Below are 72,089 nucleotides of genomic sequence, written 5' to 3'. Positions count from 1 at the left end.
CCAGGGGTCTCTGCCGCTGTGGCCCCATGCCTTGGGGCCACGGGGAAGGGGGGCTGCTTACCTAGTAAGCAGCCCCCCTCCCCCTGCATCACAAACGGATCTGTAATGATCCGGTGGCATTACTGGCCGCGGATCGCGCGCCCTGCGCCCGATCCACGGACAGCAATGCCACACAATGGGTATCGTTGTAAAGGGGAGAATCTCCCCTTTCCAACGATACCCGCCTCGATCTCTGGCTTGAAATACAGCCGGAGATCGAGGCGGACAAAGAAGGTCTCTTACCTTCTCTCTTCCCCGCAGCAGCCGAAAATGGCTGCTACGGGGAATTTATTTTCAGTTTCACGCCGACGTGCGTTACGCACGCCGATGTGAAACTGAAGGTAATCCAGCCCCCTGGCAGTGAGGGGGGACCTCCCCCTCACATAGCCCGGGGGTTGGATTACAGTTTTGAGCGATCCCTGCTTTGCAGGGATCGCTCAAAACAAGGTGCCGAAAAGGACGAGCTATCTCGTCCTTGGCACTGTGTGTGCACTGTCAAGGACGAGATACCTCACCCTTGGCACTTAAAGGGTTAATTTGTAGGTATGTTTTTGTTTTCTAGTACTTGTAGTAAGTACATTAGAAATTCTTGTGGATCTTCTTGTGTGTATTTGTTTTTGATCTATAGTGAATTTGACCATTCCAGCACAGTAGTCCAATTCCTGCCTTATTCCAGAAACACTGTAAGTGTTGTCAGGATTATTGGTTGCATTTCTGTGAAGGACTAACACTTGCAAACACATTTGGTCTGTCCTGTGTAAGTAAATGTTGTCAATAATTGGTGGCAATTAGAATATAATATATATTGCTACATTTGCATAGCAATTTACACCAGTTGTATTTGAAAATTTGAATGGACCTGACAGTTCTGTGTCCAAGCCATTTGTTCGGAGTGTGCATTGTTTCTTTGAAGAGGTAGTTGAGTTAGTTTGAGCAGTAGATTTTTCTTTGGTTGTGGTCCTTGATGAAGTATTAGCTTCTTTTACTTTCTTTGAAGGAATTGCTGTGAGATCCTGCATAGTTTGAGTCTGAAGTAGTTTTCTTTTACAACGTTTTGCTTTTTGCGGAACAGGATAGGTTTTTAGATGGGGGTGTAGAATGAACACAGTCTGTTGTATTCTAGAATGCAAGGAATATCAGCATTTACTTTACTTGCATCAAAGTTGATTAGAAATAGTCGGTCAAGTGTACGTAAGCGTGATAGTGCTACATAGCTCATGCCTTCTTTAAAGACTGTGCTACCAATATCTATCAATGCTTTATCTAGGGTAAGACCTTGTGATTTGTGAATGGTGACTGCGTATGCTAAAGTTAGAGAAAATTGTTCTCTGCGTACATACATGTCTTTGAAAAGAAGGAAGCGGGCTGTTGAGCATCCTATGCTTTTAACTTCTGATAGTTTGTCAAAGAGAATATTGACAAACTGAATGTTGTTGTCACGTGGGTATGTTTGAAAGCCAACAACTGTACCAAGTGCTCCATTAACTAGTCCTTGGTCCACGTCAAGGTTATCTTTAAGCATTACTCTACAGGTTAAATATCATTTTAATATTTTCTCCAAACCAGCTGTGTTAGAGATAGAGTTTTCCAAGGTACGTGGTTAGCCTTGTTGTGGCTTGTTAACACATGGGTAGTGTAATACCATGTACGTCCAGTTTGTCTGTGGAGCAAATTTGAACTATTGGTTGCATTTCTTTTTTAACATTGTTTCATGAAATTTTGAACAGCTTGCAAGAGTTGGCATCAAGGACATACAATTGACATTTTTGTGTGCTAATTGTTCCATGACATCAGTAGCAGATGAGTTATGGTCATAGAGTGCATGGATGTGCCTGTTTTTTAATATAGATTGTGCTTCTTGAGATAGTACCCCAGCTCTAATACTTTTTAAACTGTTGGCGTATGTGAGGTCTGCAGACTGATGCATGTTTTCAGTTAATTCTCTGTATTGGAAATGTTGCCAAAGGTTGACATTTCCTATGCTGCCAAGAGTTTTAGGGCATAGTTTGTGCCCTAAGGTTTTAAAAATGGGTTCACCTTTAACTGGTGTTAATTGAAGAAGATCTCCAAAAACTATGGTCTGTTTTCAGTACCTCTTGTAATCTGAGGTGAATGAAGGCTAACATTAGATTGGAACCCATGCTTACCCTATCTATTAGCAGCATTTCCATTTGTTTGAAAACTCTGTGTAGTTCCGTTGCAGCTTCTGGAGAAAGTTTGTAATAGTCTAATTTGTTTTGGTGTTCTACTGGAAGGAGTAGTAATGGGTGTAAAGTGACACCGCCTATGTTGTAGGCAGCTAAACCTGTGGGGGCAGTTACAACAGCTCACAGTTTGTTGTTTGTCAATTGTTGGAGGGACTTGCTGATGATTTTTATTAAGAATGTTTTGCCTGAACCAGCTTGACCACTCACATATAGCAGTATAGTTTTATAATTTTTACTTTCATGTTGCACACCATATTCAATTTGTTTTGTTACGTCTTGGAAAATGCTACGCTGCTCATTGTTTAGTTATCATTTTAGTACAGCAAAATCTTCTGTAGATTGCTCATACTGACACATGGTGTTTTCTACTTCAGTCATGGCTAGTTCTGCCTCATTTGCTATTATTGGCTGTCCAAGTGGTTCTTGGCTTCCTGTTACAGAAGATTGACTACTCTCAGGAATGTGCACATCTAGTTGGGCCTGGAGTTCTTTCTCGTGTTGCTGTTCATTGTGCAACATTGTTTTGTACTGTGTAAAGTTTACGTCTGTTATAGTGCTTTCATTTGCTTTGAAAGCGTCTTCATAGGAGTCATAGGCATCTAGTAAATCTTCTTCTTTTCTCCACGGTTTAAACATTTGTAGCAGGACATGTAGTAGAGTTCTTTATGTTGAGGAGTTTTTAATGACAATTTGATATGATTAATTAAGCTTTGTTTGGTAAGTTTCACTAAGCTGTCTTCAGAATTTACCACTCTGTATCTACCTTTATTTTCATCTGGTTTAATATTATTTTTGTATGTGAAGTTTTGGGCTACGTGGTATAGACACATGGTTTCCAAAGTGGTACTTCTGTTTGGGTTGTATGTGTCTAGTAAATTGTTTTTCAAAATATCTTGGCTGTTGGGATCATTTTTGGCTATTGTTTCTATGTCTTCATATGGTTTGAGAACTCTTTTTCTAGATTTAGCTGGACCAAGACTTAGCCATACTATATTTTCAGATTTTCCACACAAGGCAGTACCGGTTAAACGGTCTGCAGCTTCATAGCAGCCACATTCTCTATGGGAGAGCATTTTTATGCCTAAGCTGTACAATTTCTGTGATAGTGTTTTGTCAGATGATATGTCATCCCAGATGTCCTGAAGCTCTGTTTTCTCTGCTTTGGTTAAGTAGGCTGTGACATATCGTGCAACTGCAGTGGAATTGTCTGCAATGTACTGCACATCTATATTTGCATTCCATAGGAGGGGAATGATTGCATTGTAATCATTGATGTATGTTGATTCTTCTGTTCTTTTTATGTAATATGTGTTCTTAGGTGATTTACATTTGACGCTATGTCTAAATGAAGACATGACGTTGTTTACTTGACCTGTTGTTGAAACTGGTCTACGGAAACCAAAGCTGCATTTAGTGTAGTATTTCCCTTTGTTTTTATATTTGCAACAACAATACTTCCCACATTTGTGTCTTTGAAATTGTAAAATTTGTGCATGAAGGTCACTTTGTTTGTGAAGGGATTTCACAAGTGACATATTTTTGGATGAACTGTAAAACAGTGGCATCACTGTCTTGACCAAATTTAGGAGCATCTTTAATCCACAAATGCATGTGGATGTGTGGTGCTCCTCTGGCTTGGTATTCTTTTCTCCAAACGAAGTGTTGCACTTCTCAGAGGGGAGGAACAGTTTTATTCCAAATTAAGTGTAGCTTAGCAATGAGGTGATGATGGAAATATTTTGATACATTTACAGGATCTAGAGAGCAGAGTTCTCCTGGTATGTTTACATCTATGTTTGTTTTGTTTTTCTTTGCTGTGCATAGGAATTTGTTGAAATCGTCCCATGCATATTCTGCATAACTTAATGTCATAAACCAAGTGGGTGGGCCAAGGTTTCTTATCATACAGCGTACATCTCCGTGATGTCGGAACCAGTATTCTTTTGTACTACACATGTTTACTAAAAGATTTGTAATGCTTGACTGTAAAACCTCATCTTGTTGTTGCACTTTTTGTAGTAATTGTGTAGCTGACATATTTAAAAAATGGGTACCTGATTTCAATGTATGTGCAACTCTGTAGCATAGAGTTGCTAGTTCACTTTTAAAGAGAAGGTGGAATATGTATTCCACGTTTTGTATGAATCTGGGGTCTTCAGAATACATTCGTAAAGAGCAGTATTCTGATGCTGTTATTTGTGTATCATCGTACCTTCGTCCTTTTCCAGTAGGAAAGAGTAGAGGAAAGGCATGTGCTTCTATACTTTTTTCCCCATATGCTGATTGGAGATCCTTTGGCTTGTCTCATTTGGTACGTTTCCAGTGCATCATCTATGGTGTCTTTGAGTGTAATGGGTGAACTGTATAATGGTTTAAAATATTGGATTCTGTAGCAGGATCTAGAAGTTGAAATTGACCAGTTTCTGATGAGTCTTGAATTATTTCAGTGGTTTCCTTCAGGTTTTCTTCAATAGCAATTTCGTTGTAGTGTTCATTGTTGTCTTTTAAACATTGCAGGGCTTGTCTAACTGTAAGCAAGTCCATGAGTTGTTGCCAAATTTCTTTGTCTTTTGTAGGTACGCCATTTACTAAGATAATTAAAGATTGATCTATTGGACGTTGCACTCCCAAAGTGTGTACATTTTCTTTGGGATCTAATGGCAAATACAGTACTTAGCCATGAATCCCTTTCACTAATTCAGAGGGAGGTAATTTTGCTGTTTTTGGTTGAAGCCGTATTATTGCTTGAAATGGGTGCACGGTTTGAATTATGATGCTTTCCTATAAGTTAAGTTTTTGCAGGGGTTTTGGTAGTGGGAATAATTTCAAGTTATTTGTGATAGCACGTGAAGGTCTTTGGTTGTTGTCAAGTTTTGCAGTGCAGTAACTGCAAAGTATTAAGGGGTCAGTAATTTTGTATTTGTTTTCTGTTATAAGATAGAGAGCTAATTGGAACTACTTGGAATCTTCATTGTCTTCTATTTTGTACGTTATGTTTACAGTTTTTGTGCTATTTTTATAAAAAGTTCTGCGGCAACACACACACACATGGTTTGGTACTGCAGCAGATGTACTTTTAAACTTTAGTATTTCTTTTTTGTATGTGTGTAGTAGAAGGTTACCATCTGTAAAGTTGTTGCTAGTCTGTTGTAAAGCTATTGCATTTTGTAAGTGGCTTTCACTTCAGTGGAAGGAGAGGGCACCTGAGACCCCCCTCCCTTATTCCTACGCTTCCTGGGTAGGCCCAGTCACGGCTGCTTTGGGTCCACGTCCCCGGCCCCGGGGCACTCATGCAGGAACACCTCCAGGAACCGTGAACCCTTTCGTACAGGACTATCTCTGGGTGCAGCAATACCCTCGTACACACCCTGCATAGCAAAACCAGGGGTGATTAAGACTCCATTTTGTGAATCACAGACTCCATTTTGTAATAGTAACTGGCTATTAGGGTTTCACTCCAGCCTGCAGCCCTCCCCGTTGAGGGCACACAGTAAGCGAGAGCCTCCCCCCACCCCCTCCCCTCTGCCGTCCACACAGCTGCTTGGTTCCCATGAGAATGCTGACTGCGAGAACGTAACAAAATCTACACTGTATCACTCGCCTTCCGACTCCCTTCAATGACTCGGATACAACCCAGAGCAAGGGCCAGAGTGAGGGCTATCTATCTCTGTAAACCTGCCCCACACCCCACAGACCCTGCCCATAGAAACATAATCCCTGTGCACTGTAGGGCAAAGTCAAAAGCTGGAAGAGACCCTTAAACTTGTGAGCCTTCTTCTCCCTCAATCAAAGCAAACAAGTACAAACCTGATGGTAGAATAAAGAGGCCTATGAGTAAACGATGTAAAGACAATGTAGATACATGTGTGTGTGTAAGTGGAAGCTCTTATGATAACCTGTTATGTGAAAGTACAATGTACGTCTACCTATGACTCTGAAATGCTCGTAACAATTAATGGCAACATCACAATGTCTAACCAAATATAAATCTGTACGTACTAGCACACGCTACCTCATATTTGACAAAGCTGAATGTAAATGCATGTATAATGCTGTATAAGTATAATGCAGAAGTTAGTTGCTCCTAGCTGGTACCCTCATAGATCCTTAGCCGCAACCTGCATGTTTCATGAATAGGTGGATCTTAATCACATGTTTTAACTCTCAGTTATTCATCAACAAATTCTCTGTCTCTTTTTTATAGTAAAAATATTTAGTCATTTAAAGATAAAAGCATGCTTGGAATCTATGTGACTCAAGTGCAAAACAGCCAGCCACGTGTAAAAAGCTGTATGTTAAATGTATTCTAAAAGGCCTTGAGCCATAATATAGCATGGGATCAAACAGCAAAGGGGGCCTCAACTCGGCTAGATCATTTTTGATGTCGACAGAGAGTTAGTGATGTTTGGACATTCAGACACTGGACCCCCACAATGAAGTGCATGGTTATTATGATATGTACCCTTTTTGTAACCCGGTTATCCTAGCCATATATTCTGAAATTCTCCTTGAAGATACTGAATGGACACCCCGACCATACACTGACCCCTTAACCTCCACCCCTTGCCTATTATATTCCGAATACGTTTGGACAGGGGAGTAATACCTTTGATAGAGGCGAATAATTCATGACCAGCAATAAATAAGCCTGCCTTAGAACCCTGTTTTCACAAGTGTTAAGATACAGGCCTTGCTGCCGGACGAACAGGTCAGAGTTCTGAATGGATGAGAATGTGTGGCCACAAGGGCAAAATGTTGCAAAGATAGGATGTCAAAGAATCAACATGGAATACCAGGCTGATGAGCGCAGCTGAATGTTTGACCCCAGCCACCATGTCATCTCGTCACGTGCCCGCGGACAAATCAGCCATCGCCGACCCTATAGCACCTAAAGGTGTCTACTCTTAGTGACCAATCCCGATTCATTCTGTGCCCCTTAGGCCTCTCCTCTCTTGGATGACAAAAATTAGTTGTAACATGTTTACTGCAGAGCGCTCTCAGCGTGAGCAGAGTAGATTCTATTTGCCCTAATTTAGATAAAGCCTTTAATCGCACTCTCACTTGGTTTTGGTCTTATTCCCTTCTGGGATGTACCTTTATTGACTCTGTTGGGTGATTTGCCAGCAGTATCGGGGGTCTCTCTCTTTCACACTTCCAAAATATTTTCTCTGGATATGCTCTATTTCTTCGAGTAGTTCTTTGGCTGTACCATGTAGAAGATTGTTATTTAAATTGGCTAGTGCTAAAGCAGGACTTTTGGCATAGTACAGTTTATGAACCAGATTTTTTATAGTTGAATGGTGTGTTGATATCATTTTGATATGGTGGAAGGTGCTTTTGCAAATAGGTCCAGAAATGCAGGCGAATGAATGTCCTTGTAGTCCAGTGTATTTGCGCACTGGACAGGAGTCCATATTTTGTAGTAGTTTCATTTTGAATTTGTCTTTGCCTTTCACATACTGATTGAGGAACTGGCGTAAAGACTTGAAAGATTCTTTGGCTATGTTACACACTGATGTGCACGGCCATTTGTAGACTGGACGTATTGGTTCAGTGGAATGGAGAGTTGATATTATGTGTTCTGGGGATATTTTTGAGAGCAGCGTTTCTTGTTCCATAATGGTATTATTAAGGTTTTCATACCCTCGTCCACTGCTATGTATGGCAATTGGGTTTATTTTCTTTTGTTTGTATGCTTCTTCATTGAAATTTGGTTCTGTGCTTGTGGTATAACTCCATTCACCTCCACAGATGTTTGTGAAGCTATCTTTGTTGATATTCCTTTTTTTGAGAAGTCTTTTTTGTAGTTTAGTACTTAGTTTTATTAGTGGTTTCATTCTGTTTAAAATTAAAATAATTTCCTTTTGAGAAGGATTGCAATGTCTATGAGAGCTTCTAGGGTTAATTTCTATGGTAGGTTTTAAGGGTTGTGCATGTTTTCTCTCCCATTTTTAAGGTTCTGAAGGACTCTGGCAGAACATTTTTTGTAAAATATTTTTTTTGATATGCTTACTTTTTTTTTTTTTAAATATCTTTATTGGTTTTACAACATCAGAAAAATCAATCATTAATCAGTGCAATATTCGTAGGCCTGAACAGCAGGTCTTAACTATCCCAACCACCCCGTCCCTCCCCCCCCCCACCGAGACCCCATTGGAACTCTCAAGAGAAAAGCGTCTTAGGCTCGTATCTCGTCAGGGCCACTTGGACTGTTCGGGGTGCTATCCAGTGACACTGGGTGGAGTAATGGCGTCGTTAAAGCCACCCATCGGTTCAAATCTGCGCTAGAGTCCAGTCTCTGTGTTTGGATTGCCGTTTCCCAAGCCGCCGTCTCAGCAGCTATCCATTTTTTGAGGTCATTCCACCAGAGGGCCTTGTTCGGTCCCCTTGCACTCTTCCAGCTCATGGCGATACGTCTTTTCGCTGTTATATATGCCAAGTCCTTGAGTTTATTTAGGGGCTTGTTCTTGCTGGTCCGTCGGTAGCTTCCCAATATACAGGCTGCCGGCTCATCGGTCACCAGCTCGATCTCAGCGGTCCCCATTTTTTCCCTTACGCCGCTCCAGAACTGCTGAACTGTCGGGCAGCTCCAGAACATGTGGGTCATTCCCGCCCTAGGCTCATGGCATTTGGGGCATGTTTGAATTGTGGCTCCCTTGAAGTTCGATATAACTTCGGGCGTGAGGTAGGCTCTGTTGGTGACATATAGTTGTATGAGTTGGAGGCGGGCATTCCTAGAGATTGCCTTGTGGTAGTGTGTTATTTTCCCCCATGATTTGTCCTCAAATTCGATCCCCAATTCGCTCTCCCATCTACCCTTGCTTTTCAATACGTCATTTGTCGTGCTCTGCAGGAGAGTTTCGTATATTCTGGAGGTTTCATGGCCTCCTTCAGCAGCGTTTAGCAACAGTTCGATAGCCTCGTTTTCCTGAAACCGATTGGCGGCCTCCGGCCATCTCTCCTTCAGGGCTGTCATTACTGCTCCATATAGCAGGAACTGGCCCGGTGGCAGGCCAGTGGATTCGCAGAGGTCGCCGAAAGTCACAAATTCTTGCTCTTGGATGAGGTCCCCGAGCACTGCTACACCATATGGTTCCCACAGCGTGCGTGTGTCCACGTGACCCCATGAGGATTTCGCCATGACAGCTGCGATGGGGATCTGTGGGGAATACGGGTCCGCTACCCCTATTGCCTTGCAAGCCCTTCTCCAAAGCTGAGTCCCAAGTTTGATCAGGTAAGGGAGGCGTTGCGTGTTTCCCCCTCTAACCCAGAGTAGGTCCCTGAGTAGCAGTCTCGGCAGGGCTGGCTGGAGGAGTCTAGTGTCAGCAGTGGTCTCATCTGCCATCCAGTGCATTACGTGCTTTAATTGGCTAGCCAGGAAGTACAGCTCAAAGCTGGGGATTTTTAGTCCCCCCTTCTCGTAAGGCCTCTGAAGAATGTCTAGTGCCACCCTGTGCCTGCCACCCTGCCACAGAAATCCCCTGCAGAGCTTGGACAGATCTCTAAAGAAGGTAGAGGGGATGTTAAAGGGTACATTGGTGAAGCAGTGCAGTAGGCGTGGGAGCGCCACCATCTTGAGGAGACCCGCTCGCCCGGCCATTGAAAGTGGGAGCTTCCCCCAGAACCCCATGGATTTCTCTAGCGCGTCCCTTGCCCTGACCGTATTAAGAATGTGTTCAGTGTTTGGGTGGCGATGGATGGTGATCCCCAGGTATCTAAAGGACGTGGCTTGCCATTGGAGGGCTAGCGGAGGCAGGGAGCCATACTCCTCACTGTGGAGAGCAGCTAGGGGGTAGAGACAGGACTTGTCTTTATTTATCTGTATGCCCGTAAGTGTGTGGAAGCAGTCCAGTGTCTCTAGGATGTAGGGCAGGCGGAGCTCGGGATCATTCAGGTAGAGCAGCATATCATCTGCGTACATAGAAATAAGGTGTGATACCCCATCTAGCTTGATGCCTCCGTCCCCGTACTCCTGGCGGAGGTACGCGGCCACCGGTTCTGCGGCTATGATGTAGAGCATGGGGGACAGGGGGCATCCTTGCCGTGTACCTCTGTGGAGGGGCCATTTACCGGAGTAGGTCCTGTTAGTGCGGACCCTGGCAGTGGGGCGAGTGTAAAGCAATTGGGTCCATTTAAGGAAGGCAGGTCCAACCCCCATCTTGACCATGGTGGCGTACAACCAATCCCATCTGATCGAATCAAAGGCCTTAGTGGCGTCGAGTGATGCCACAGCGTACTTCTGGGGCTTCCCTTCGGTGCCATGTATGATGTGGTGCAATCTACGTAAATTTTCGGTGATGGAGCGTCCTGGCACGTATCCCGTCTGGTCTTGGTGGATCAGAAGGGGGAGTGCTCTGCGCAATCTGCTTGCTAATAGTGCCGCGAGTATTTTGCTATCGACATTTAGCATAGAGAGCGGTCTATACGCTCCACACTCCGTCTCATCTTTGCCAGGCTTTAGTATAGGAATTATTATTGCCTCGCTCATAGAATCCGGGAGGGAGCCCCGCTCAAAGGCCTCGTTGTATACCTGTGCGAGCAAGGGGGCGAGGGTCTCCTCATATGTCTTATAAAATTCCCCGGGGAGGCCGTCCATACCCGGCGTTTTACCCGAGGGTAGTGTTCTGATTATAGCCTTCACCTCGTCAGGTGTAATGGGGTCGTCTAGGGCTTCCGTCATCTGTGGATCCAATCTGGGCAACTGTATGCAGTCTAGGGCGTCTTCGATTCCGGTGGCCGACGAAAGGGGGGTCTGGGAGTAGAGGTCGCGATAAAACTCGGAGAAAACCTCATTGATCTCTACCTGTGTGTGCGCAGTGCCGCCATCAGGTTTACGCACGTGACAGATAGGGGCGCTGGGGGTCTCTCTTTTATATAGCCAGGCAAGGAGTTTGCCAGGTTTGTCTCCTAGGGCGTGTGACCTTTCAACGTGCTTAGTGTAACTCAGTTTCCCGAGTGTCTCCCAGTGGGTCAGACAGGCCTGTCGCAGTTGAATCATTTCTCGCAGGCTCTCGGGGGTTACGTCCGCTTTGCTTTCTAGCTCGCCCAGTTTCCCCTCTGCCTCCGCCAGGGAGTTCGCGACAGTTCTCTGGGCTCCCCCCACCGCCATCAGCATGTCCCCTCTCATGACCACCTTATATGCCTCCCACGCGGTACCAACGCTGTCTACGCTACCCAGGTTAACCCGCCAGTATTCCTCTGTGCTGTTCTGTATGTGGTCCCGGAAGGCTACATCTAGCAGGGCCTCAGCTCGTAGTCTCCACGTGGGAACCGGGGGTCTAGGCGGGTGCATCTCCCATGTGACCATTAAGGGGGAGTGGTCCGACAGGACCCTAGGCAGGTACTGTGCATCGCTGAAAGTGGCCTGCCACTCGCAACTGACCAACATGTAGTCCAGCCTAGTGTAGACTTTGTGTGGTGGGGAGTAGAAAGAGTACTCACGCTTCTCCGGGCCCACCTCCCTCCACAGATCGCAGAGCGAGAGTTGAGTCATTAGCTTAAGCAACACTTTGGCTGGGGGGGACGGGCGGGAGTGTTTGGCATCAGATCTGTCCCTGAGCGGGTCGAGGGTGCAATTGTGGTCCCCACCCCAGATCACCGTGGAATTTGCGTGAGGGCCTAGTCTGGTGTATAGGGAATGGAAGAAGGGGGTGGCATCATGGTTTGGGGCATAGGTGCTAACCAGGCACAGCTCCCTCCCCTCCACTGTGCCCCGCACCAGGGCCATCCTACCTTCATCATCCGTCTTGGTGTCCGTTATCCTGAAAGGGACGGTCGGGTCTATCCATATCAAAACCCCCCTTGCGTATGAAGAGTAGGAGGATCCAATCAGGGTCCCTCGCCATGTCTTGGCCAGGGCTTTCAGTTTCTCCTCTGTTAAATGTGTTTCCTGGATCATGGCAATCCTGACTTTACAGCGCCTTAAGTATGTGTGTATCCTGCGTTGTTTCACGTAACTGTTCATGCCTCTGACGTTCCACGTCATTATTTTAATCGTTCCGGCCATGAGCATGGTTGGGTCCAATGTTCCCCCACTGTCTCGGGCGGGGGGTTTAGTTGGCAATGTATCTGTGATAAGGATGTCCTGGGGTCTCGGCGTTTCCCTTTCAAAGTCCCAACGTGGGTGCAACTCCTCCGCGATTCCCTCCCCCCCAATAAACTTCCCAAACAAAAAACTGGTCTAACGGAGGGAACCCCGTCATGACTGTCCCGTTTCCGCTCCTTAGGACCAAACATGGCCGTCGGGTGCCCTACGGGCGGGTAAACGTACCCTAAAAGAGGAATAGAACTCCAGGGGGTTGAGGGAGCTGGTGCTTCGGTGTTCCGCGTGGTATGATCCGTTCAGTTGCTTGTAGGGCGCGATTCCGTGTCGTTGTGCATCTGTGGAAGAGCTCTTTTCATTATAGTTACGATGGGTGGTTCAGTTCTGCTTACGTCTCTTATCTTCGATGTCTGGCAGTTGTTGCTCGTCCATCCAGTCACGAGCGAGTGCCGGGGTGTCGAACAGGAGGGCCCTGTTGTTGTGTAGCACCTTTAGCCTGGAGGGGTACAGGAGCATGTATTTCACCCCGGCCGCTTTCAATCTAGCCTTAGTGTATATGAACTGGGCCCTGTTCATCTGTACTTGGAACGTGTAATCCGGGTAGATCGCAATCTTGGCCGAGTTCCTCTGGATCTGTCCTCCCGAGCGCGAGAAGGCCAGGATGACCTCGCGGTCTCTGTAATTTAGCACCTTCGCTATCATGGGCCTGGGTGGGGCGCCCGGTGGCGGTTTCTTAGCGAGTGATCAGTGGGCCCTCTCTATGGTGAATCCCTGTGAAAGTTTCCCCGCTCCGATCTCTTGTAGCAGGAGATTTTCTACGTAGTCGGTGGGGTCTGAGCCCTCTATGCCTTCAGGTAGGCCTAGCAGCCGGATGTTATTTCGGCGGGCCCTCCCTTCGGCCTCCTCCGCCCTGTCTTCCAGATTCTTAACTCTCTGCCGTAGGCCGTCTACATCGTGTAGGAGTTGGGCCTTTGCTTCAGTATTTTCTCGTACCTGGGTCTCCAACGTCTCGGTCCTGTCCGCTAGCGCACGGACGTCTTGGCGCAGGAGCCCCAGGTCGATGGCCACGGCATCTATCTTGTTCACTATCGTTGCTTGGAATGAAGCGATGGCCTCCATAAGTTGGGTGTTGCTGGGTTCGGTCGGCGCCGCGGCGGGGCCCGGTTCCTTATTAGCCGTTGTTGCTTCGGGGCACCCAGGGGCTGGGTGGTCGTTGGCCGCATACACATCCAGGGTGGTCTGTCGCTGTTTAGATTTGGCTCCCCTGCCCGTAGATCTGTCCAGGCTGGCCATGTTTACAGGTCCCCGGCGGGAGGGCCGCGCGCCTGTGTTCTTCCCTCGCCTCAGCGGGCGGGCCCGGTTCACTCTCCAGTCCCCGTCGGACCCCACCGCGGGGCCGCTATATATGCCCTCGCAGGGACCGTCTCGAACCCAGCGAGGCCTCCCTCGATCTTCCTCCGGAGCCTCTTCTCTCTCACTTGCGATGGGGGCCCGTCCCCTTCGCGGATCTCCAGGCCAGCGCGGGGCTCCACGGGCTTAGCAGGAGGCGGCCGCCATCTTGGTCTCAGATTACGCCGTTGTTCGCAAGCCGCGTTTGGGTCTTTTAGGGCCGCGATTTCCTTGTATGAGAAGTCCAGGGGCCTCCTGCAGGCTTCCACCACTCCTTCGATGTTTCTGCGGGCTCAAGTGTAGCTTAAGTGTCCCGTAAAGCAGCTTATCGATGTCCTTCGAGCGGAGCTCACCAGAGACGCGTCCACTCTACATGGCGGTTAGCCACGCCCCCTTTGATATGCTTACTTGTGTCTACATCAAGATTTATAGGTGCAGTGTTAGCACTAGTGGTAGCTGCAGTCTTGTTAATCACTTTTTGTTTCGTCTTAGATTTTGAAAGAGGAGGCAAAGTTTCTGTACTGGAAGCTTATTTTGTTTCACTTAATGACTGTATTAGCTGTTTTGTTTGAACTTTTTGCACAAATTCTGCTAGAGGTGGATGCTTATTTTGGAGACTTATTTTGATTTTGTTTACTTTTGCTTTGCTTTCTACAGAGTTGCTTTTTGGTAGGCACTCTTTGGGGTCTGTTGGAGAAAAAAAGAAAGTGTGGGTTGGTATCTTGTGCAGTGTATGCTTTGTGCATGAGTGTCTGAGTATGATAGTAAGGATGTATGTAGAGGTATATGATTGTGCAATGGGCTGCTACTTTAGGTTGGGAAGGCTATTCTTGTATTTGTGTGTTACTATACTGGTGTTCAGATGACAATACAAAGTATGCAGCTGATGAGGGGAAGCACTAATACTGAATATAATGTGCAGGGTTAATGCAGTTGTTCTAGAATACTAGAATTCTACAGTGTTTGAGTAACAGTTAGAACATTATGGCAGTATTGCACTTACTTTTCTGGATGGAAAGAGTAGGTTTCTTCTGAGTTCTGGTTCGTACTTCAGACGCTGCTGCTTTTCAGGAGAGTGGTCTTCACTGCAATTGTGAAAGAAAGAAGTTAGTAAATCTTTGTGTTAATAGCACTGTTAATGTAGACATGGATTTCTTTGTTTTTACAGTAGTAGTGCTTTCTGATAACTGTGCATAGCATGTACATGCACTTTCCTTTGCCTATGTGCATTCTGTATATTTTACTTAGAATCTGTTAGTTGAACGTGCTTTAGAAATTATTACAATAGTGAGCGCACAGAGCAGACTTGGCTTCTTAAGGCAGTGTTATTGGATGTTAGGAGATAGGATATGGAAGAAATAATTTTATGCTTTTTTTGCTATTTATACAGGGTAAATGGCATGAACTGTAAGGAAAAGCATGCAATGTATGCATTTGTGAAGGTGTGGGAAATAAAGCAGAAGGATTTGATGGGTTTAGCAGCTTACTACTCAGCAGGTGATTACCGAACTACTGGGTGATCCTGTGGTGCTTGGAGATGGGAGAGTCTGAAATAAAGTATGGGTTGCAATGAAGGATCTGGTACTTGCGTTGCAGGCTGAAGGGAAGGGGGAGATGTTGTATGTATTGCTTTACAGCACTGTACATAGTTGTACATGATGTGATAGACATGACTGCACCTGTGCATAGTTGAATGCTGTTGTACATTCTAGAATGGAATGGGCAACCCGCTGGAATGAGAGAGCTGTCTAGATTGGAAGAACAGTTGTAGAGGCAGTGGTGTTGTTTCAGCTGGAAGCCTTTAAAATGATATTGGCTATATGTGTGCATGAATAGAGATGCATGTACTCATGTTGGCTGCGTACCGTTTTATAACACACTAGAAAGCCATCTCCTATAATTATACTGTTATTTGTCCCATCTTTTGACATGAAATTACACTTTGTTAGATAGCTGTGTGTGTTGTGTCTGATTAGTATTATAATCATTTCTAAAGGAAGTACAAATGATAGAATGTATGTTAAATATGCAGAATGTATAGAAAGGAAATTGCTTGTACATCCTATGCACTACAATGCATTAAATGCTATAACGGTTGAAATGTGGATAAATAGGTGGCAGCGGTTACACAAATTATGGAATGAATGAAGAAAATAATAGTTTGCACATTACAGATTAAGGCGCTATATAAAACAATAAAAATACAAATATAAATACAGTTAGTAATATGGGTAAATACAAATTTGGAGAGCAGACAGGTTTGCAAGTGACACTTGATCATAGCAGATGGGAGAAATTACAGTAAGCTTTTTTTTACAGGTTATACAGGGTAAGTGGCAGTTACTCTGTTTATATGCATTTATACAAGAGCTGTACTTGTACTGTGCAGAATATAGTCATACCTGTAGTTTGTGTTCAAGTCATGATGCCCGCTCCCGGGGCGCCGGTTCAAGCCCGGCGTCCCCGAAAGCGGACATCCAGTCCCCAAGGAAGGACCCAGCAACCCCATATAGGGGCCCTTTGGACAGTGTCCTGGCACCTATTGCGCCAGGCTCATAAAAGACATCAGTCCTGGCGTTATAGGCGCCAGGCTCCTTATGGGAATGCTTGGGTGCACTTACCTGATGCAGACCATGCTGCAGGATCCCGGCCTCCTTGAGGCCTGAAAGGAACTACTTTACCTGTGGGACTAATTTACCATCCGGGCATGGTCGGGGAAGGATACATACCTGATTGGAGGAAGGATACATACCTGGAACTTCTTCCAAGGCTATTTAAACCCCACCCGAACAGCCACACGTGCTTCGCGTTGTTCTGCATCTAGCAGCTGGACGCTCACCGTGTCTGCTCCTGCATCCTGACTTCTGCCACGCCTGCCAGCATCCTGGATCACCTGCAAATGAAGAGAAGAAGTGAACAGAAGAAGGAAAAGTCCTTACCTGCTAAATCCGCATCCCGGAGACATCTCGCCGACAATCCTGAAAAGGAAGACTTTAATTTAAAAGCTCATCGCGTCGATCGCTGCAGCGCCGCATTCCACTCACCTTTACAGGGCGCCTCCATGTTCAGCAGCGATCATCCGGATTCGCAGTCACGCCCCAGTGCCTAGGGAGAAAAAGACCAGAACAAAAGGTGAGAGAGAGAAGGGAATAAGGAAAGCTAAATCTCCATGTTAAGACTTACCTGTTGATTCATTCCCTCTTCATTTCGGGTCCGCGCCGCATCCTGGCATTTCCGGACCCCGGCCCCTAGGGGGAAAAAGAGACATCAGCGTTAATGAGCGAATGAAAAGACATTACCAAAAAACGCTCATTAAAGACTTACCTGATTTCTACAAGGATTTCACCTCTCATCTCGGGTCGGTGCCAGTTCCCCGGCATTCCGTACCCCGGCCCCTATGGGGAAAAAGACACTAGCATTAGTACATTAATGCATGGACACAAGGGGAACCTCTTATCAAAAAACATACCTGGAAGCCAAGCAAGTTTGGTTCTCACCAATCCGAAAATCCAGTGAAGTAACTGGATACCAACGCGCCCATGCATCAGAAGCAGGATGGAGAGCTCGTCCTTCCAGACCCTAAGGTGAGACGCTACGAGAAATCCCAGAAGGTTTTCAAGGAGGGTGAGAGGGGAAAGTGGGAGGCCGATTGCATTACCCCGCAGACAGTTAATCCCCTATTTTCGCCTACAGAAGGATACTTCTGCGAGCCAGACAAGCCAGATTTGGGGGCCCGGTCCAGTCCGTCTTCCGAACCCTGCGCATCACCTTAGAAGAGGTCACAGCAGCGCGAACCAGGCCAGCGCCTCCGTGGGAGTCAGGTGAGCGTAACAGTTCATGCATGTGGATGTACATGAATCTGCAAGAAGAAATGTTGGAGAGTTTTGTAGTAGTTGCTGTAGGTGCTTTGCAATCACAACCATTTGTACTCAGAGTGATCAACACTACATCTAAAGTGCTGAACTGTGATGATGGAGTTAGATGTAGAATTCTTGAATGTGATTGGTGGATGGTTGTTTGACTGCTTAACAGTAGCCAATGAGGGAATGATGTAGAAAGGGTATAAGGGCCGCCCCAGTTTTACGTGCTCCGTGGACACCGCGTCTGTTCGCGGACAGGGCGTGCCACATCCGGGGTTTCTCAGCAAATCCAGCTTGGAAAGGGGACTGTAGGGATTAGCCAATTAGGTGTTGAGGTTCTGCTTTGTATTGAGAGAGGTTGTATGTAGTGAAGATGGCAGAGGTGGAGAAGGTTAGGGTGTTGGTACTTGGAGATATGTTTGTGAATGGTTTGGAGCAGTATGCTAAATGCCAACAAGGCTGTTTGTGCCTTTTTAAGAGATGTTGGCATGTCTTCTTTTCACAATGAAAATATTATTTTTCGTAGTACACACATGTTTCGCAGAGATGGTGTACATCTTAGTTATGCTGGCAATCAGATTTTTCTGCAAAATATACAAAATGCATTGCGACCTTTATTGCAATTACAGCAATCATTTAGCTGTAGGTGTTGGCCATTTAAAGTTTTCAAAACACAAAATGGCTCTTTTCAGAGCCGCTACTTCCTCCCAGAGAAAAGTGCAATGGTTCTGACAGCGCAGCACCCCCAAAATTTAGATGTCTGCGGACCTCTAAATATGCACAGGGTCCTGAACTATTTATTTGCCACTTCTATTTTTAAACTGTGAAAGGCGGCTCTGAAAAGAGCCTTTTTTTGGGATTTTTTGTTTTATATTTTTTGTGTTTTTTTTAAACATGACACATAAGGAAAGGAAGGGAAAGGAGAGAAAGGAAGGGCCAACAACCACAGGGATAAGAAAGGGCAGGTGGAGAAAGGAAGATGTAGGGTGGGCCTTAATCAGGTAGTGGGCAGCCCTTCTCATGCTTCCGGACCACAGCCTCAAAAGCACTTTGAAGGTTCTCCCCCCTGCAGAGTACTGCATCGCAGTACATGCACAATACTGTGACCCTCAAAAGGTAAGGGTCAACAGCATCATGTATGGCCTGCAAGGCAGCTGGAGGGATGCGCTGCCCCACAGGAGTGTTTCTTGTGGGGGCAGGAGCAGAAAGAGAGGATGCTGCAGGGGAACTCAACCTACTACATTTATCGCAAGGTACAACCTTACGAATAGCCCCACCGTGGAACAACCTTAGGTGTCACTTCATTGAGGTAGTACCGTAGCTGTACAAACCCTGTTTGCCACGACTCAGTACCAACTGGCATTGAGTGCAGAGTTCCTTGTTTGAACGAGCTTTCGGTACTCCATCAAGAGTAGCAAACAACCTTCACACCCAGGATTCACGGTGAGAACTAGTAGTAGGGACTTCCACTACCTCATCCTCATCATCCTCTTCATCACTCTCCTCTGCATCCTCACGCCTGTTCCCCTCTGCAGGCCCTTGGGGAGGTGGTGGTGGTGGTGCTGAGGCAGAAGTAGCACCAGCAGGAGCAGCAGCAGCCATGGTTGCCATTTTCAATGGTGTCAGGAACCACCAGAATGCGAGTAGTCTGCAGACAAGAAAGAGCAAGAGCAATCCAATGCAACAAGGAGCAGTCTCTGTCCTGGAAGCCAAAAACAGAATAAAGAGCAGCTGTGGGGTGTGGCCTTTTATAGGGGTGCTGGGGCGGGCTTCACGGACACCCGCGCCATCCGCGAACACTCCGAACACCAAGAAAGTGCTCAAAAAGTTCCCAAAAGTATGTAGATCACATGGGACATTGTCTGTACAAGGGTGAACTTTCACAGGTAAATACCTTGGACTGCTCAAAAAAGCACTTTTTAAATGTCTGGGGGCCCGGACAGTGTTCGCGAACAAGGACCCACGCTTAGCGCGGGTGCGGTCACATGATGATGTCGCGGACACGTTCGCAAATGGGACGGCTGTCAGTAGGACACCCAATGCACGTGGTCGGTTGTGCGCATGCGTGTGGGTGTCCTACTGACAGTGTTCCTGTCCCCTAACTCATTAAAAGAGCGACACATGTGCGGCAGACAGTTGCGGACAGGTGCAATGTTCGTAGGAGGCAAGGATGTGATACGCATGTGCGCGGGTGTTCTACGGATAGTGTGCAGGTCCCCGAACAAAAATAAATGTGCATCACAACTTTGCAGACAGGCGGACGGGATATGTGTTCTACGGACATATTCATTCTGGTTGCGGACAAAGCGAACCGGGGCAATGTTCTTAGGACGCCTTAATTTGAATAGTTGCAGACATCCGGACAGATTTAGTGTCCTGCGGATACCTCCATTTTGACTACGGACAGTGCAAACAGGTATAGTGTCCTTAGGACACCCCCATTTTGGTTAATTACGGACGTGCGGACATCTTGTGTGTCCTAAGGACACCTCCATTTTGATTGCGGAAAGTGCAAACAGGTATAGTGTGCTTAGGACACCCCCATTTTGACTAATTGCGGACATCTCAGACACCCGCGCCGTCCGTGGACACCATAACTGACTTTTTTTTTTTTTTAAAAGACACAGAGGAATATAGTAACATCACACATAATATTTTATTATTGTATATACATTATGAAAGAGAGGGGGAAGCAGAAACTGATACAAATACAGGGGAATAAGGGATTTGTACATGTTGGATAGTAGGGGAGGAAGGGATTGAAGTCTCATAACGTTTTTCTTGCTGTGGAGTTTTTGGGGATGTTTGGATGGGACATGGAGAAGGGGTACAGGTACATGTGGGACAGTGATATTTCATTTTTTCCTTTATATGGTCCTCCACAAAGTTTTTTAAAACAATGACATTTCTCATTAATAGATCCATTTGTTGCTCCACACGCTGCAAATGAGTTTCCAAGGTGTCTGTTTCTGTATTATGTTTAATGTCTGTATGGTCTGTTAAAAAAAATATAAAAAAATATGTTAAGTACACAGAAAGTAATGGTTATTAATTGGTTTATTTACAGAAGTGTAGTGTCTACCATTAGTATCACTGTTTTCACTCATTTCGTCCCGAGGAAAATGTTCTTCTAGCTATTCCAAAGTACTAGACATTTCTGTGTAAATAACAAACAAAAAAATACTTTTAGTGTACCTAATACAGAAAATGTATAAATATATAAAATTAATGTAGTGTACTTACTAGTTTCCTTTTAAGTTTTGCTGTTACTGCTGCGTATGGGTGCTGTTGATTTTTCCTTTGCAGTTTCTGTGAGGTAATTCTGCTGGAGGCATATTTATTTTCTTTTGGTATGTTCCATTATGCTGCATATGCTATGTAATTGGACTGTTGTTGTCGTACATATACAGTTTCACTTCTTATTTATTATTGATTGTAATGTAGTTATTTGCTGCTTTTTAAACATGTTTAGTGTTTTTTTTTTTGCATGATATAACAATGTAAGATACCCTCTGAGTATTTGGATAGTGTTGATGCTGACCGGGTTCCGTCCGCGGACATGCGCACGGTCTGCAAAATTCAGAACCACTAGTGTGGGATAGGTGGTTCAGTATGTTATATGTTACATGTATTTAAACTAAGGGAATCCTACTAAACATCTATGAATTTCAGGGAAAAAACTTTGTTAAAGGGACGTTATGGTTACACGTAAAAATGGAAAACCCCATAAATTCGACAGTTATGGTAAGCTAAGCAACCATAACTTGCACCACCACCATGCACTGCTAAAACTAACACCCAGGACATCAAAGATGACATCACAAATGTCATTGATAGCATCACTGATGACATCACATGTCTGGCTCCCTTTTTTTTCCTTTACTGTCATATGTAGGCCACATGGTTTTCTTCAGTAACAGTAAGGAATTAAAAATTCAAAAAAGGTACTATATTTGTAGACTTATCCTTCAAATATGTGTTTACAGTAATTCCCTTAGGGTCCACTCGCAGCATATGAAACATATACATAGGGAAAGGCACAGGCTTGAAGGACAGCAATGATTTCTATGCATAAAGATAATCAGTAAGGTTATCAACACTTTGTTATAGTTCTGCTGTTTTTTTATTACTGTACTTTCCCTGGATATGCTCATATTTGTATACTTTGTACTCACACTACTTTCCTTATGGTCCAGTTACATCATGTGATACTTATAAATAGGGGAAGTAGTAGCTTTGAAGCAGAGCAATCATTTCTGTGCATTAGGATAATCAGTTAGGTTACGAACATTGTTTGGTAGTACTGCTGCTTTTTTACTTACTTCACTCTCCCTGTATATGCTCATATTTCTATGTGTTGTTGTCTCTTTGTGTTTTGTCTGTAATAATGCAATTATCTAGTAAGTGGGTTTTATTAGCTACTTATTACATGTTTCACAGTACGTAAAACACTAAGCATTTATCATTTCACTATTCAACAAGGCAAGATTTTGAATATTGCACCTCCATCATGTATGCACACTATGCCTATGTTTCTACATGAGTAGCTTAGTATATTGGAAAGAACTTCATAACAGAATGCTATTTATATCAATGCATTGCTTAATGCACTACGTACCTCATGATATTTATTCCAATGATCCTTGACACTTTTTTGTCAACATTATAAAAAGAATCCCTTGTACAGACTTTTCATGAAAGGACAATGCACATGTGATGTCATTAATGACATTTGTGATGTCATTGTTGATGTCCTGGGTGTTAGTCTTAGTAGTGAACGTGGTGGCGCGAGTTATGGTTGCTTAGCTTATCATAACTGTCAAATTTCAGGGGGTTTCGGTTTTATGTGTAACCATAACGTCCCTTTAACAAAGTTTTTTCACTGAATTTCATAGATTTTTAGTAGCGCAACTTCACCATAACGTCCCTTTAACAAAGTTTTTTCACTGAATCTATATGTATATAGATTTGTGGAATGTGCTTCTCTATGAAGTTGCTTGAATGGCTGCAGAGATGGGGCCCAAGCAAGCAGCAACACCTGGAGCAGCCAATGTTTGTGATGTGAAAATGGAGCTTGGCTATATGTGCAAGACCTGACCTTGATTACATGCGCCCTCCCACCACCAAAGGCCAACCAAAGTACAGTTTTCATTTCGATAAGTGTGGAAACATAGTGGTAGCATTTTATAGTTTTACAGAGGAAAATATATGTGGATGAATACAGATGAAAAGTTCTCAAAATTAAATACCATAAAACGGAGAGCCTTAATTATTTAGCTTCTGTGGCAATTCTTTGATGGTTTCTGTGTAAAGCCTATGATGAAATACTAGTGCATGGTAATTGATGTCTAAAACTCTGATACTCTTCAATTTTCCTAGCTGCACCTTCCAGAAGGACCACAAGGTCATCATCAAGATCATTACCAACTTCAACACGTCCAGGTAAGTATTTGCAAAGGCCTATAGATGTAGCTCATAGTGGATGTGATTCAATATTTACTTAATTTAATGTAAGATCTGTCAGCTTTGTGGGACTTGGCAAGTTGACGGATGGTGTTTTCAGGTGAATTAGTTGATTTTTCCATGACATTTTGTGAGCCATCGCTCTTCCTCCCATCGTGCGGTAAGGAGGATGTAACAAGCTGTTACAGGCATTTGCTGCTTTTGAGCCCTAGCAGCTAGAGGAGGATCCAAGTTGATTTTACAGTTTCTCCTCTAACATCGTTTTAGGGACCAGCTCACGATAAACAGGGAAACAGAATTGTGTATGCACTTCGCTATTGGAGACCTCTCACGAGTGTCAGGCATTCAATATGTTGTAAAGTTAAACTGGACTAAAAGGAAGAGTCATAAGAGATGAAGAGCAAAACAAAGCAGAGTGGCACAAAGTTGCAGGTAGCAGTAGATACAGTGGTGAAAATAGAACAGACCAGGGGTGCAGGATTATGTGAAAGGGAGAAAGTCAACCCTGGAGTATTCAATGCTAAAAAATACTAGGGATGTAGAGTACTTGTCACAGACATTTGCAATCATGAGTGACATGCTATGTTATGTTATTTTACTGGGCATTTGTTAGCGCCTTTCACCATTGGTCCAACATGGCGGACCCCACCACTATTTCAACATCACAGCTTGCCTGTACCCAGCAGGATTGCCTGGATGCACTGGCATTGTCTCGATGTGATTGGCCGCCCCATGGACTTCCTGGATCGCCCACACCAAGCCAGCAGGAGATGCCAGCCCGTTGCTAAGGCACAGGTCAAAGGCTTACAATCAGGTCTTGTCGTACAAGCGCCACAGTCTCCACTGGACCAGCATCTTCGACTTTAAATCTGCCGCTTGATAGAGAAGGCAAGAGAACTTGCGCCATGGCCAAGAAAGTTTTCACATCAGACAGTATTGTTCTGAAAGCCACAAACGTGGCTAGTGGTTTTGCGAAGTACTCCTTCGGCCTCTGGAAGACAGTGGAAAATGCTACACAGTATATCCCTGAGGGGGAAATGCGAGGCGGCTTCATACAGCTGGTGGAAGATGGGAAGGAGGTGGCTAGGCAGTTGCTGCATACGGTCCTGGACTTGCTGGTGCCTACAGATCTACAGGATGCTTATTTCCATGTGCCGTTGCATCGAAAACACGGGAAGTTCCTCAAGTTCCTCATAGGGGACAAACACTATCAGTTCAAAGTGCTTTCCTTTGGGTTGACCTCCGCTCGAAGGGTCTTCACCAAGCTCATGGCAGCAGTCATGGCACACCTCAGGAGATCCGGAATCAACGTATTCCCGTACCTGGACGACTGGCTGATTTGGGGGAAGTCTGTGGAGCTACTCCACAGGCTGGGCTTCCCCCTGATCTTGAAGAAGTCCCATGTGATGCCAGTCCAGAGGCTCCAATTCATAGGTGCAGTCCAAGACACTTGGGTGGGGAAGACCTTTCCCCCTGAGGAGAGAGCAAGTAGCATTGCGCAGATGGTGAACCAGTTCTGAAACCACGCCACCTTACCAGCAGCTTCCTTCCTCCGTCTTTTAGGCCTCATGGCCTCCTGCATCCTTCTAGTGCCAGAGGCCAGGCTGCACATGAGATCTCTTCAATGGCTCGTACAGGTCCAGTGGTCCCAGTACATTGGAACCATTTTGGACTACCTCGAGGTATCCACAGCAGTGGTCGACCTCGGTTGGTGGGCTGACAACAGCAATCTCTTAGTAGGGAGCCCTTCTGGCCACAGTGGCCTCAGGCCTGAGTGGTCATGGATGTATCTTTGAAGGGTTGGGATGCTCACTGCAAGGATTTGCAGGTGAGTAACCTTTGGTCAGCGACAGAAGCCAGGTGGCACATCAACAGGCTGGAGTTGCGAGCCATCAGGCTAGCCCTGAGGGCCTTTCCCCCATCTTTGAAGTGGAAACATGCCCTGATCCCGACAGACAACAGTGGCCATGCACTATCTGCACAAGCAGCGTGGCGTGCACTCTCTTCCCCTCTACAGAGAGGCGATGCATCTGTGGTTCTGGTTGCTGGAGAATTAAGTCTCGGTCTCTGCAGTTCATCTGAATGACTTGGCAGATGCTCTGAGCAGGCAGAGCATGGTCTCACACAAGTGGGAAGTGTGCAAGGAAGTCCTGGAGGAGGTCTTCTCTCTCTGCGGTACACCAGCAGTGGATCTATTTTCCAAAGAGTCCAATACGAAGTGCAGACAGTTTTGCTTGAGGGAATTCCCAGCGAACGATGCTGTCATGATCCCAGTCAGTGAGCGTAGCCATCATTCAGGCATTCAGGCAAGACAGGGAACCTTATATCAGTCAGCAGGCCAAAGGTAGGTGCTAGCCTGGCACATATGGCATTCACACAATTCACAGCATAAGCTTCCTTAGACTCTAGTAACGCTTAACAGTAACTTTTATACAATAAACATGGCCGCCGCAAGATCCATTCACAAATTGCAGCAGGTTCTACTCATATTGCAGAGGGATCTATTTAAGCCCCGCCTCCACTGGAACACACGCTTTGCGTCTTCTCCGCTGACAGCAGGTAACGCTACTGGCGTTTCTCCTCACAGAACCTGTAAAAGGAGAAAATAGAGACATTAGCCTTACAGAAAACTACAGAATATAATAGTTTATAGAAAAGACGTACCTGACCGAAGTAATTCTCTGAAGCAGTTATCTTCAGTCAGAAGTTTCACTCACAGCCGCATCATCTTCCATCAGCAGTTGTCGTTCTTAGCCGCAGCATTTTCATTAGAAGTTTCACTGACAGGCGCAGCATCTTCTGTCAGAAAGTTAATTCACAGCCACATCTTCAGTCAGCAGTTTTCGTTCGAAGCCGCAACATCTCCAGTCAGAAGTTTCTTCCGCAGCCACTGCATCCTCCAAAGGGATTTTCCTCAGCTTTCCAAAAACCTGCAAACAACACAAAAGGTATTTAATTAACAAACAAACTTAACAGTTGATAAAAGAAGACGTTTAATAAGCTTTTACATACCTGAAGGTTCTTCAAGTTTTTCAGCTCACAGTTATTTCCGTGCTCTTCCTTGAAGGCTGCAGTTACTCCGTATAGACAAACTTACGTATTAAAATGTTTTATTATCCTGAGTAACTCCGCGGCCATCCGCAGTCATAATTCTTATTCTAAATCCCGAGAACCTGCAAAAAGAGAAGAAAGATAAAATTATTAGAAAGAGAGTTCTTTACAACGTAGGAAATTATTCGAGCCCTTAAGGATTACATTTTTTTTGCCAACTTACTTACCCAAAGGCGAGAAGCAATAGAATACACCAACTACCCACGTTACCATTGTTTCTTCATCCCAACGCACCCCTGTAGTAAATCTGGACGAGAGCTCCACATTAAATAAACACTGGTGAGAAGGGAGGGATTTAAGGAATATACATCTTATGCAGTACAATCTCCGTTAGTAGATGTTATAGCATTTCTATTGTTGTCATTGTTGTTTAACAGAAAGAGAATTCTGGTGCCAAGGTACCAGGTCCACAGGCTGGGAAGGCATTACGCTCCCGAGGAGTCCAGGTAAGCATTATTGAATGCAAAGCCGTGCTTAAATACTCCACCTGAGCGTAATGGAAAACACAGAAATAGACAATTTATCCCAGATTTTGGGAGAGTTAAGGGCAGAAGACCATGCAGCTAGGTCAGAAACCAACTCTCAGGAGAGAGTTGGTGGTTAACAGAGAACGTACCGATGAATTGGGTCACCAATTACTACATTCCCACAAGCACCACTTCCATGTGGTGTCACACAGGGCCAAATTCCTGCTCCCAGTCCCCCTCTACAGGTGGTTTTACTGGGGAACATTCCATTAGCAGCCCCAGAAAGATTTACGGGGGATCCAAGGTGCTTTGCAGTTTTTATGAACCAATGTAATTTACACTTTCTCTGTAGACCCGGGGTCTTTCCTCCAGATCATGCTAAGGTGGCATTTGTGTTATCATATCTGGATTGACATTCTGCCGACTGGTCCATACCCTTAGTCAATCGAGATGACCCACTATTAAGAAACTTTCCTGGTTTTCGGCAGGAGTTAGAGAAACTCTTTGCCCATCATGCTCAGGGACAGGCCTTAGATAATGAGCTGCTCTCTTTATGCCAAGGTAACCAAGAATTGTTAGCTTACATAGTTTTCCTTTAATAGACTAGTAGCAGAGACTTATTGGCCTGAGGAGAAGAGAACAACACTCTTCTATCAAGGATTACGAGGGGAACTCAAAGACATATTGGCGCAAGTAGTGAACCCTCCCACAGGTTGTGCTGAATTCATTGACCTAACTACACAACTGGATCATCGACTGCAGGACCGGCGCTCTGATCGTGTCAGGTCAGAGACTAGATCACTCTATGTTCTTTCAAGAGATAATGGAACTCGTCAAGTGACTGAGAGACACTCTGAACCAATGCAGTTAGGAGGTGTTTGTTAACACATTTATGAAGTGGGAGGATAGCTCAGGGGCAACATGTTTGTCTTGGAAGCAAGACAACGCATAGCAACACGTTTGAATCCCGGCCTCGTACTTAGAAACCTCTGCGGTATTGAGCTGTTATAAAAAAATGATGGCATGTTTCATCATATTGATTGTGAGAGTATGCGTAGCAATGTAAGATGGAGTTGCACAAGCATTTAGTGGACAAGACTATTACGTACGCTTGGGAGCTTGCAAAGGCTGCCGATCCTTTGTGGCTACTCACGTCCAGAAAAAGATAGTGGTTAGTGTATACAAGCCAGATGACAAGGGGGTTTTCAAAAGATTGTAAGGACAAAGTTTTGCACCCTCTTGCCAAGAAAGGCTCCAACAGTCAGAGGGGGGAACCCCATCACCTACATCGTCTGATCCTGCAGAAAGGAGAAGTGACGCAGGGCACCCCTAGCATTAGTGCGTCCACTCTGACAGCCCCTAAAGGCTGCTTTATCTGTGGAAATCGGAAACATAGGAAGGGAGATCCCACCAGCAAGGGTATGCCCAAACTGGATGTAGTTAGCGCTAAGCTCATGCAAGAAGAATAAGAAGAAGAAATAGTCAACATGGGCATCTTTGAGGATGAATTCCCACTCGGAATGGGGTTGGCCGAATGCACCCTAGTATCCCTGAGTGGGAAAGGTAATGGGTCTCTCACCTTAGGCCCTGGTTCCCGCTAACCCAGAAATTTTTTTGAACCACGTGTTCATTAACAGGAGCCCCAACACTTCTTGATACTGCTGCAAGTATCACCCTTGTCTGACGGCAGTGGGTGTGAGAGGAAAAGATCACAGATTAGTAAGGGGACTCTATGGTTTCACCCAATGCCCACTGGCTATCATGGAGTTCAGTTGAAGGGGAGAAACCTCTCAGCCCTGTGTTGCAGTAAAAAATGCCATTCCGGTACATTGTCTGTTAGGAAACGATAGACCTGATGCCGAAATTATTGCAGCGGTCACACTATCGAGGGCCAAGGAAGCAGCTGGGGTAACAGCCCTGGCGACCATGGGTTCAGGGGCTTTACTGGCTGACAATGGCATACGACTGGATCTGCCGGTACTACCCAGTGTAGATCCAGAGTCCAGAGACACCAACTGCTGGAGATTGTCTAGTGGCCATTGAAGTGCCTGCTGAGGCAGCACCCGATTCAATGACCTCAGGGTTGCCTACAGGCATAGAAAGCACACGTGGGGTAGATGCCACGGTTGCTTCAAACTTCACAGGTCTCCTCAAGCTAGGTGACTTGTCCTAAACTGGGGGCCCGAGTCAGGCTGACTTTTGCCAGGTGCAGTGCGACTATCCAGATCTGCGTGCGCAGGCAGAGAAGCAAGCACAGGGGAAAGCCCCTGGGATTTTCACGGTGTACTGGGAGAACGGTCTCCTGTACAGTGAGTCCATGACTTCTGCAGCATGAGCCAACCGGCATTTGGTTGTTCTCCAGTGCCACAGAAGGTTCCTCTTGGACTTGGCTCATGACTTTCCGTTTGCAGGTCACCTCAGGATGACTAAGACGGCAGGTCAGCTGTCGGCTCATTTCTACAGGCCCATATGGGATCAAATATAAAAGCATTTGTCCAGTCCTTCCGTACTTGCCAAGCATCTGGCAAGGCAGGCAGAGACACCCAGGCCCCCATTATACAACTACCTGTGGTTGTCAGCCAATCGAGAGAATCAGTATGGCATTGTGGATCCTCTGGATCCTCAACCCTCCTCCGGGAACCTGTATATCTTGGTTGTGGTTGATCATGCCACCCGGTAGCAATGGCTGTCCCCTGAGGGGCATCAAGGCTCGCATCAGGATATTTTCTCGTGCAGGATTCCCTAACGAAGTTATTTCTGACAAGGGATCCAACTTCATATCCACGTGTGTTAAGGCAATGTGGGATGAGTGTGGAATTCTCCATAGCCTTTCACCCACAAACCAATGGACTTGTTGAGCGGTTCAACAAGATACTCAAGGGCATGCTAGGTGGCTTGGAAGAGCTACACAGGAGAAAATTGGATATTCTACTATCATGCCTCCGGTTCTCCTACTAGGAGCTGCCACTGAGCATTGTCGGATACACTCCCTTCAAGCTCCTGTTTGGCCATCCTGTTAGGGATCCGCTAAGCCTGGTGTGGGAAGTGTCCTTCCCACGACATGGTGGACTATGTGCTCGACCTCCGATCCTGGATGGCAAAGTACAGGTAACAGAGCACCCAGAACGTGAAGGCCAGCCAAGAGCTCATGAAACACTGGCATGTCCAGAGGAAGACCATGACGGAGTACACACCAGGTCAGATGGTCTGGATCATGGAACCCGTCAAGCCCAGTCCCTTGGATGACAAGAGGACTGGTCCCTACGTGGTGCTGTAAATGATCGGTGATGTTAACTACCTCATTGATACGAAGACCCTGAGGCAGACGCATTGGGTGTTTCAGATCAACCGGCTAAAACCTCATTGTAGTGTGGATGACTTTGAGATGGCTCTGGTCATGGATGATGAGACAGAGGAGGAGATGGATCCCCTCCATGACTTGTTACACACAGAGCCCACTGACAGGTCTCTCGAGGGAGATCAACTCTACCCAGACCTCACAGAAAAGCAAAGGCAAGACTGCTTGCAGTTGCTGGACCGGTATGCAAGTCTGTTCTCCCTGACTTCTAGGAAGATTGACTAGTGCATCCATGACAAGGTCAAAGGACAAGGTCAAAGATACCATCAAGGAGGAGGTCTCCCAAGATGATGGCCTTGGGGGTTATCGAGCCTTCCTGCAGCCCTTGGGGTAGCCCAGTGGTACTTATCCCTATAAAGTCAAGTAGCCAGACAACCAGGGTCTGCTTTTGCGTGGATTATCAGAGGCTCAACTCTGTCACAAAGACAGATGCATACTCCATCCCTCAGGCACAGGAGCTAATCAACCGGTTAGGTGTTACCCGATTCATGAATACCTTCGACCACATGGCTGTGTACTGGAAGGGCGGTCTGACTGATCCTGCAAAAGAGATCTCGGCTTTCTACAACAGAGATGGGCATTACCAGTTCACCATTATGGCATTTGTGCTAAGGAATGCCCCTGCCACCTTCCAGAGGATGGTAAAATAGGCCCTAACTGGGCTGGAGGATTTCAGTGTCGCCTACCTAGATGATGTTTCCGTCTTCAGCAACCTCTGGGAAGACTATCTATGGCACCTGGAACAGGTGCTTCAAGCCATGCAGAATGCTGGCTTGACTTTCAAGGCATCCAAATGCCAGATAGCACAGGGTACCGTAACTTACCTAGGACACCAGGTTGGTGGTGGTAAGAAACAGCCGGTTCTAAGTCATTTTACCGATTCATCGAAATATCTTTCCTTCCTGAGACTCACGGGTTATTACCAGCCTTTTATAAAAGGGCATGGGGATTAGACATGAATATCCAACACAAACCCGGGGCGTAGCACTCCAGTTCAGATTACCTCAGTAGGTACTTTTGCAAGTAAGGTGAGCAAGATATTAGAAAGGTGAGCCTCAACCTTTTTGGCTGGCGGGCGAGTGAGAAATTGCCATTTGGCAAGGATGCAAAACTGTGGGCGTCATTACACGGACGGCGGTAAGGGTTTACAATTTGCGGCACCGTAATTAGCGCCTTCCCCATTCCCATAGAGCCCTATAGGGCAAAAATGGGAATGGGGAAGTGCAATGGGGGAAGGGGGAATTACCACCCCGCCAACCTTGGAATAGGGCGGTAATTCCCCTTTCCACCAAGGCGGTGCCGGTATTTTACTGGCATGGACCAAGGTGCTAATAGCACCTTGGTCCTCCGCCTACCGTGTAATGAGGCCCTCTGTCTTTTGGGATTTTTAGTACATGAAATGATGCAGGTGATTCCTTCTCCAAAGGGGTAATCTGCTAACCACATCCCCCTTTGTCGCAACTGCATGCCAAAAGCATAGTGCACGTGTGCCCTGCTACATCAGTAGGCTGATCTGCAGAAACCGCTTTGGTTGTGGCGCAGAGCAGGTTTAACGGTCAAAAGATGCCCACTTCACCTCTGCAGCAACAGCAAAGTCACTGCAGCACAGGGGCGACATTTAAGATATGTGAGTCAGTCGCATTGCTTTATTCTGCATACCATCAGCAAAAAAATACATAAATATGTTACAAGGCATTAAAGAGATACAATAATAGACCAAAATATTAACTGCTGGAAGATATGCCCCCAGTACGCAAACTACGATGATAATGAATTCCCGGTGCTGGTGACAGGGTAATATCTCAGAATATAAGATTAAGCTATGTGTGAGTTTGGGCAAAGTGTATAACAATACTTATGATCATGTTCGCCACATCCCAATTGTTATTGCACATGTGTCAGCTCCTGTGAGTCAGCTTTGCTGTGGAAGGGGATGTGATTTGAGTCGTATGGGCCGATACTGCCACACAGCAGGGCAGAAACGCAGAGGACTCAGCCTACCTTTGCTTCTCTTTGGGAGGGCTGGTAATCCCCGATTCCAGAGACAGCGGCACGGCAGGCTGCTGTCCTGGGAACAGGTATCAAAGCAGCACACCCATTTAGGAAGAGTAGCCTCACGCCAGGGTTCTACATATATTGGTGTCAGAAGGAGGGAAAAGGGCGGGGGTAGGATAGGCAGGAGTGCTCTGGAAACTGGAAGAAGCCTTCCACCATCTTGTTTCTCACTGTCTCTCTTTCTCTTTGCTGCCTCCTCCACTTGCTCCGGAGAAAAGCACTTTGGGTGCAAGATAAACAGGACAAAGTCCACGTGCAGGCTAGACCAATCACCTTAGGACTTGTGCTTTTAAAAGGTGGAGTCTTGCACCCCTTCTGCAGATTTCCCTAAGTTCCTAAAGGATTCTTCAAGGCCAAAGAGAAGTTCTGAACATTCTCACTTGGACTTCCTTAGGGACAGTTGCAAGGTCCAAAGCCCTCCGCCCGAGGTGAAGTAGTCGCTGTCTAAGACAGAAGAAAGATCTGTCCCCAAACCACTCCCAGGGAACATCGGGAGTGACTAGTGTTGCGGACTAGGACCAACCACTCTGCAACGGATCTTCTGTTCTAGAAGAGCAGACCCTGAACTGGAGCATCCTGTCCTCAAGTCCTTTGCAAAGGCCCCACAGCAACCGGAGGGCCAGACCAGCCGGCGATCCCTGTTTACTTGCCCCAAACCAGTCGCTCTGTGTTCCCCGCATCCTGAACAATAGGGAAGGTGCTAGTGGCTGCATTCCTCCATTCAGCGGAACTATTGCACTGTATCTAATCCAGATTGACACTGCATCAAGTTAGCAAAGCATATCACCTGCTAGGCCCAATGCCGGAACCCCAAACAAATATCTGGAGGGTCACTCTCCCGACTCTAACTGGGGCTACAACTATGACTCGGCCCAGCTAGACCGAGAACCGCAACCTCATGGATTGCACCTCGACGCATCCTCAATCACCACTTCCACGACATTCACCTTGGAGTTTCACTCGCCGACCTCTCCCAGCAGCCAAAACCCAAATCGACCTAGCGAACTCTGAAGCATTCTTGGGACCACCCCGACCTGCTTCATTGAACTACCGCTGATCGACCGCATAGAGCACCTGAATTCAACCCTACTTTACACTCGCTTGCTGTCAGTGCCTCCACGATCCTACGTGCCTGACTGAGCCTGATCAGCACGCATCAGCATTTGAACCCGGGTCTGATGCGTCAGCCCACTAAGAACCAAATCCAGGTACTGAACTGCCCCCATGGTCTACTGGGACCCTAAAGACTGGTTAGTCACGATTTCTCCTGCTTTCACCCCTGGAACAAAGCTCAGAGTGCTACTTTCTCCAATCTATTGCATAATTTCGGTTCTTTGGGATGAGTTTATGTATAGAATCTCTTTCATTCTACATGCAGATGGTGTGTTTTGTTAAAGTGTTTACATTTTTATAGAAACATGATTGTGCATTCCTTTTGTTAAGGACTACGATACTGTGTTATTTCGGTCATTACTGATTCACCTCCACACCCCTCTTGTGAGTACATCCTTCCCTCGGCCCGCGTTATCAAAAGGCGAAGGAGGTATATCTCTTGATTGTCTCCTTTTTACCTTTATGATTGTTTTGTCTTTGGTTTGTAGAAGTGTGAGGGCTGATTGGACCATTTTACCCCAACTTATCCTTGTACTCCTACGAGGCAGAATCCAATTCGTCACACATTACTCATCAATATGGTTTGCTGATAGAGAGCCCCTACAACTGGACCTCTAAAATGTCACCTTAAAGATTTTCCCTGCTACTAGAGTTGGCTTAAAAAAAAATCCAACATGGTTCGTCAAAAGCAAACCTAAAGAATCATGTTGAAAATATAAGTCAATTAAATCAAAATCGAAAAAAGATGAATTCAGGTTTCAATTGAAATATGGATAATAAAGTAGAAACATCAGTGAGTTTCTGAGTAAACCAAGGCACTTTTTAAATAAGGACGATGATCTTAAGGTATTTCCTCAAGATCCATTGGGCCTCATTACGACCCAGGCGGTAAGTTACCGCCTGGGTCGTACCTTTACCACCATGGCGTAAACTACGTTTACGCCATGGTGGTTGGCGGACTTACCGCCCCATTCCGAGTTTGGCGGGGCGGTAAGTCCCCAATCCCCATTTACCCTTCCCCATTCCCATTTTTGCCCCATAGGGCATAATGGGAGTGGGGAAGGCGTTAATTACGCCACCGTAAATTACGGTGGCGTAATTAACATCAAGGTCCCTTAGCGCCATGGATTTTAACACCTGCTAAAAGCAGGTGTTAAAACCTCCATGGCGCTAAGGGACCTCAGAATCAGGCGGTAAGGGTTGGCGCTGTTTACGCCGCCGTAAACCCCTTACCGCCTGAGTCGTAATGAGGCCCATTGTCTGCTGCGAAGGACAACCCAACAGTTAGGGTCTTATTTTAAGTCCAGACAAAATAAGAAAAGTGTCATTGAATGATGAAAAGACACTTTTCTTATTTGCTCCATATTATGTGCCTATTTTCATATATATATTTATGGAGCAAATTAGAAAAGTATCATCCCATTACAGAATGACATTTTTCTTTATTTTACATGGAGCTCAGAATTAGACCATCTAACACAAGAACACACTTTCAATAAGAATGCTCCATTCAGATTGCTCACTATCCTGGAACCCCCATGCCCCACTCTGTTCCTTCGATCCTCCTACACCCGACCTGTCTTACCGTATGCCATCCAACCCCTGAAACACACCTACCCGGTGCAGGGATAAAGACGAATGCCATGGCGGCAGCCATTGCCCTCAACAACCCCCTAGCCGTTGCTCATAATAGCCAAAGCCCGTCAGTCACTAGAACTGACCTAAGCAGCCCACTAGTATTAATGCCCAAACTTACCGCAACCATGACTGTTGCAATGTATCTGCCTGGGGGGTTGTGGAACACTGGGATGGAATGTAGACTGTTTACATTAAGCTGTGGAATGTTATTATTTAGTTTAGATCAGTTGGCTGGATGTTCTCCAGTGGATGTATTGCGGTTCTTAACTACCTTGTAACTTGATGAATAAAACATCTAATTTCACATCCAGAAGTATGTGGCAGCCCTTATTACATTGGCGATGAGGATTAAGCAGCTTGGTAGACCCCCATGATCCAGCCGACAAGCATCTCTGAAAGAAAAGAGCTGACGTGCATTGGGCAAAGGAAGGGAGATAGGGAGCGTCAAGGCAATGCGTGGTGGCAGCCTTTAGAGATAAAGGAAGACAGTGCCAGAGAAATGCGCCGAAGAGCAGCGAGAAGTAGAGTCTGTGAAGGAGTGAAGGAGCACATAACAGCGTTACGCCACTTTGCCCTCAATTGCAAGTTTGGGGAATAATTGGATGAACATGATCAGTTCATGATTCATCGTTACAACGATAAGATAAGGGAGGAGATATGGCTGAAGAACGAGCCAGACTTGGTGGCGATAGCGAAAAGAGTTGAACATACCATGCAATGTTTAGCAAAACTGGGTAGGAAGGATAATAGACCAGTATCAAGTGAAATATTGAGAATGAATGACTCAAGCAAAAGGGGTTTGAAGGGACGGATGTTAGAAATGACAAAGCAAAAGGGGCCAAGGGTGATGAGAAGTTGTGTTTTCGGTGTGCCAGTGCAAATCACTTTGCAAGTTCTCCGGTGTGCCCAGGGAAAAGAGTGATATGCAATAAGGGTAAGAGGTGGGATCACTATGCAAATTGCTGCACAAAGTAAGCCCTTGGTGGTGAGAAAAGGGTATTTTATGTAAGTGAGGAAGCACATCAACAATCTGGTGATGAGGAAGAGTGGCAAGTAGAAATTGTGACTGTGAATGTGGTCATGTGTGGTGAAGAAGATAGCTGTGATAGCCCGTTTGCTGACATTTGTGTGAATGGGAATGTTGTGCATTTGATGGCCGATTCTGGGGCGAAGTTATCTCTTATGTCACGCAAGGTATATGAAGGGGTTGTGGGTGGCAAAGTGGAGGATTTATTGGCATCTGATAAGAAACCTGGGGGCTATAATTTTCAGAGGATAGATGTCATAGGGTACTTTGTGGCACAGTTGAGATTCAAAGGAAGGGAAACTCAAGGGAAGGTGTATGTTAATGTGTGTGAAGTAGTGAATGTGGTTGAGAGTTTTCCCAATGTATTCTCGAAGGAGATTGGGTGTGTAAAAGGAATGATGCATAAGATAGTTCTGAAGGAGGGAAGTAGGGCAGTGGCAGGAAAGCACTGTCCGGTTCCTGTGGCACTTAGGGACGGTGTGAGGGATGAACTTAAGAGGCTGAAAGAAGCTGGAATAATTGAACGAGAGAGTTAAATAAGTGTGTCGTGGCAGAAAGGTATCTGCTTCCCAACATTTCAGAAATGTTAGCACTGATTGGTAAGGCAAGGTTCTTTACAAAATTGGATATGGCGTCCGAGTGCCACCAGATACGGTTAGATTAGGCATCCAAGGAATTGACGGCGTTCATTACGCACAAAGGTATTTTTCAGTTTTGCAGAATGCCTTTCGGTTTGGTATCGGCGCCGTCAGTTTTTCAAAAGGTGATGGACAGATTGATTAGAGGGATAGAAGATGTATTGTTTTCAGGAGGACATGCTGGTGTGCGGGGACAGTTGTTGTAAGGAAGGTTGTAAGAATATTGGAACAGAGAGGAATAATGTTGTGAGCGGAGAAATATGTATTTGGGAAGGAAGTTGTGGAATATTTGCGACATGAGATATCAGTGGAAGGGCTGAGGCCAAGGAAGGATTTGGTGGATGGGATAAAAAATGGTTAGATCACGTAAAGGGAAGGGGAAGTTAAGATCTTTTCTAGGTAGGATAGAGTTCTATCATAAATTTGTGAACAAATTTGCTGACAAAATCACAAAAATTAGAAGTTTGCTCAAGAAAAGTGTTGAGTTTGAGTGGGATGTGAAATGTGAGGGGGAGTTCCAAGGAATAAAAAGGGAGATTGATATGGCTAAAGTGCTGTCGATGTTTGATAACAGAAAGAAATGTGTTATTTTAGTAAATGCTAGTGAATTAGGCATTGGTGCAGTGTTAACCCAGGTTGGGACGGATGGTCAGGATATGGTTGTCACGCATACCTCAAGGATGTTAAGGGGTGCAGAAAGAAGCTACTCTGTCTTGGAAAAAGAGGCACTAGCTGGCTATTGGGGTGTGGAAATATTTCGCAATTTTGTGTGGGGAACAGGGTTCACCATCAGAACTGACCATAGGCCGCTAAAACCATCTATGAGAAGAAGGGTCTGGAAAAAGTGTCTAGGAGGGTGGCATGTTGGGTGGCTAGGATGCAGGGACGCACATTTGCAATGTAGGTTATTTCAGGAAAAGAGAATGTGAGGGCGGGCCATTTATCAAGTCTTTGTGAGGATGAGGATGAGGTCAGGGATGGTTTGGTGGAAGACTCCGTCATGGATACGGTATATGTTTCTCATGATGGGGTGATTACTCGAGAGGAATGGGCAAGTGCATTCTGGGAGGTGGAGACTTTTGTGCGTGTGATGTGTTTTATCCAAGACAGGTGGCCTGAGAAAATACTTTTGAGTGGTGAAGAGAGATCCTTGTGTGAAGTGTCATCTGAATTGTGTGTGAAGGTTGACATTCTGTATTGGTTGGATCGTGCGGTGGTTCCCAGTGCATTAAGGAGGAGATTGGTGGAGGTTGGACATGAAGATTATACTGGGGTTTCAAAGACCGAAGGTGTTTTGAGGGGAGAGTATTGGTGGCCGGGATTTGATAGAGATGTTGAAAGGATAGTAGGAAGATGTATTGAATGTGATGTGTCTGGCAAGAATGTTGTAGCAAAGCAGCAGCCGATGGTGAAGGTTGATGCGCCAGGAAAGGTGTGGAGTGAGTTAGCGATGGATATTGTGGGACCAGTGGATATGGGTAGTGGTCGTGGAAGGTTTATTATTGTCTAGGTGGATTTGTTCTCAAGGTGGACGGAGTTCTGTCTTGTGCGAGATATAACGGCTCAGAGCACGGTTGAGTTTTTACAGTGTATTTTCGAGAGGGAACATTTACTTGCATCGATGTTAACTGACAATGGGAGACAATTCATTAGGGTATATTTCCAGGAATATCTCGAATTGTGTGTTGTGAAACATAACAAAACTGCACTGTACCAGCCACAAATAAATGGGATGGTGGAAAGGGTCAATCGATGTGTAATGGAAGCGGTGTGGATGGCAGGAGCGTATGGGAAGGACAGAAAAATGGCAGTGAGGGATAGGTTGTATGCTTTATGGTTGGCTCCCCACACGAGTACGGGGATAAGCCCGTTCGAACTGAGGAGAGGGAGGAAACCTAATACGAAGGTATCACCGCCTGGTTGGGAAGGGCACGAGAATCGAACTGTGTTGTGCAAGAAGTGACGGAGAGGATGATTAGGAGAAAGGATTAGTGGGTAAAAAAGGTGAATAAGAAGTCGGGGAGGAAAGGGTTGGAAATTGCAGTGGGTGACTGGGTCCACATCAAGAAGGGTGTTGTTAAAAGAAAGGGCAATGTGTTGTATACTAACCCGGTGCAGGTAACGCAAGTATTGATAGGTGCTGTAAGGGTGCGTGGTGGACAAGTATGAAATATGGCTAGAGTGGCGAGAATGAAGTTAGTGAAATGAGTGGTACTCCTACAATAAGCTCTTTAATTGATGCATATAGTTGTGTTTTTGTATACCACACTGACATTGACAATAGTGTGGGACAGGGAAGGTTCTTTCATTGATGCATGTGGTTGTTATTTTTTTGTGTACATAGTTATTGTATATTTAGTTCTCTGGATTGTGTGAGAGGTAAAGGAGGGAGGTGTGTTGCAATATATCTGCCTGGGGGGTTGTGGAACACTGGGATAGAATGTACACTGTTTACATTGAGCTGTGGAATGTTATTCTTTAGTTGAGATCAGTTGGCTGGCTGTTCTCCAGTGGATGCGTTGGGTGTCTTTAATACCTTGTAACTTGATGAGTAAAACATCTAATTGTGTATCCAGAAGTGTGTGGCAGCCCTTATTACAATGACAAGTAAGAATCCCATGCTGCCACCTTGGTTTATGGCCCCCCCATCGTTCAAAACATAGGGCCTCATTACACGGATGGCGGTAAGGATTTACCGGTACCGGTAAAATACCGGTACCAGTAAATCCTTACCGCCTTACTACGAGGTCCCTTTGCGGGTTGGGGGATTTAACGCCTGCTTTTTGCAGGCGTTAAAAACCAACCCGCAAAGGGACACAGGGAGCTAATTACGGTACCTCAATTTGCGGTACCGTAATTAGCACCTTCCCCATTCCCATTGAGCCCTATGGGACAAAAATGGGAATGGGGAAGGGCAATGGTGGAAGGGGGAATTACCGCCCCGCCAACCTTGGAATGGGGCGGTAATTCCCCTTTCCGCCAAGGCGGTGCCGGTATTTTACCGACATGAACCATGGCGCTAATAGCGCCATGGTTCTCCGCCATCCGTGTAATGAGGCCCATAGCCTTCAGATCATCCACAAACACCACATTCCAGCCAGCCTGGATAGAAGGAACCATAACTTGGGCTCCAGATCGCATCCCAACCACCGTTCATCCCCAAAGAACAAGCCCCCATGGACAGCTCTGCCTGGAGGTAGTAATCACTCACATGGAAATAGAAAGGTACCTCCGAGCACAGTGAACTGCATTCTGCAATCTGCCTGCCTCTACTCTATGCCCTCTGCAACTAATCCAGAACAGGACTGCAAGACTTTTTATTGGCCTGAAGCCCTGGGATCGTATCTCTCCAGCTCTGAAGTCTCTCCGTTGGCTCCCAGTGGATTCAAGGATTAAATTCAAAACCCTCTGCATTGCCCACAAGGCTTTCTGAGGCCTGGGTCCAAAATACCTTCAGCTATCCTTCCGCAAATACCTCCCCTCTCGAGCTCTTTGGTCCTCTATACCTCTAATTCCCTCAGGGTCAGTCGTTTTTCAAAGAAACGAGCTGGGGTAGATCTCTGTCTTCGGCTGGGGCCTGCCTCTGGAACAGCCTCCCTACTACTCTAAAACTTGAGGAGAACCATCTCCGGTTCCGGAAGCACCTCAAGACCTTCCTCTTTGCTTCTGCCTTAACTCCCCCTCTCCCTTGCTGATCTGTTCTATCTTGGCACCGTGCACCTGGCCACCCTCTGTCCTCCGGTCCAAGGTACCTGCTCACCCTGCCACCCACCCTCACTCCCTCCGGCCCACCCATTGCACTGGAGTCTGTATCTGTACCCATACAGTCCCCCCTTTTTCTTCCTGCACTTATCAGACCTACCTTGTCTGCTGCCTTTAACCCAACACTTGCCACTTGCTGGCTGCACTACCACTGTTTGCTGTCTTTATTATTTATTTATTATCATTTATCTGTTTCTCCTTTGCTCTGCACTTTCCACTTCTCCCCCCTTCCATGCACTTTTCCACTCCCCCTCTCCCATGCACTTACACATTCTCAATGTCACTGGGTCTAGTAAAATGGCTGTTTTGTTCTCCCCTGTTCCCTTTCCGTTGCCTTGTCGCGCTTTGAAACACTTGTGTATGAGCGCGATAGAAATAAAATATCAATATCAATTCACTGCGCTAACAACAACAACAACCCATCACATGTTAGGAACATGTTCTCAACGCCAAGAGCACCCCACCTGGCAGGACCTCAGTTATAAAACCGCAAGTAACAAGCCATGACACGATACCACCCACTCCCAAAGCACACCCACCATGCCCCCTACTCAAAGGAGCCGTTATAAAATGCCAGGTCGCTCCCAGCCACACCCTAGACATCAACGATGTAATCACATTGCAAAATCTAGACCTGCTAGACATCACCAAAACCTAGCTCAACAACGCTTCAGGCCCTGCCTTATCCATAGTGCTTCCTGAAGGCTTCACTATACTAAGATGTGACAGACGGGACATGACGGGTGGGGTCAGAGCACTCATCTTCAGAGACTCCCTCCAAATCAGACCCATCCACAGACCTATGGTTGGGAACTGCAAGCTCCTCTCCATAAAGCTTACCCCATTCCGACTGCACCACCATTCACAATATCTATTGATCCCCAGGCCCCAACACAGTCTTTGATGCAGACCTCATGCATGTGATCAGTGAGAACCTCAAACCCACAACCAAAATTGTACTCCTAGGGGATGTGAACCGGAGTTGGAGGCGGATGAACAAAGAACTCGAGAGGAAGGTATTTAGGAAGAGAGAGTGGAAGGTATTGAGGCCCCAAGCTGCAGAAGGCCTTGTGGACAAGGCAGAGGGTTTTGAACTTAATACTCGCAGCCACTGGGAGCCAGTGCAGAGATTTCAGTCCTGGAGAGAAACGATCCCTGGGCTTCAGGCCAAGGACAAGTCTTGCAGTCCTGTTCTGGATGAGTTGCAAAGGACGGAGATTAGAAGCATGCAGATTTAGAAAGTCTGGAGACAGCGAGCTTCTGGGGGAAGGAGAGGAAAGGAAAAATACCTCTGAGTAGGTGCAGCTGGTAGTGTCACTTCTTAGAAACGTCAGAGATGTAAGGAGAGAAGGAGAGTGTGGAGTCGAAGATGACCCTGAGGGTTTAGCCTCACAGGTGGAAGCAGGAAGAGGGCCAAGAGAGGCCAGCCAGAGAGCAACAGGAAAGGAGGGAGCAGGTGTGCCGATGAGGAGAATCTCGGTCTTACTGGCATTGAGGCAGAGATCATTGGCGGCACACCACTCCCGGATAGCAGACAGATAGTCATCGATGGGAGAAAGAGAAGAAGTGGCAGAAGGGAGCCTGAAAATGAGTTGAGTGTCATTCACCTAGCACTGAAAGTTGGGGCAGAGTGGCAAAGCGGTGGGCAAGAAGTTACAGGTATTGGTTCAACAGCCATGGAGAGAGGTTAGACCCACAGGTAGAGCTAGAGATAGAGGAGAGGAAGGGCCCAAGTTGGACCTGGGACGGTCGATCAGAAAGGAAAGAGGTTAGCCAAGCCAGGGACTGATCTGTGATACCCAGGTTATGACGTAGACGGTTGAGCAGGATGGCATGGTTGACCGTGTCAAAGGCAGAAGAGAGATCTAGTAAGATGAGGACACAAGGGATGTTGGAATTGAGGTTGGAGAGCAGGTCTTCACGGATATTCAGGAGAGCAGTTTCCATGCTTCTGGCAGCTCACAAGCCAGACTGATTGTCATGGAGACAACCACCAGATTCAGTGTGAAGATTAAGCTGGGAGATGGCCAGCTTTTCCAGGAGTTTGCCCAGGAAAGGAGTGATGGAGATTGGCCAATAGAATAGCCAAGGCCAACTCCAGCTCCCAGGACATATTCAAAATCCTTAGAGAATTAGATTCACCACCTCTACCTCCTCCACCATTTCCAAAGGATGAGAATAGGTGCTGTAAAATCCAGGATGCCACTCCCCTGAAACTCAACACCCTCCAACAGAAAATTGAGAAGAAGCAAGCCTTGACCAAAGCACCCCCCACCATTCCACCCTGACCAACGTACCCGAGCCTCAGCAATTCCATTTTTGAGAAATATCATAACTAGAAACTACTAACATTCTCAAAAACTTAAAACCTTCCAGATGCAAAGGGGACATATTCCCGGCTAACCTTATTAAAGAGTGCACAGAAACCTTAGTACTATTCTTTACCAAATTCATTAACGCCTCTTTTACAACCAGCTTAGTCCTGGTTAGCCTAAAAGAATCCTGGGTCCGGCCACTGTTAAAAAAAACTACACTTGATCCTTCAATCCCAAACAACCACTGCCCTATTACCACAGCACCATTTCTAGACAGGGCAGCATACATTCAAATGCAATCCTACCTACAGAACACCCACTTCCTTGGGATGCACCAATCAAGTTTCAGGCCAGATCACGGCACGGAATCAGCGCTCCATGACTTAAAAAATCATTAGACGTGTTCAAAGATGAGGGAAAACCTGCGCTCCTCCTCCTACTAGACCTCTCGGCCGACTTTGACCTGGTGAATCACAAAGCCCTATGCCATCACCTCACAGACACCGACTACGTTGCGCTCAAAGCGACATCGTAGGTAACATCCTTCCTGGAGGGAATATCCACAAGAGTGTTCTCAGACCTAGCCAGCGCATCGCACATACCCACTCCTTGTGGTGTCCCACAAGGCTCTTGCATCTCCCCTTCCCTCTACAACATCTTCCCCTCTTTGACCTCCTGGAGGACATCAGCATATTCTACACTAACTATGCCGATGACACCCAAATCCTCCTCCCCCTGTCAGGTAACTATGAGGAAGACTCCCTAACCGTTAACAACATCTACTCGGCCATCCTAGCCTGGATGGCAGAAAAAACGACCTTTGCCTAAATAATGATAAAACGGAGATCCTACTGGTGTAATCTACAGCCCTACTCAAGAATCTTGACCCCCAATTCTCTCAAACAAGTGAATGCAATTGCATCCTCAGCAGCATATACAGCCAAGCTTGGCAAAAGATTGTGGTTACGAGAGCCTTACTCAGAGTCTTTAGCTCACTATCTTTCACAGAGGAGAAATATCCAAAACATATCAGTCTTTGTCCTGCCCTGGGGCAGTCCAGCACCAAAATGCTAGGCAATTCTCCTCTGTACAAGAGTACCAACAGTAACCCCAGACACGTGCTTCAGTCTGGTTGGACCTCATCAGTAGGGTGGCGCTGTGCCTCTCTAAGAATAGTGAGCAAGGGGTCCATGTCTGGATTCCCCTAGTAATTTACGGTGAGACCCAAAGTTACTTAAAATATGCAAATAACAAGGGGGGGACCTGGGAGTCCCTTTGCCAGACATTATTCCCGGTTATGAGAGCCTTACCCAGAGTCTTTAGGTCACTATCTTTCACAGAGGAGAAATATCCAAAACATATCAGTCTTTGTCCTGCCCTGGTCCAGCCAGCACCCGAAATGCTTGGCATTTCTCCTCTGAACAAGAGTACCAACAGCAACCGCAGACACGTATTTCTTTCTGGTTGGACCTCAGCAGTAGGGTGGCGCTGTGAATCTCTAAGAATAGTGAGCAAGGGTTCCACGTCTGGATTCCCTTAGTAACTTAGGGTGAGACCCAAAGTTACTTACAATATGCAAATAACAAGGGGGTCCTGGAAGTCCCTCTGTCAGACATTAGTCCTGGTTATGAGAGCCTTACCCAGAGTCTTTAGCCCTAGTTACTAGCATTTTGGTGCTGGACTGTCCCAGGGCAGGACAAAGACTGATATGTTTGGGATATCGCTTCTCTGTGAAAGATAGTGAGCTAAAGACTCTGGGTAAGTCTCTCGTAACCAGGACTAATGTCTGGCAGAGGGACTCCCAGGAACTCCTTATTAATTTGCATATTTGTACTAAATACATGTTATTTTTGTGACCTTGCAGTTAAACCCTGCTTTCTTGTTTTCCATCAGGTACAACAGCAACAACAATACAATTGGCATCAGTGTTAACAATATCAGAAAGAACATCAACCAAATCAGATGCACATGCAAGACCATCAACAACAATATCAACAACATCAGCAATACACTCAACAGCATCAATAATACAATTCAGATCAAGTGCAGTGTCAACAAATTCTGAAGAAACACCAATAATGCCATCAGTGCTACGAAGAACAGTGTCAACGGTATCAGAAGCAACATCAACAACATATACAACAGCTTCAGAAACATCCAAAGCACTAAATGTACTACCAACAAAAGTACTAACAAAATCTGCTGCACTTTTTACAGCACCAAATACGTTATCAACAATATCAGCTACAAGTAAGGTACCGCCGTCATCAACAAGAGCAACAATCATGGCATTGGCACCATCACAAACATCAAACGTGTCAGTATTATCTGTTGCCCCAATAACAATATTAAATACAGGGCCTGCCCTAATAACAGCATCCAATTCACAATCAACCAAAATATCATCATTATCAGCAGCACCATTAACAGGTTCAGCAGTGTTATTAACAACACTGAATGCAGCAAATGAGCAATCCACAGCATCAAGAATACCTTCAACAACAACAATGACCTTAGAAATGTCATCCTCTGCAGCACCATCTTCATCAGAAGCACCAACAACACAATTGAAAAGAACACCAACGTCACCAGAAAATCTAGAAACAGCACCATCACCAAAAGCTTCAATATTTTCCGTTCCATCAGAAACTACTGCAGCACTATCAGTACCACCATTGACAGTATTATCAACAGTCCCAGCTAAGCCATCAACATCAAGACTAACACTATATCCTACACAATCAACAACAGCAGTGCCACCATTATCAACAGCACTAATGACATCATCATCAACACCAATGGCATCATCATCAACACCAATGGCAACACCAGAAAAAACACAAGCACCATTACCAAAATCAAAAACATTGTTAACAACATCCAGAACACCATCAATAACACCATCAACTACCATATCATCAATATCTGTATTACCATTATCAACAACAGCATCAGTAATATTACCAGAACCATCATCATCAACACTGGCAGCAATATCTATAGTACCATCAATAAAAGCATCAACAATATTAGCTGTACAATCAAAATTAACAACAGTGTTGACAAAGCCAGCATCATTAACATCATCAGCAACATCACCAACAGCATCAGAAATATCACCTCAATCATTTTCATTGCCAATTGAAACAGTACCACCATCAACAAAAACAGCAACAATTCCAGCTGTTGAATCAACAGTAACAACAGTGACAAGCATAACAATGACTCCATCGACATCACCAACAGCATCAATAACACCATCAGGATTCTCACCATCATCAAAATCAACAACACCATCATCAATATCAAAAACACAATCACACATACTACAAACAATGTCAATTATGTCAGCACAAACATCAACAGCAGTTCCAATAGTATCAGCAGCACAATTACCAATTGCTTTAACAATAGTTGAAACACTGTTAACAAGATCAAAATCCTTGACAAAACTATCGGAAGTAACATCAAAAACAGCATCATCGGTAGCATCGTTAACATTATTATCAACAGTCCCAATAGGACCACCAATAACACCAACAATATCAGCTGGAATATTAACAATGGTATCGCCAAATCCACCAGCATCATCCTCCACACTTCCAATAATAGCATCAGAAAAATCACTTACACCACTATCAACATCAACATTGTCAATAATATCTGTGACACAATCAGCGAAAACAACAATCTTAGCAGTACCATCAACAATATCAAGAACAGTATCAAAAACATCACCAACACAATCAACATCACAAACATTGTCAATAATGTCAATAGTACAAACTTCAACAAAAATCTCTGAAGGACCTTTAACAACATCAGCAACAGTGTCAGCAAACTCAACTGCAAATGTGACAACAGCAGCACCATCAGGAGAATCAAAAACAGTGTTATTGATATCTTCTACGCTATCACCAACAACAATATCAACATTGCAACCAATGACACCATCTACACCAGTATCACCAAAATCAGCAACACCATCATCAACACTTACCACATTGCCAATTATATCAATGGCACCATCAGCAGAATCAACAACAGGGGCAACAATATTAACATATTTATCGACATCAACAATGGTGCTATCAGCAGCATCTACACAAGTCACACAATCAAATATATTTCCATCAATGCCAATAATATCAGCAGCACCATCAACAAAATTAACAGCAGTGTCAAAAATAGAACTAACAAAATCAAGCATATTGACAACAATATCAGCAGTGCCACCAGTAACAGCAACTACATCAACAACATCAAGAATACCAGCAGCACCATTAACAAAGTCCTCAACAGTAGTAGATGAACTGTCATCTGTATCGACAACATTTTTGACATTAGCCCTGTCATCAACAACATCAGTAGTACCAGTAACAACGTCATCAAAAGTCCCAGTAGCACTATCATCTATATCAACAACAATGGCAACAATATCATCAGCACTAAGCACTCACAATTCAACATTGGTACCAACAATATCAGAATCATCATCAAGAGAATCAACACAAATGTCATTAATATCAGCAGCACCATCGAAACCATCATCTACTGTGACTTTAAAAGCAGTAGAAGTGTCAAAATCAACCTCAGCTGTACAACCAGATGCACAGCAAACAACATCAACAATTATATTATCCATACCAAAAACAATATCAACATCATCAACAACAATGCTAACAATATCATCAGGAATATCAACACTAGCGGTAGGGATGCCAGTGGCTCCAACTTCAGCACCTACAATAATGTCAACAATACCAGAAGTGCCATTGATGAAAATACCAACAGCAATGAGAACAGTTTCTTTAACAGTAGAAGCACCATCAAAAACAAGCACAGGTATATTCACAACACCATTGAGATCTAAAACAGCCTCATTATTACCAGAAGTACTATCATTAAATTCGACAACAGTGTTAATGAAATCAGTGACACCAACAGAGTTGCCACCATCAGGAACAGCCTCAATTACATTGATATCTCCATCAGCAACATTGCCAAAGAGATCCACAGCAGCATCAGAAGCATCAGCTCCCTTGTCAATGATAGTAACATCACCATCAAAAGAAACAGACAAAGGGTCAACAATATCAACAGTTCAGTTAGGAAAACCAACAACATTATCAACAATACCTGAAGCGCCATCAATAACATCAGTTATGGTGGCACAACTCTCACAGGTACCAAATACACAATCAACATCATCATTACAAGAACTATCAGCAGCACCATCACCAACATTAACAACATCCTTAGCAGCACTCTTTGCAGTTACATCGGTATCTGCAAAAGCATCATTATTTCTGGAAGCATCATCAATAACATCAACAACCAATTCAACCATTTACCCAACACCAACAACAATATCAACAATGGTGTCAACATCCATGCCAGCATCATCAACATCATCAGCAATACCATCTCGATCATTTACATTGCCAATTGAAGCAGCACCACCACCAACAAAAACATCAACTATTCCAGTTGTGGAATCAACAATAACAACAATGAAAAGCATATCAACGACTCCATCAACATCATCAACACCATCAGGAATCTCATCATCATCATCAGAATCAACAACACTGTCGACAACATCTAAAGTACAATCAAACATATCACAAACAATGTCAATTATGTCAGCCCAAACATCAACAGCAGATTCAATAGTAACCGCAGCACCAGTAACAATGACTTTAATAGTTGAAACACTGTTAACAAAATCAAAAACATTGCCCAAAGTATCAGAAGTAACATCATCAAGAGCATCACTAGTAGCACCATTCCCATTATTATCAACAGTCCCAGTAGCACCATCAATATCAGCTGGAAAATTAACAACAGTATCACCTAATCCACCAGCATCATCCTCCACACTACCACTAACAGCATCAGAAGAATCACTAGCAATACCATTATCAACAACATTGTCACTAATATCAATGCTACAATCAGCGAAAGCAACAATCTTAGCAGTGCCATCAACAATATCAAGAACAGTATCAAAAATATCACCAACACAATCAACATCACAAATATTGTCAATAATATCAATAGTACAAACTCCAACAAACATCTCTGAAGAACCTTTAACAACATCAGCAACAGTGTCAGCAAACTCAACTGCAAATGTGACAACAGCAGCACCATCGGGAGAATCAAGAACAGAGTTATTGATATCTTCCACACGATCACCAACAATAACACTATCAACAATGCAACCAATGACACCGTCTACAACAATATCACCAAAATCAGCAACACCAGCAACAACATTGACCACATTGCCAATGATATCAATGGCACCATCACCAGAATCAACAACAGGGGCAAGAATATTAACACATTTATCAAAATCAACAATGGTGCTATCAGCAGCATCTACACAAGTCACACAATCAAAGATATTCACATCAATGCCAATAACAGCTGCACCATCAACTAAATTAACAGCAGTGTCAAATATAGAAGAACTAACTAAATTAAGCATATTGGCAACAATACCAGCAGTACCGTCAGCATCAGCAACTACATCAACAACATCAAGAATATCAGCAGCACCATTAACAAAGTCCTCAACAGTAGTAGATGAACTGTCAGCTGTATCAACAACAGTTTTGGCATTAGTACTGTCAGCTACAACATCATTAGTAACAGTGACAACATCATCAAAAGTCCCAGTAGCACTATCATCTATATCAACAACAATGCCAACAATATCAGCACTAAGCACTCCAAATTCAACATTGGTACCAACGATATCAGAATCATCATCAAGAGAATCAACACAAATGTCATTAATATCAGCATCACCATCAACAACATCATCTACTGTGTCTTTAAAAGCAGCAGTAGCGTTAAAGTCAACACCAGCTGTACAACCAGATGCACAGCAAACAACATCAACACCTATATTATCCATACCAAAAACAATAAAAACATCATCTACAACAATGCTAACAATAACATCAGGAACATCAACACTAGCGGTAGGGATGCCAGTAGCTCCAGCTTCAGCACCGACAATAGTGTCAACAATACCTGAAGAGCCATTTACAAATTTATCAACATTGATGAAAAATCCAACAGCACCACCAACAGCAACAAGAACAGTTTCTTTAATAATAGAAGAATCATCAAAAACAACAACCACAGGTATATTAACAACACCACTGAAATCTACAACAGCCTCATTATTACCCAAAGTACTATCATTAAACTCAACAATAGGGTCAATGAAATCAGTGGCACCAACAGAGGTGCCACCATCAGGAACAGCCTCAATTACATTGCTATCTCTATCAGCAACATCTGAAACATTGCCAAAGAAATCCTCAACAACATCAGCTCACTTGTTAATGATACTAACATCACCATCAAAAGAAACAGACAAAGGGTCAACAATATCAACAGTTCAGTTAGGAAAACCAACAACATTATCAACAATACCTGAAGCGCCATCAATAACGTCAGTAATGGTGGCACAACTCTCACAGGCACCAAATACACAGTCAACATCATCATTACAAGAACTATCAGCAGCACCATCACCAACATTAACAACATCCTTAGCAGCACTCTTTGCAGTTACATCAGTATCTACAAAAGCATCATTATTACTGGAAGCATCATCAATAACATCAACAACAAATTCAACCATTTACGCAACACCAACAACAATATCAACAATGGTGTCAACAGCAATGCCAACATCATCAACATCATCAGCAATACCATCTCGATCATTTACATTGCCAATAGAAGCAGCACCACCACCAACAAAAACATCAACTATTCCAGTTGTGGAATCAACAATAACAACAATGAAAAGCATATCAACGACTCCATCAACATCATCAACACCATCAGGAATCTCATCATCATCATCAGAATCAACAACACTGTCGGCAACATCTAAAGCACAATCAAACGTATCACAAACAATGTCAATTATGTCAGCCCAAACATCAACAGCATTTTCAATAGTAACAGCAACACCAGTAAGAATGGCTTCAATAGTTCAAACACTGTTAACAAAATCAAAAACATTGTCCAATGTATCAAAAGTAACATCTTCAACAGAATCACTGGTAGCACCATTCCCATTATTATCAACAGTCCCAATAGCACCATCAATATCAGCTGGAAAATTAACAACAGTATCACCTAATCCACCAGCATCATCCTCCACACAACCACTAACAGCATCAGAAGAATCACTAACAATACCATTATCAACAACATTGTCACTAATATCAATGCTACAATCAGCGAAAGCAACAATCTTAGCAGTGCCATCAACAATATCAAGAACAGTATCAAAAATATCACCAACACAATCAACATCACAAATATTGTCAATAATATCAATAGTACAAACTCCAACAAACATCTCCGAAGAACCTTTAACAACATCAGCAACAGTGTCAGCAAACTCAACTGCAAATGTGACAACAGAAGCACCATCGGGAGAATCAAGAACAGAGTTATTGATATCTCCCACGCGATCACCAACAATAACACTATCAACAATGCAACCAATGACACCGTCTACAACAATATCACCAAAATCAGTAACACCAGCAACAACATTGACCACATTGCCAATGATATCAATGGCACCATCACCAGAATCAACAACAGGGGCAAGAATATTAACACATTTATCGACATCAACAATAGTGCTATCAACAGCATCTACCCAAGTCACAGAATCAAAGATATTCACTTCAATGCCAATAATATCAGCTGCTTCATCAACTAAATTAACAGCAGTGTCAAAAATAGAAGAACTAACTAAATTAAGCATATTGGCAACAATATCAGCAGTGCCGTCAATAACAGCAACTACATCAACAATGACATCAAGAATACCAGCAGCACCATTAACAAAGTCCTCAACAGTAGTAGATGAACTGTCAGCTGTTTCAACATCAGCACTGTCATCAACAACATCAGTAATACCAGTGACAACATCATCAAAAATCCAAGTAGCACTACCATCTATATCAACAACAATGCCACCAATATCATCAGCACTAAGCACTCCAAATTCAACATTGGTACCAACGATATCAGAATCATCATCAAGAGAATCAACAAAAATGTCATTAATATCAGCATCACTATCAACAACATCATCTACTGTGACTTTAAAAGCAGCAGTAGCATTAAAGTCAACTCCAGCTGTACAACCAGATGCACAGCAAACAACATCAACACCTATATTATCCATACCAAAAACAATAAAAACATCATCTACAACAATGCTAACAATAAGATCAGGAACATCAACACTAGTGGTAGGGATGCCAGTAGCTCCAGCTTCAGCACCGACAATAGTGTTAACAATACCTGAAGAGCCATTTACAAAATCATCAACATTGATGATAAATCCAACAGCACCGCCAACAGCAACAAGAACAGTTTCTTTAATAATAGAAGCACCATCAAAAACAACAACCACAGGTATATTAACAACACCATTGAGAGCTACAACAGCCTCATTATTACCAAAAGTACTATCATTAAACTCAACAATAGGTCCAATGAAATCAGTGGCACCAACAGAGGTGGCACCATCAGGAACAGCCTCAATTACATTGCTATCTCCATCAGCACCATCTGAAACATTGCCAAAGAAATCCTCAACCACATCAGCTCCTTTGTCAATGATATCAACATCACCATCAAAAGAAACAGACACAGGGTCAACAATATCAACAGTTCAGTTAGGAAAACCAGCAACGCTATCAACAATACCTGAAGCACCATCAATAACGTCAGTAATAGTGGCAGAGCTCTCACAGGCACCCAATACGCAGTCAACATCATCATTACAAGAACTATCAGCCGCACCATCACCAACATTAACAGCGTCCTTAGCAGCACTCTTTACAGTTACATCAGCATCTACAAAAGCATTGTCATTTTCGAAAGCATCATCAATAACATCAACAACAAATTCAACCATTTACCCAACACCAACTAGAAGATCAACAACAGTGTCAACAACAATGCCAGCATCATCAACATCATCAGCAGCATCACCTCAATCATTTACATTGACAATAGAAGCAGTACCACCACCAACAAAAACATCCACAATTCCAGTAGTGGAATCAATAATAACAATAGTGACAAGCATATCAACGACTCCATCAACACCATCAGTAACACCCTCAGGAATCTCAGCATCATCAAAATCAAAAACACTGTCAACAATGTCTAAAGCACAATCAAACGTATCACAAACAATGTCAATTTTCTCAGCCCAAATATCAACAGCAGTTTCAAAAGTAACAGCAACACCATTAACATCTTCAACAGTAGTTGAAACACTGTTTATATCAAAAACATTGCCCAAAGAATCAGAAGTAAAATCATCAACAGCATCGTTATCAGTAGCACCATTGAAATTATTATCAACAGCCCCAGTAGCACCATCAATAACAGCAACAATATCAGCTGTAAACTTAACTACAACAGTATCACCTAATCCACCAGCATCATCCTCCACACTACCAATAACAGCATCAGAACGATCACTAAGACCACTATCAACAACAACATTGTCAATAATATCAGTGCCACAATCAGCAATAACTACAATGTTAGCAGTACCATCAATAATATCAGGAACAGTATTAAAATTATCGCCACCACAATCAACATCAGAAACATTGTCAATATCAATAGTAAACACTCCAACAGAAATCTCTGAAGGACCTTTAACAACACCAGCAACAGTGTCAGCAAAATCATCTGCAAATATGACAACAGCAGCACCATCAGGAGAATCAAGAACAGTGTCATTGATATCTTCTACGCTATCACCAACAACATCAACAACATTGCAACCAATGACACAGTCAACAATAGTATCATCAAGATCAGTACTACCATCAACAACATTTACCACATTGCCAATGATATCAATGGCACAATCACCAGAATCAATAACAGGGGCACCAATATTAACACATTTAACAACATCAACAATGGTGCTATCGGCAGCATCAACACAAGTCACACAATCAAATATATTTGCAGCAATGCCAATAATATCAGCAGCACCATCAACAAAATTAACAGCAGTGTCAAAAATAGAAGAACTAAGTAAATCAAGCATATTGGCAACAATATCAGCAGTGCCATCAGTAACAGCACCTACATCAACAATGGCATCAATAATACCAGCAGCACCATTAACAAAGTCCTCAACAGTAGTAGATAAACTGTCAGCTGTATCAACAACAGTGTTGGCATTAGTACTGTCAGCTACAACATCATTAGTAACAGTGACAACATCATCAAAAGTCCCAGTAGCACTATCATCTATATCAACAACAATGCCAACAATATCAGCACTAAGCACTCAAAATTCAACATTGGTACCAACAATATCAGAATCATCATCAAGAGAATCAACACAAATGTCATTAATATCAGTAGCACCATCAACACCATCATCTACCGTGTCTTTAAAAGCAGTAGAAGTGTCAAAATCAATGTCAGTTGTACAACCAGATGCACAGCAAACAACATCAACAACTATATTTTCCATTCCAAAAACAATATCAACAACAATGCTAACAATATCACCAGGTACATCAACACTAGTGCTAGGGATGCCAGTGGCTCCAACTTCAGCACCGACCATAGTGTCAACAATACCTGAAGTGCCATTAACAAAGTCAGCAACATTCATGAAAATACCAACAATATTTTCTTTAATAGTAGAAGCACCATCAAAAACACGCACAGGTATATTAACAACACCATTGAGATCTACAACAGCCTCATTATTACCAGAAGTACTATCAATAAATTCAACAATAGGGTCAGTGAAATCAGTGGCACCAACAGATGTGCCACCATCAGGAACAGCCTCAATTACATTGCTAGCACCATCAGCAACATTGCCAAAGAGATCCACAGACGCATCAGCTCCCTTGTCAATGATATTAACATCACCATCAAAAGAAACAGTCACAGGGCCAACAACATCAACAGTTCAGTTAGAAAAACCAGCAACAATATCAGCAATACTTGAAGCACCATCAATAACGTCAGTAATAGTGGCACACCTCTCACAGGCACCAAATACACAGTCAACATCATCATTACAAGAACTATCAGCAGCACCATCACCAACATTAACAACATCCTTAGCAGCACTCTTTGCAGTTACACCAGTATCTACAAAATCATTGTCATTTCTGGAAGCATCATCAATAACATCAACAACAAATTCAACCATTTACCCAACACCAGCAACAATATCAACATTGGTTTCAACATCAATGCCAGCATCATCAACATCATCAGCAACATCACCTCAATCATTTACATTGCCAATAGAAGCAGTCCCACCACCAACAAAAACATCGACAATTCCAGTTGGGGAATCAACAATATCAACAGTGATAAGGATATTACCGACTCCATCAACATCATTAATAACACCATCAGGAATCTCATCATCATCAGAATCAACAACACTGTCAACATCTAAAGCACAATCAAACGTATCAGAAACAATGTCAATTATGTCAGCCCAAACATCAACAGCAGGTTCAATAGTAACAGCAGCACCAATAACAATGACTTCAATAGTTGAAACACTGTTAACAAGATCAAAAACATTGGCAAAAGTATCAGAAGTAACATCATCAACAGCATCATTAGTAGCACCATTAACATTATTATCAACAGTCCCGGTAGCACCATCAATAACAGCAACAATATTAGCTGAAAAATTAACAACAATGGTATCACCTAATCCACACGCATCATCCTCCACACTAGCAGTAATAGCATTGGAAAGCTCACTAACACCACCATCATCAAAAACGTTGTCACTTATATCAACACTACAGTCAGCCAAAGCAACGATCTTAGCAGTACCATCAACAATATCAAGAACAGTATCAAAAATATCACCAACACAATCAACATCACAAATATTGTCAATAATATCAATAGTACAAACTCCAACTAAAATCTCTGAAGAACCTTTAACAACATCAGCAACAGTGTCAGCAAAGTCAACTGCAAATGTGACAACAGCAGCACCATCGGCAGAAACAGAAAATGTGTTATTGATATCTTCTACAATACCACCATCAATAACACTATCAACAATGCAACCATTGACATCATCTACAACAGTATCACCAAAATCAGTAGCACTATCAACAACACTAACCACATTGCCAATAATATCAATGGCACCATCACCAGAATCAAGAACAGGGGCAAGAATATTAACACATTTATCGACATCAACAATGGTGCTATCAGCAGCATCTACACATGTCAATCAATCAAAGATATTCACTTCAATGCCAATAATATCAGCTGCACCATCAACTAAATTAACAGCATTGTCAAACATAGAAGAACTAACTAAATCAAGCATATTGGCAACAATATCAGCAGTACCGTCAGCAACAGCAACTACATCAACAACATCAAGAATATCAGCAGCACCATTAACAAAGTCCTCAACAGTAGTAGATGAACTGGCATCTGTATCAACAACATTTCTGACGTTAGCACTGTCATCAACAACATCAGTAATACCAGTGACAACATCATCAAAAATCCTATTAGCACTACCATCTATATCAACAACAATGCCACCAATATCATCAGCACTAAGCACTCCAAATTCAACATTGGTACCAACGATATCAGAATCATCATCAAGAGAATCAACACAAATGTCATTAATATCAGCATCAACATCAACAACATCATCTACTGTGTCTTTAAAAGCAGCAGTAGCGTCAAAATCAACGCCAGCTGTACAACCAGATGCACAGCAAACAACATCAACACCTATATTACCCATACCAAAAACAATATCAACAGCATCAACAACAATGCTAACAATAAGATCAGGAACATCAACACTAGTGATAGGGATGCCAGTAGCTCCAGCTTCAGCACCGACAATAGTGTCAACAGTACCTGAAGAGCCATTTACAAATTCATCAACATTGATGAAAAATCCAACAGCACCACCAACAGCAACAAGAACAGTTTCTTTAATAATAGAAGAACCATCAAAAACAACAACCACAGGTATATTAACAACACCACTGAAATCTACAACAGCCTCATTATTGCCAGAAGTACTATCATTAAATTCAACAATAGGGTCAATTAAATCAGTGGCACCAACAGAGGTGCCACCATCAGGAACAGCCTCAATTACATTGCTATCTCCACCAGCACCATCTGAAACATTGCCAAATAAATTTTCAACGACATCAGCTCCTTTGTCAATGATATCAACATCACCATCAAAAGAAACAGACACAGGGTCAACAATATCAACAGTTCAGTTAGGAAAACCAGCAACGCTATCAACAATACCTGAAGCACCATCAATAACGTCAGTAATAGTGGCACAGCTCTCACAGGCACCCAAAACGCAGTCAACATCATCATTACAAGAACTATCAGCCGTACCATCACCAACATTTACAGCGTCCTTAGCATTACTCTCTACAGTTACATCAGCATCTTCAAAAGCATCATTATTTTTGGAAGCATCGTCAATAACCTCAAAAACAAATTCAACCATATCCCCAACACCAACAACAATATCAACAATGGAGCCAACTACTTCATCAGTATCAACTGCAGTATCAACATCATCAACCTTGGTACTATTGGCAGTAGCATCATCAAATGTGTCACTATTATCATCTCTGCCATCAACAACATTAAATATGTTAAAACCTGTGTCAATATCATTTGTAACATGGAAATCATCAACATTATCATCAACATTAACAACCACATCAATGGTGTTAGCAACACAGCACACACCCATGTCAACAGTTTCTGGTAACCTATTTAAAACAGAAGAAACAAAAATCTCTACACCTTCAACAATAGCAGGACCACCTATATTAGTGATACCTTTAAAAACCACATCAACAGCATCAGCAATACAAGCAACAGCATTCTCTACACAATTAAATAGAGCAGCCCCGCTACCAACAATACCAACAACAGCATCATCCATATCATCAGCACTACTTACTAAATTGCTAAATGGGACTATGTCAACAACACAATCAAGAATAACAACAACAGCTTTGGCTTTATCAGCAACACTAGGTACAACAATACCAATTTCAATAGGAAAGTCAAGAACGTCAACAATGTCAGTGGCACCATCAATAATATCAATAGCAGTGTCAATAACAGCATCAGGATCAACAATATCCACAACACCATCAACAATATCAATAATAGCTGCTACTTCAACAGCAAATACAGAGTCTACAACAGCGCCAAAAGTTTCAGCAGCACAATCAACACCATCATTAAACTCATTAGCAACAAAATCTGTGACGACATTAAACAATTCAAAAACAGCAGTAATTATGACAGTACCACCAAATGTACCCTCAACAACAGGCTCACCAGTATCAGTCGCACCACCAGCAATAAATGCCCATGGTAAGTGCACTGTCGAATCTCTGATATTTGTTTCATGTTTTGATGCCAAAATGTGTTCAAACACCTGTATTCACAATTCAATGGATTGCCTTTTTCCTGCACAGTCCTCATCTTGATAGATATCCATCATCCAGCTCTGCTGCTCGGAAACCTTTCAACAGGGGGCATAGTGGACCTCGACTCGTCCATCGATCCGCCTTACTCGGTGCTTGATCGTCCACTCCAGAAGTGACGTCAGGCGTCGTATATATAACACATCACTACGTCTCTTGCTTCAGTACATTTTATGTACTAACTGTGTCAGTTTTCCTCAGAAAACCTTGACGCAATGCCGTCTCACGAGTTTCAAGCTTTAAGCAGTGCTGGATCTGTCAGGCTAAAATGCCCATAACCGACCCCCAGGACGTCTGTCTGTGGTGCCTGGGTGTGAATCACGACACAGAGGCTTGTGCATCATGCTCGAAAATATAGCCAAAATCCCTGTGCGAGAGAGCAGTGAAACTGAGAGCTGGCGCGGTCTCTCGTCTGGTCTTCTGAGGACGAGACTGAGGAGCCCCCCCCTGACAAGGGGCAGAAAAGACATTGCAAAAAGTCTAAGAAAGGGTCCCATTCCAGTAGTCATTCCTCGTCATCTTCTTTGCAAAAGAAAAAGTGTCGCCACCACCATCAACGAGAGTTCAGCTCGTCAGAACGAGGTAAGCCCTAAGCGGGGCCGACCACTCGGGAAGAGTGGGAAAGTTTTAAAACTTCTATGTTGGAAATCTTTAAGCAACAAGCTACTGTAGGTGTGATTCCCCCGTCACCAGCAAGCAAGTTTGGCAGCAAAAGCGACGCTCACTGCTTCTGACACAAAGCTAGCCAATCCAATGACACCTTCAACATTGAAAGCACCTTTGGGCTCCACGACAACAGAGGCGCGTAAATTGTCAGAATGCCATCAGCAGTAAAACCCTTTGCACCAACTGTTGGCGATGGTTCCTTCATACCGCTGTCAATATTGGGGTTCTTCAACTTCGCGCCATCAATTTTCGGTGCCGATGACCCCGATGACCAAGGGGATGTCAACCTCGTTTATACGGTAGCCGGCGGTGTTGATTATTTCGACGATCAGGCCAATGAGGCTAATTTGTTAGCATTTGCTCAAGGTTTGCAAGACGCTAGTGGCTTAGATACATCCCCAGACCTAGATTTACAGCAAAGCCAGCCCGACACGGGCCTGACGTAGCAGACTGTGTTGGCCGTTATATGGGGTCAGCAGTTGTGATGAGGAGACAGGTCTACCTGAAAACCTCTGGTTTCTCCCCAAATGTTCAGAACAGGCGTCTGGACATGCCCTTTGTGGAAGACATGCTTTTTGGTCAAAAAGCTGGCAACTCCTATTTAAAGAGTCTAAAATTGCTGATGAATCATTGGGCCTAGCTGCACAGCCGGCTAAGCCTGCCTTCAGTTTTTGCCTCAAGAGGCAGAGGCTATAAGCGTTATGTACCCTATGGCAAAAAAGTGCAGCTCTCACAAGCCAGGCAGGGGCAGAGGTGTTTCTCGCGCCCCAGAAGGGGCAGAGGGGCTCTAGAGGCCAACAAGGAGGGGCCGCAGCAGGGGTGCCCACTTCCTCTAATCCGCTTCGATTTCCCCTCCCACAATTCACCGGTTAGTGGACGGTTGGCAGGGCATTGGCCCGAGTGGCAGGAGATAACCTCCAATTCTTGTGCCCTGAAGTTGATTCGGTGGTGATATTGTCTGCCTTTTTTTAAAAGACTACCAGACAAACGCTCACCACTGTTAGGCAGAATCATATGCAGTACTATTTGGGAACACCACACACAATTAAGACTACAAGTCACAGTACAAGTTCACCTTTGTTACAAGTATGTACTACACAGCAAAGTGGTAGCGATGGCTGAGCTGCCAGACTTATCGCAAGAGTAAAGTGAGCAGTATCAGAAGTTACACAAAGGACAGCAATTACTATGGTTCAATAAAACACTGACTCAAGGATTTTAAGTAAAAGAATATACATTTATTTATACATCATTTGTAAAACAATTCACTAAATTAAAGCCGTAGAAAAATCATACTCTTAATATACTACACACCACCCAATAGATTCTGGACAAGTTAAGCTCAAAAGGAAGTGTGAGCAAAATGGCGCTCCAGCAATTTAAAAAGGAGGGAAAGGCAAGGTTAGTCAAAAATTAAGAAGCACCAACAAGTAAGTAAGCAGGGCAATCTAGAAAAGGCTACTACAGTGAGGAAATCAAATCAAGAGGCCTGAGCCAAAGTCAATGGACCAGAGTCTTTGCAGAGGATCACACAGTGCAGAGTATTTCACTGTTAAGTCTTTGCCAAGAGTTCTAAACGAAGTTGGTCGGAAGAAAAGTTACTTGAAAGTGTAGAGAAGGACAAGCCCTCGGATTGGCAAAAGATTTCTAACACTTTCACTGCGGTTGGACGGAATGAACAACCGTGTTTGCACAGTACCTTTAGAGCAGAAGAATGCTGTAGCTAGGGCATACGTTCCTGGCAGATCCTGCATGCTCACCGTTCCTGATTTGACTGTCGGACTGACACGAAGGAGGAAGACTGGAGGGTCGTGCACTGCCCAGGGAAGAAACCAGCAGCAGAGCAAGCGACAAATAAAAGGTGCGCTCCTTAAAACCGAAGCAGGGCCTGGTCCTCCTGGCTATCCAGTTCACTGTAGCTGTGCGCAGCAAATTCGACCAGAGGAGGGAGGCCTGGCTTGGAGTTTAGCAAACTGGTTGGTCCCACCAGCTCAAGGGGAGAATATTCCTTGCAGATCTTCCCTGTCGTCGAAGTTGGGAGATTCGGACCCGCAGCAGAACTTCACCGGGAGGTTCAGTCGTGGTAGTGGTCCACTTCCTTCAGCTTCTCTTCGGTTCTCTCGATCCAGTGGAGACTCTGCCTTCCAAGTCCCAGAGACCTGCTTTTTATGCAGTTTTCCCCCATTGACACAGCCTGGCTATCAATCACACAGCAGGGTGGCTAACCTGGCGGGACAGTCACCACAGCCAATCATACAGAGTGTGACATGGGTCTCCAAGGAGACACTGTGCAGGGAGTCTCAAACCCTTCCCTCACATCCTGTCCCCCTCAGACATTCAGGCGCCTAAGGAGGGCTTCTGTGCAGAAGCCTGCCAAATGAAGGTGAACAAAGGAACCAAACCTGGTTTGGCGCGCCGAGTAAAACACGCGAAAGACCTTTACAAAAAAGAAATGGCGAATAAACCCAGCCAGAACCAAAATTAAATAAAAGGGGTCCAGCGGGTTAAAGTTTGAGGCTGCTAACTTAACCTAAAACAGTATCAAGGCTATTATCATAGACCACGGAAGGAGAAAATGGTAGATACCACTGCTACCAGCCAAATCTTAAAGAAAGGGGAATGAAATAATGTTCCATGAGGGACAGACAAAAAGGGATAACTATTAACCCTTTCCAGTACTCTATGTAAAATAGGTTGTACTGGGTCTGTGAATTTAAAAAGACTAATAAAGTCAATGGCAGCTTTACATGTTCTGGGGACAGTAGTCAACCCCAGAAAATGGAGCTTAGAGTGGGAAGTCTGAAAAAGACAACCCTGTGTCACTGCACTAAAGGTGCTGTGTGACACACAGTAAAACGATGATGCCTATGAAGTAGGTGAGACTCCGTAGTCTATGAACACAAACATGTAAAAACACACAGCAAAACACATGTAAGAGAGGGAAAAAAGGCTCACACTCTTACCACTTGAAATAATAAATCTTCTGAGAGACTCAGTAGGTAAGGGAAACTAGCCATTCTGGAGAATTCTCCCTAAGACTCACCCCTCCCGCCCCCCAGACTAAGGACAGGAGGATTGAATCCACTCATGGATGAATCTCTTAACTCTAGTCAGCTATAAACATCCTAGAGAGACCGTCAGCATTTTGGTGGTGACACCCTGACCTGTGCTCAATGGTGAAATCAAACCCTTGAAGGCAGATTGACCATTTTAGTTTTGGGTTTTCTCCTTTCATTTGCATTAACCATCTCAAGGGTTGGTTGTCTGTCTGAATCACAAAAGTAGATCCATACAAGTATGGCCTAAACTTCTTCAGAGCCCACACAATGGCAAAACACTCTCTTTCAATTGTTGCCCACCTTGTCTCAGGATCCTTCAGCTTTCTACTGATGAAGCAAATGGGGCACTCCCTACCTTTCCCATCCAGTTGGCTAAGGACTGCACCTATACCTACATTTGAAGCATCTGTCTGTACAATGAAAGTTTGTTGGTAGTCAGGGGCTCTCAGTACTGGAGCTTGGCAAAGAGCTTTCTTCAGGTTTTCAAAGGCCTGATAGCACTCCTCATTCCATCTGACCTTTTTAGGGAATTTTGGAGAGGAGATCACATTCAGTGGAGAAGCTATGGTCCCATAGTTCTCAATGAAATTCCTGTAGTACCCAGTGAGGCCTAAGAAGGCTCTCACCTGGGTCTGAGTAGTAGGTGTTGTCCAATTTTGCACAGCTTCAATCTTACTGAGCAAATACCTTATTTCTCCACCTCCTACCTCATGCCCAAGGTAGACCACTTTACTCTGTCCAATCTGGCATTTACTTGCCTTTATGGTCAGATTGGCCTTCTCAAGAGCCTGTAAAACATGTCCTAGGTGGTTAACATGCTCTTCCCAGGAGTGGCTGAAAACTGCAATGTCATCCAAGTATGCCATGCAGAAGTCCTCCATCCCAGTCAGAACCTGATTTACCATCCTTTGGAATGTAGCAGGTGCATCTTTCAGTCCAAAAGGCATACCCTTAAATTGGTATAAGCCAACTGGGGCAGAAAATGCAGTTTTCTCCTTGGCATGGTCTGTCAGGGCTATTTGCCAATAGCCCGACGTTAGATCAAATGTGCTGAGGAACTTGGCTGAACCAATTATATCCACCAACTCATCTGTCCTTGGCAAAGGGTGGGCATCAGTCTTAGTGGCTGCATTAAGAGCTCTATAGTCCACACAGAATCTCAATTCTTTGGATCCTGCCTTTGGTACTAACACAACTGGGCTAGACCATGGACTAGTAGAGGGCTCTATTACCCTAAGGTCAAGCATCTTGCTGACCTCCCCTTTGATGTGGGTCCTTACATTCTCTGACATTCTGTATCCTCTGCTTTTAAATGGCAGACAGTCACCAGTGAGTATATCATGCTGGCCCCAAGGGGTCAAGCCTGGTGAAAGTGAGAACAGGGAGGAAAACTGATTTAACATAGATTTGCACTCCTCTTGTTGCTCAGGTGTCAGATTTGAAGAGAGATTAACTCCTTCAATCTTTTCATACCAGGGTAAGACTCTGAGGAGATCAGGGAGAGCTTTACTCTCGTCTTCCTCTTCTGATGAAGCTAGAAGCAAGGCTCCTACTTCAGCCCTAGAGACACACGCCTTTAGTCTGTTGGTGTGAAAGACACTGGAAGCCTCCTTGGGATTGCCCAAGTCCACCAGCTAGTTCACCTCTCCAAGTTTTCCCACAACCTTGAAGGGTCCCATCCATTTGTCTTGCAAGGCCCTCTGCCTTGTTGGAATCATAACAAGAACTAGCTGGTCTTGAGTAAACTCAGCCATGTTAGCCTTTTGATCATGCCAATGCTTGACCAAAGCTTGTCCAGGGTTCAGGTTATCACTAGCTTCTGCCATCATGTGTGACATTCTCCTCCGGAGACCTATCACATAGTCAGTCACTCTGACTGGCTTGGGGGAAGGAGCACTCTCCAACCAACCCCTCCTTAATCAGTGCCAATGGACCTCTGACTGGATGGCCATAAAGAAGTGCAAAGGGAGAATAACCTACTCCCTCCTGAGGGACTTCTCTATAAGCAAAAAGAAGGCATGGCAGTAGAAGATCCTACTTTTTCTTAAGGGGTTCCTCTAAAGCACCTATCAAGCTCTTCATGGTTCTGTTGAACCTTTCTACCAGCCCATTTGTCTGAGGGTGGTATGTGGTTGAGAACTTGTAAGTAACTCCACAGTTTTTCCACATCGCTTTCATGTAGTGGGACATAAAATTTGACCCCCTGTCAGAGATTACTTCCTTAGGAAACCCAACCCTGGTAAAAATACCAAGGAGGGCCTTAGCCACAGCCTGAGCTGTAACAGTCCTCATAGGAATTGCCTCAGAGTATCTAGTAGCATGGTCTACTACAACAAGGATAAACCTGTTGCTTGAGGAGGTTGGAGGATCAAGGGGACCAACAATGTCAATCCCTACCTCTCAAATGGGACTCCCACTACTGGGAGAGCCACTAAAGGTGCCACATTCTTGGAACCAACCTTACCAGAAGTTTGGCATGTGTGGCAGCTCTTGCAAAATGTATCTACCTCAGCCCCCATTTTATGGCCAATAAAAGTAGAGTGAGAGCCTTTCCTTTGTCTTCTTGAAACTCCAGTGACCAGCCAAAGGAATCTCATGGGCTAGTTGCAAGAACTGTAGTCTGTTTTCTTAAGGTACTACAAGTCGCTTGTAGTCTCCAGGTGCAGACTCAGTCGGTTCACTGTAGAAGAGGCCATCTTCCTAGTGCAACCAATACTTCACAGGCTGTTGCCCATCAGCCTGAGAAGCTGCCTGGTGGCGAAGACCTTCCAGAGTTGGACATTCTCTTTGTCCCTTACTGAAGTCTGCCCTTGTTGGGTCCACCTTCTGCCAGTAAAGACTCCAGCTCAGGATGGTCAACAGGATCCAGATCTCCAATAAGTTCTTGGCCTTCTACTAGCTCTTCTTCAGAGTCTAGTTCAACCACACAGGGTTGTACCTCCCTCTCAGCCTCAGCTGGAGTTACAGGTGTAACTTTGGACAACCTAGGGGAAGTCCTTGTTGGAAGCACTGGAGTGCTTGCTGCTGGCTTCTTCTTAGAAGTCTTGGTTTGCCCCTTTGCTTCTGTTTGCTTAGAGATTGCAGTAAGTAGCTCCAGTGGAGGAGTGATATCTTTCTTCATCATCTCCAGAGAGGAACCTCTCATGGTTTTCTCTCTTACAGGTCTGGTTAGCTCCTGTAACCTTTTACTAGGGGATCTGGGGGTGTGTGACACTACTCCAAGAGTTTTTAGGTCATTTCCCAACAGAACCTTTCCTGGTACCACACATTGTACACTGACAGGTATCTTCACAGTCATATCATTGCGCTGAATGAGAACTGGTAATTGGGGAAGCATCTGCACAGGCCCTCCAGCTAACTTGGTGAGGCGTTTGGGTGTCTTAGCAACATCCTCTGCCTTGAAAAATGATTCATCCACCACAGTTATGCTGGCCCCAGTGTCCCTAATGGCAGGAGTCTCCTGACCATTCACCTGGACACTGTCCTTATAATACTCTTTAGTATTATCTGGATAGAATTATACACATCTAAATTATGTTATTCCCACAACCCCAGGGACACTAAAGAAACACTGGCTGAGACTCCAATGGGATCATCGGCCAGTAGTAGAAAGTTTCCACTGGCCATTTGTACTTCCTCCTCTGGAGCGAAGGCTAAGGAGACAGTGTGGAACCCTGAAGGTTTACTCTTACATCTGGGATCCCCTTTCACATGATCAGTAGAGCTACAAACACAGCATTTACAAAATGCTTTTTGGAGTGGTGGCTTGTTCTGACCGCCTTCTGGTTTGGCACCAGAAGGTACACTAGCCTGATTTGGTTTCCCCTGTGGTTTACCCTTATTGTTTTGTTTGGGGCCCCCTTTGGGATTGGAATTATTAGAATTCTCTTTGGAGTCCTTTTTAGGCTGTTTCCCCTCATCCTTTTTCTGAGTTGCACCAGAGTCCTTGTGAATAGCCCTGTTGGCAACCCACAAGTCAGCAGCCTTAGCTAGCTTCCTGGAATCTAATTCCTTTAAATCAGCCAAGTGCATAAATTGACCCCAACATCACAAGATTCTTCATTCCCTCATAGGTGTTCACCCTGTAACCCTTAATCCATCCCTCCAAGTTCTTCAAACTTTCACTCACCCAGGTAGCCTTTGAGGGTCCTAAACCTCTCAAGGTACTGGGAAGGGGTCTTCCCAAATCTAGCTATTAAAGCTAGCTTCACACATTCATAATCCTTCTTATCCACCTCCCCTAACTCCATTACCACATCAGATGCAACAGGGGGGGAGCCTAGAGAGAGAACAGCCAAGGAAGTAACTCATTCCCTGAGATGTCCTGGAGCCCATTATTATACTCAAACATAGCCAACCAATCTAACACATCCAATTTAGGCTCATACATACCCACAATCTCTTTAGGCATCTGGGGTCTTTTGGGACTGGAACTCCTAGAGGATCCGGGGAGAGAAGCAGTTTCAACAGATAATTTCTTCATCTCCAGCTCATGCTTGAGCTCCATTTCTCTGAGCCTTAGTTCTTGGTGCCTTTGTTCTGTTTGAGGAACTGGCAAAGGTCCAGTAGGTACAGCTGGTAGAGCAGACAGAGGCCCAGGGGGGACAACTACAACAGCCTCACCCTCCTCTTCTGACTCTGCCTCACGATTATCAATACTTTGATCTATTTCAATATCATCACTGTTATCTACATTTGCTGGGAGAGTAGGCTCCTCTGAACCACTACCCAGACTTTGGTTTGCTAACAATCTTTCTATTAGCTCCATTTTCTTGCCTTTAGTCAGGAGATTCTTATGCTTACAGAGAACTCTTAAACAATCAGCAGTTTTTGTAGCAAGGGACTCTTGAATATAACTTTCCATAGTTGACAGGTTTAGAAAAGGGAGAAGGTCTCCGTCCCATTCTGAAAGAACAACTTTTCCATGTAAGTTTCCCCTGCCATTCCCCCTCCCCCTCCCGTTCCCTCTCTACTCTCCCCAACTTAACATCAGGAAGAGTAATAAAGAATGAAGTGTTGAATAAAGAGGTCCACTTTCGAGACCCACACATCTCCCATGTCCACCATGCGCTGATATGGCCTGGTCTGGGACAAGTCACGATCTTATAGTCCCCGGCTAAAGGAGGAGTGTATCATTCGCTTAACAATGCGGCCAGCAGTGTGATGCGGCCGGGCCCAAGCTCAAAGGTGTCACGCGTTACGGTGGGACCAGCAAGGTTTCTCGGTAGGTTGCATAATGTTCTGTGAATGGGAATCATATCAGTTTAATGTGCTTATGTGAGTCTTGGAGAGCAACAGTGAGACATTCCATTTCATATATGGAGTGTGGTTGGATGATCCATTCCCTTTTTGAAGGCAGGGTAGCACACTTCCACCTGATTGTCATACAAACCCTTGTAGCCACAAAAAGGTTGCGAGGCATGTGTATACGTGTCTTCCCCCTCCAATTCAATGCCAAACAGTACTAATAACGGCAAAAGTGTCCTAGAGATCCCATCAACTGCTCGGATCCACCCCAGTACTTCACTCCAATAGGTCTGAACATGCACACAGTTCCACCATTGGTTCCAGTAGTCACTCCCCTCCCCACACCCTCTCCAACAAAACGGGGAGGCCCCTGGGTACATTTTGGAGATCCTTTGAGGCGTGCAGTGCCATTTTAACAGCAATTTTTCATTGTGCATTTTGAATTGCATGGAAATAGTTGATCCCCACACCCGCCTGTGAATTGCCTGCCACTCACCCGGGGAGTCATGAAGTGCAAGGTCTATGTCCCATTTGTCTTCTGAGGAGGGGCGCGTCAGGTGGCCCCTAGTGAGAAGTGCATTATATAAGTCGGCGATCAGTCCCCTGGATCCGTGGTTCTTTGCTAAAACCTGCTCAAATGGGGTGAGAGGGTGATGCAGAGAGTCTCCCTATCGAGGGTCATGGAGGGTACTCTTGAGTTGCAAGTATAGTAAGGGGGGACAGAGATGTTGTGCAGCGCGTGTTCCAGCTCTTCTTTCGAGACCTTCTTCCACATCTGCCACAGCCCTCCTTGTATAACGGTTGAAAGCTGTGGACTTGACTATGGTAATCTCGTATCGGGGGCGGGGGACCAAATGCAGCTTAGAGGGGGAAGGCCACGTGGTTACACTCTTGATAGATTGTGAGGGACGCAATATGGACCATAGTATGGTCAAGAATGGGTGTACCCGGACCCTTCGGTGCATGGAGGCCCGTGGAACCCATAACCATTCGCAGAGAGTGACCAGGACAAAGAGAGAGTTCTCCAGGGGGACCCATTGTTTCTCCGGGTTTTCCCAGAGGTGGTCGGAGAGGATCCTAAGTTGGGCAGCTCTATAATATTCTCAGAAGTCGGGAAACCCTGTGCAGCCCTTGTCTTTTGGCAGGATTAGAGTTTTGTATGGGTTTCTGGGCTTAGAATCTGCCCATAAGAAAGCCAGAAGTGTCTGTTTAATTTCTACCAGGAATGCATCAGGGACTATGACTGGGCGGGACTGGAAAAGGAAGAGGAACCTAGGGAGAATGTTCATTTTGATTGATGTGAACCTTTCTGCCCAAGATAGTGATCGTTTGGGCCATCTGTTGAAGTCAGATTTAATGGAGTTCCACAGGGGTGGGAAATTGGATTAGAACAGGTTGCTTAGGGTTGGCGTGATGTCCACGCCTAGATATCTAATCACCTCCATTTGCACTTGGAATCCCCACCTTGCTGTTAGCTGAGGTGATAGCTGGGTGGTCGGTGCAGGTGCATCGCAACTTTTCTTACACTTGGCATGGAATCCCTATAATCTTCCGTACTCCTGCATGGTTTGGAAGAGTGAATGAACAGATTCCAACGGGTAGGTAAGCTATGTCAGGATGTCATCAGCGAACATTGCCAGTTTATATTCCTTCCCCTCCCTTACAATGCCATGAATTTGGGGGTTAGAGCGCACCTTCTGTGCAAAGGGCTTGATTGCCAGGGCATACAATAATAGGGAAAGGAAGCAACCCTGTCGCGTGCCTCGGGTTAAATCAGAGGAGTGAGAGGCGATAACATTAATGAGTACGTTTGCTGAAGTGTTACGTTATAGTGCACCTGCACCCCTAGCCCAAACCTCCCCCAAGCCTGCCCATTTCATTACTGAGTTCAGGAAAGGCCACTCGACACGATCAAAGGCCTTTCCGTCATCGATAGACATCAAAGTGCAACAGGCTTCTTCTTTGTCGGGGTGTGCCATAAGATCTAGGGATTTCCGAGCATTGTCTGCTCCTTGTCTACCTCTTAGGTAGCCCACTTGGTCTGTGTGGACCTGCCGGGTTAGAACTGGAGCCAGCTGGGAGGCTAGAATACTGGCATAGAGTTTAGCATCCACATTTATGAGGGAAATCGGGCGGTAGGATGCGCACTCTGTGGTGTCTTTGCCCTCTTTGGGGACCACACCGATTCTTGACTCTGCGAACAATGGTGGGGCCTGCTTGGTCTCTAGTATTGAGTTAAAGAGCTTAGTTAGATCCACACAGAGTCTTTGGGTTTGCTGTGCTGTGTGCTGTGGTGTAGTGAGACAATCTGTCTTCGACCTCAACGATCCCTTCAAAACATCCGGGAGTTTGCGGAGTGGACGCGGAGTCCACGCAGAGTCTTGGAGTCTGCTGTGCTGTGGTGTACTGCGACAGTCTGTCTTCGACCTCAACTATCCCTTCAAAACATCCAGGAGTCAGCAGAGCGGATGCAGAGTCCACGCAGAGTCTTGGAGTCTGTTGTGATGTGTGCTGTGGTGTACTGAGACAGTTTGTCTTCGACCTCAACTATCCCTTCAAAACATTTGGTAGTCTGCAGAGCAAACGTGGAGTCCACGCAGAGCCTTGGAGTCTGCTGTGCTGTGTGCTGTGGTGTACTGAGACAGTCTGTCTTAAACCTCAACTATCCCTTCAAAACATCTGGGAGTCCGCAGAGTGGATGTGGAGTCCACGCAGAGTCTTGGAATCTTTGAATTGCTGAGAGCATTGGGCAACCCTGCTCAGACGTATGCTTCATTCGACTATGAGAACTCTCTCCACTACTCTGACGGACTGCAACGGACACCAGCAAAGGAACGCTGAAATGCCGGACGTGGGTCCTCTGACCCACCAGAAACTTCTCCTCCAGCAGCGAAAGAGGTCGGTGAATGATCCAGGTAAGCCTGATAGCGTTGCTAAACTCAATAACTCTGCCGCATTATGCCCGCTTCATTCGCCCCTAAGAGACCCCTTAACATGTAATCTGAGCGGGGTCATTAGTATTCCCACTAGCGTGGCTTTGTTGCATGCTAACAGCGAGGCACTGATCGATGCCAGGATGGTCTCTAACATGTGTGATCCCGAGACGCAACTTCTAGCTGCCCTAATCTGTTCTAACCATGAGACTCACTCACCTAACTCTCTGTCTGCACCCGAACTTCCAATTGCATGCGACGAGAAGACAGGTGGTACACAAACTGAGTTTACTGACTACGAATTATTAGAATCAAGTAAAAGTGTGAATGTGTCATCTCACTCTCCGTCTGCTCAATATGACAAAGTACTGCAAGACCATCTAGCTGCACTTTTGAATGCCTGTCCAGCAAACCCAGTACAAACTGCTTCATTGAAGCTGACACAATTTTAACAGATGAAAGCAACATATTTGTATTTTTGTATTTTATTTATTTATATAGCGCAAACCAGGCCCTGAGGCTACCAGGTGCATATCTTAGCAACAATGGTTCCATCACAGTATGGCATTACATAGAGATTTATGTTATACATTAGAAATCAATTACATTGGCGGTTTAGACAGTAATACTTTAGACAGAACTACAAAGGCATAAGGTTTGTTGGAATTTTCATGCTGACAACTGGTCGACTGAATTGACTAGCCAAAGTTTAGCTTTGTGTTTGAAAAGGTTCAGGGAGGGCAGGTTTCTGATAGTGAGGGGCATAGAATTCCACAGTTTGGCTGCAAGAACTGGGAAGCTGGCCCCACCGGCTGTTTGGAGCTTGTATCTTGGGATCAGTAGGCTCTGGTTGAGGGCAGACCTTAGTGAGCGAGGTGGGGTATACTGTGTAATAAAACGTGATGAAAGATAGATGGGGGCCTGGTTGTTCATGCATTTGTAAGTCAGAGCAAGAGAATTTAGTGAGATCCTTTGGGAGCCTGACAGCCAATTAAGGTTCTTTCTGGTTTCTGAAATGTGTGCTGATCTGGGGATGTTGAGGGCTGCCCTGATGGCGTTATTTTGTATAATCTGGAGTTTGTCAAGGTTACGTTTGTTAGTGCCATGGTATAGTGCATTGCGGTAGTCAAGTTTGGACATGACCAGGGTCCTACCAAGGGTGGTGCAATTCTGCGTAGAGAGAAAAGGGCGACCTGCTGTGATCAGCTTGCAAGTGTATGCAGATGCGGCAGCGACTGCATTCGTTTGTCTGTCCATGAAGAGGGTGGAATCGAGGTAGATTCGAGGGTTTTTGTGTCTTTAGAGACTTTTATGGAGTTTCCATCGATGTTGAAGGAACTGAACATGGGGTTCAACTTATTAAGTTTATACTGTGTACCTAGGATGAGGAGCTCTGTCTTGTCGTCGTTGAGACAGAGCTCATGCTGTGCCATCCAGGTTTGAATGACATGGTAAATGTCATTTAAAGATTTTGAGTCTACCGTGTAGTCATCAGTGATGGGGATGAGTGTCTGGGTGTCATCGGCATAATTAGTGTATGTGACACCCAGATAGTCCAGCACATCAAACAGGGGTTTAGTGAATACATTGTAGAGGGTGGGGGAAACGCACGATCCTTGGGGGACGCCGCAAGGGACTGGCGCAGGGTCGGCCGAGGAGGTAGGGGAGAATACCCTCATATGTCTATTATCCAGGAATGAGTTAATCCAGTTGGTGGCATTATCAGAGAAGTGGGCTGCTGTTTTCAGGTTCTGGCAAAGGATTTGGTGGTTGACCAAGTCGAAGGCAGCTGATAAGTCTAGAAGTAGTAGCAGGGCTAGTTTACCTTTGTCTTTTAGGTCCTCAATTTGGGTTTTGAGGTCTAAGAGGGCTGTCTCCGTACCATGCTTAGGTCTAAAGCCGGATTGTCTGGTACCTAGAAGATTGTTAGTTTCCAGATAGTTCTGTATCTGAAGATACGCTGCTCTATCTAGGATTGTTAGCAGAAACGGGACCGTCGTGATGGGCCTGTAGTTGGTTGGGACCTCAGGATCTAGGGATGGTTTTTTTAGTAGAGGGATGACCCACGCGTCCTTCAAATTGTTCGGGACCACTGCCG

The sequence above is a fragment of the Ambystoma mexicanum genome, chromosome 8 (genome assembly GCF_040938575.1).
Source record: "Ambystoma mexicanum isolate Mex_15411 chromosome 8, UKY_AmexF1_1, whole genome shotgun sequence".
Taxonomy (NCBI): Eukaryota; Metazoa; Chordata; class Amphibia; order Caudata; family Ambystomatidae; genus Ambystoma; species Ambystoma mexicanum.
Note: the sequence above shows the minus strand (reverse complement) of the source record.